The sequence below is a fragment of the Primulina eburnea genome, chromosome 18 (genome assembly GCF_022965805.1).
Source record: "Primulina eburnea isolate SZY01 chromosome 18, ASM2296580v1, whole genome shotgun sequence".
In the NCBI taxonomy this organism is placed as follows: Eukaryota; Viridiplantae; Streptophyta; class Magnoliopsida; order Lamiales; family Gesneriaceae; genus Primulina; species Primulina eburnea.
Window position 1 is genome coordinate 15,817,427 of NC_133118.1, and position 72,089 is coordinate 15,889,515.

Here is a 72,089-nt window from a genome sequence, read left to right on the forward strand (position 1 = left end):
ATCCAATAACCCTTTGGCTCGCTCCGCATGGCCCTTAAAGGGAATTTTGGTCATCTTTCCTTTTAGACAGGATTCACAAGTCGTGAGAGCATTAATATCAGACATATCAAACATGCCAACTCCCACTAGCTTGTTCATCCTTCTTAAGGAAATATGTCCTAATCGAGCATGCCATAATTGTGCCGAATTTAGAGTATCTTGTTTTCTCTTGTTTGTTGTTGTTATTGCTTGGACATTGTTTAGTGGAATATCTTTCAACTTTAAGTTATAGAGATCGTTTTCAAGTTCCCCGGTACCAACTAAACATTCATTCTTGTAAATGTTGCAAACACCTTTGCTAAATAAACAAGAAAATCCATCTTTGTCCAACATAGAAATGGAAATAATGTTTTTCACCAAGTCGGGTACAAACAAAACATCTCTCAAAATTAACTTAAAATCATTGTTCAAAAGCAAGTAAACATCTCCTACGGCTTTGGCAGCAACCCTTGCTCCATTGCCCATCCTCAAAAAGGTCTCACCTTTTCTAAGCCTTCTACTTCTTCCCATCACCTGCAAATCATTACAGAGATGTGAGCCACAGCCGGTATCCAATACCCAAGAAGTAGAGTTAATTGAAATGTTTACTTCAATATAGAACATACCGTTTCCAGAACCCTTCTGGGCAAGATATTCCCTGCAGTTACGCCTCCAATGTCCAGGCTTCTTGCAGTAATGACAAACATCAACAGTCTTGTTAGCCTTCACTGGTGTGGCTACCACAACAGGACTCGGAGCTTGCCTCTTCAAGGGCACGTTCTTCTTGGGACGTTGGAAAGAACGCTTCTTCCTCTTCCCACGTGGATCAGTCTTCGTACCAGATGAAGAACCCACATAAAGAACCGAATTCTCTTTCTTGATAGTGGACTCAAAAGTCACAAGCATATTCACCAACTCCTCAAGGGTCGGCTCCATCTCGTTCATATTGAAATTCACCACAAAAGGATCAAACGAGCTAGGCAAGGACAACAACAACATGTCGGTGGTCAACTCCGAAGGCAAGATCAAATCCATGCCAACGAGCTTGTCCACGAGTCCAATCAACTTTAGGCCATGCTCATGGACCGAGGCCCCATCTCGCATGCGCAGAGTGATTAGCTCCTTGACGGTAGCATGCCTAAGAGGCCGAGTCTGCTCACCAAAGAGCTCCTTGAGGTGCATATGAATGTCAGCAGCATTCCTTGCACCCTCAAAACGCCTCTACAGCTCATCATTCATAGAAGCCTGCATATAACACTTGGCCTTCAAGTCATGGTCACACCAATCCTTGTAGGTCTGCAATTCCTCAGGAGTGCAGTCAGTCGGAGTCTTATCAGGGGGCGACTCATTTAGTGTATATGCAATCTTTTCCGAGTTCAAGACAATTTTCAGATTTCTTAGCCAAGTGAGGTAGTTAGGTCCGGTTAACACATGTTTTTCGAGTATGGTAGAAAGCGGATTGCGAATTGAAGACATTGTCAAATAGTACTGAAAAGTAAACAGATAAATGTTAATTACTATTTTAAAATATTTAGTAAGATATAAAGTATGGACTTTAACTTTATAAATGTTTACTCCCACTGTTTTGACATTTTTCACTACCCTCTAATGAAAACGGGAAACTCCTTTCCTCAGTAGGTACGTAAGGTCCAATTAGCGAATTATGATCTCGAATAATATCAGCCAATCACAATTCCTAAAAGGTAGTTTCCAATTGCATCACAATGCAACCCTCTACGTAAACTTTTGTCTCACGTTTGATTAGGACCCAAAATATGACGTCGTTCATCTTTACGTGTCAAGCCTTACCCATCGATATTGAACCTTAATGGACGGTCGCCAAGAGTTCCCTCAATAATATGAGCCGAAGTCATGGGAGTTCCACGTAGTTCACATCACTATGTCAAATGGATGTCACAGCTTTCCGGTACTAAGGGCCCCCCCAATAATATGAGCCGAGCCCCGAGTACGGGTAGCGATTCGTCATGCGCCCATTTGTCGATGGAAGACAAGGAAATTATAACCAATTTTATAATTCCCCTTTTCGGGCTTGATATTAATTTTTGAATCTTATTCAAAATGAGGGTTTTTAGTTTTGAAAGGTCTCATCATTAATTTTATTTTAAAAGCTCGCCATGTTTGATCGTATGTTTGCCGGATTCATGCAACTTTGTTATTATCATAATAATAATTCACATACTCATTATTTATAACATATCATGCATATATTATAAACAGTAAACAAACAAGGATGATCAATCGTCCCAATACTAACGGACCGTGTGAGCTAAACACGGGCCTAGGTCCAATCCTAGGGAAATGCATGGGATGCAAATGCAACTATTACATAAGCTTCCAATATTTACATGTCTTCGATCTTCATAATCATCATGGCCACCATCTTCCAATCTTGATCATCCACTATACTAATATTTACAAATAAATATCCATGGCAAATAGGGATACATCTTATGGGGTGGGAACGGGCCATAAACCAAGCCCACTTTATAAATAGATAATTATTACAATCATTCAACACAAAATATCCTAGCATACATCTAGCAAATTGGGCTTGGGCTTTTGATCATCCTTCATGCATAATATCACATATCATACACCATCAATTAATTATCTCAATAATTAATTGATCCAATATCATATATCTTGATCCAATCACTAACCGCCACGATTATAAACTAAATTAACAAAGTATACAAACACCTTTGTCTACTTTCCAATTAATTTATTTATAATCGAATTTCTTATAAGTCACCATTTACTATAAATATTTAAAGTCCAACTTAAAATATTTATTTCATGAGAAAATATTTGCAACTTTTGTAATTTTAAACTTAAGGGCCCAAAAAATTATTTTTCACCAAAAACGTTTTGGCCCATTTAAAATTCACAAATATGTTAGCCATCCAATGGCCCAACAACTCAAGGCCCATGACACTTGGATATTTCAAAACACCTTTTGAAAACCCTAGTCGTCATTGCCGTCGCCGGAGCTCCGTCGTCGGATTCCGGTAACAAAAAATTTTTTTTTTTTATTTTAAAAGGAGGGGCGTTCGGGCAGCCCCTCGGGCTGCCCTTGCTGCCCGAAACGGGCAGCCCCTCGGGCAGCCCGAGCTGCCCGACACGGGCAGCAACATGCTGCCCGAAGTTACCCCTAAAAAAGCCTTGGTATTTTGTTGCAAAAAATACACTCATGCGGTTAGAAATCGATCTCAACATAATATCTTGTATTTGCTACACAAAAACGTAACCATAGCTCTGATACCACTTGAAAGGGGATTGGTTACGGTGGCCGGAAACGCAACGGAAGCACAAAAAATTTCGATTTTAGCATATAAATTTCGGCCACCATAGATTTGTGTAGGAAATACAATAAAACACCAAAATGACATTCATAATGTGTTTAGAAATAGTTGCAAAAGTTGTCTCCAACCCTTCACCTCCCATGCATGCATATTATATGGTTTATTATCAAAATAAAAACCATGGATTAAATTTAATTATCTCAAACATATTTGAGACTAATTAAACATTACTTGAATTTACCCAAGTCCTACTAGTTAAATAATTAATTTAAATTGAGCTCTACAAGACTCAATATAATTTAATTAATTCAACACTTGAATTAATTTAATTATTTGGACTCTACTAGGTCCACTAGTGTTTAATTAATTCAACACTTGAATTAATTTAATTTAGTCCTATAATAATGTTTATGAAAATCACAATTTTCAAATACATTATTCAATTGGCCAACTTTTAATTTAGGAACACTTCCATAAATTAAAATTTACATTTCTCTCATAGAAGTCATACTTCTATTTTTCCTTACACTTATAAACTCCTTTATAAGTCGTTCAACACATTGAACTAATTTTACTTCTCAACGGGATCTAGAAAGCCAGCACTTGTGTGGCCCTCAATGGTTCATTGATACAACTAGCCGTGGGTTCACATCTCCATGTGATTCGGACTAAACATGTCCTTATATGAGCATACCCCAATTGCTCCATTCTTACTTATCAACTCCTTGATAACAAGAACGTCAGAACTAAAGTCTGATGGTACCCAACCAATCATGTTAAACGCCTAGCAGCATCGCTTACATGATTCCCTAGGTATCAAATGATAGTGCCTGCAAGAACCATTCAATTATGGTTAGCGTACAGTACGGTCCCTTCAACTCATATATCCCGACCGATTCGACAACCATTGATTTATCGAGAGTTGTCAATGAATCGATACTATGTGTCATGCCGTAGTTGCATCGATGGTGTAATCTATGAAACCCCTTTCATAATTACCACCATACTCTGATCAGAGATTTCAATCTACATACACATGAGAACACATAGGATATCCATTCCCGAAGGTAAGCGGTGAATCCCCGACTACAATGCATCGACTCCTATATGTTTCGACAGAACACCCAACCTTGCCACCTGATGACCCCTTGAGAGTCGGTAAACAAGTCAAAGTGCAATGCTAGCACATAGAGTCTCAATGTTGTCCCGGGTCATAAGGACTAATGGTGTACAACCATAAACTAGGACGTTTCCACTCGATAAGTGAGAACCACTTGGAAAGTCCTTTAATGGAGGGTTGTTCAGTGCACTCTCTACAAGGAGCACCTATCTGCATGTTCGGACATCACAATGTCCCCTACCAATGAAACATGGTACTCACATCGCAGATACTAGTCTCTAACTCGAGCGGCCTATATCCTTCTTAGCGGCGGCTGAATCGACTAGGAACTGTTTAGAATATACAGTATTCCAAATATGAGTTTCATGATACTCATCATATGAGCATCTCATATTCTTTCTACTATTTGTATATTCAAGGACTTTATCTATGCAACTAGCATGGGTATACAGATAAAGATGTGCCAAAACAATAATTTCAAATATAATTAAAATAAAGATCGTTTATACATAGAGTTTCATTGTGAACACTCGGCCAACACTTGGCTCGACGGGCACCTACTCTAACAGGTTGTATTTTAAATAGCAATTAAAATACTAATGGTAGCTTAGGACCATTAACTAGGTTAGCTAGGCCCAATAAGCCCAATAGTGCTTAATGAAATTATTTGGTTTAATAAAGTTTGTTAAATTATTAGCTGGGTTGTCGAAACGTTCGTATTTTTGTTGAAAATCCAACACCGATAAAAATTACGTCTTGGCGTATAATATCAACTCAAAACTCCTTATTTTCAAAAATAAGAAAAAAGCATCGACCATATTTTTGTTGATCTTGTTTTCTCGTGCCCAAAACGCAGCGGAAGTTTTAAAATTTTATTTTATTTTGACAATCAAAATATTTGTTTGAGCACTCATATGGTTTCAATAAATAAACAAAAAAGGATGTTCAGTAATATACCTTTGGTGAATAATTCACTCGACTCCAACTACTCCGGTATTAGCGTACGTAGCTCGTGTGGTAAATCCCTACGAACTTTCTTCGAACCTCCTTCTTCGAACTCCGAATCAGGTCCACGACCGGATTACTTGTTCCTGTTCTAACTTGCAGTATAAATTTAGGAGATATTTTGCGTAGAGATAGAACACTAAAAACCCGGCACAACCCTCAAACTTGGAATGGCCGAATTTTTCTTGCAATGAATAATGGATTTTCGAGAGCCCCATTTTTTTTTCTTGGGAGAGCAGAAAGTTCAATCATGATCTTGCCCAAAAGCATTTCGGATGCATTTTTTAAAATAAGCCTTTTATCATATATTACAGCATTCGGGCACTGTCAGGACGCCTAATATTTTTCAGGTATAAAATGGCCGTTTTACCCCTAAAATCACAACTTTTCGTATTTATCCTTAGACCTCAAAACGACGTCCCTAATCATTACAAACTTAACATATAACCTTAAAACACCCCCATAAATATTCCTTAGACGTAAACTTTTTTTCCTTCAGTAATTTTCCAAATCATTTTTAAAGCTTAGACGTACATCTCGGTTTGACTCGAAACTTTATCCAAACTTGAACCAAAGCTTACTAACACCTAAATAAACCATATTCGACCCAATTCAAACCCAATAAGTCCCTTGAACACGCTAGAACACCTACTGAACTTCTTGCCCTCTATTTTCGAGAAACCCTAGTCCCATAACCGTGCAATCCTTAGTTCCTGCCCATGTCCACCCGACCAGACCCTAGCTGAACCACCTAGGGCCTTGCTCGAAACCTACAGGACCAACCCTAGAAGTTCTAGAGACATTGGCCCTCAACCCATGAACTAGCATGTGTGCGGCTGTCCCATGACTCCTGATCGGCATTGCCCCTCGACCCGACCATCGTGCAGCCAACTTAGGGCCCTCGTGCAGTCTCCCTAGGGTCTCCTGTCATGCCCCCACAGTAGCTGAAACTCGTAACTGTAGCATCCTTACCCGAGCCACTACTAAACAGACAAATAAACATTGAACATTAAACTTAATATCAACAATTAAACAGCGGAAACCAAATACTTAATCTTCTTACAACCCAAACAAAAACAGAACAATAACAGCAGTCAATACAACCATATTTAAAACATAATTCTGTAAGAGAAAACGATAAACCACATAAAACCTCCAATGGATCACCACTGAAAACCCAACTGCTCTAGCCACTGTCCTGGCCGCCCGAACCGTCCAACCTAAGACCTGCCCAGTGGAATGGGGTGCCCAAGATGAAAACAAGGACGTGAGCGTCAATCTCCCAATTACATAATGTACGAGTATACAAACTTATATGATGCATGTGAAATGCAACATGCTTGGATATTAAGGATCAAGTCAAGAATCTCATGCTCAATCTAGATGCGACTGAGTGTGTGGTCTCTGATATGCCCTAAGCATGTTTTGGCTCCCACACTCATCATCAAGACGTGGACCTAAAATGTGCAAGTTATGAGAGCCCACAGGACCTGTCAGACACAGTAGCTCTCGATGCCCCATCGTCCACAATACAGAATAGGGCTGAGCTGCCCCAACAAACGAGGTATATCTCAAAGGATATCAGGCTCAACATGATATGTCAGAATCTCATTTATAGGCTGCGTCCGGACTAGTTCAGAAAATCCGAATTACCATGTGTCAAAATATCATTTATCTAGGTGGATTTCTCGGAATATTGAAATCTAAAGTATATCAGGTTGTCCATTTTAAATTCGATGATTCCCAACAGCTTGATCCCGAATGATCAATTCCTTAATAATACTTAATGAACAACTCTTTAATTATCTCATAATTTGTACTTCATTCAAAATAAGGATTCGGGCATTACAGCCTCCCCTCCTTACGTCCTCGAAATCAGAAATGAGGTAAAATACAACGGAATAAAATACAACTCATGATTACAAAGATACAACTCAAAACAAATGTGGATACTCTTAGCGCATACAACTCTCTAACTCCCAAGTCGCTTTTTCAGTACCTCGGTGTTGCCATAACGGCCATGTCCCACACTTCTGTGACTGCTTCCATCTCCTGACTTCTGAAAGGAACCCAAAATCGACCTCTAAATCCTCAAAACAGAATTACTAATGTCCCGAAAATCTTTGCATGCTCTGATACCACCAAATGTAGCGCCCTTACCCGAGCCAGTACTAAGCAGACTAATAAACATTGAACATTAAACTTAATAACAACAATTAAACAGCGGAAACAAAAAACTTAATCTTATTACAACCCAAACGAAAACTGAACAATAACAGAAGTCAATAAAACCATATTGAAAACATAATTCTGAACGAGAAAACGATAAACCACATACAGCCTCCACTGAATCACCACCGAAAACCAACTGCTCTAGACACTTCCCTGGCCGTACGAACCGTCTAACCTAAGGCCTGCCCAGTGGAATGGGGAGTCCAAGATGAAAACAAAGATGTGGACGACAATCGCCCAATTCTAGAATATACGAGTATACAAACTGATATGATGCATGTGAAACGCAATATGCTCGGATATTAAGGATCAAGTAAATAATCTCATGCTCAGTCTAGAGGCGCTTGAGTGTGTAGTCTTTGATCTGTCCTAGGCATGTTTTTTGCTCCCACACTCATCATCACGAGGTGGACCTACAATGTACAGGTAATCAAAGCTCGCGGATCCTGTCAGACACTGTACCTCTTGATGCCTCCATCGTCCACAATACAAAATAGAGATGAGCATCCCCAAAAAACGAGGTATATCTCAAAGGATATCACGCTCAAAATGATATGTCATGCATAATATGTCAAAGATCTAAGAAATGTATCATGCAACAGATAAATATGGATCATATAAATGTGTATACTATGCTTGGATATATCAATCAGTACATCACGTACCTCACTAAAACAATCTAACCGAAAGCTCTGAACCTAGTCAATACCAACATAATGAAATCATTATTAAACCAAATCCTGAGTTACCAAACATGCTACAAAGTTCTCCCGAATGATCCTTAAATCACTATTTAATACATTATGATTATACATGCGTCTGTTGTCAGCCCGCTGATGATGTCTCGATCTCAGTTCATCGACCCTCCTCGAGTTGTCACTAGCTCCGAAACTTCAAAATACCAAAGTGCCCTAGAAACTGGCTAGAAAACCTAAGGTATAAGGCTAGAACTCTCTTTGAAGAATTCACTGTACGAAACAAAAGAAATCAGCTTTTATTTATAGACTGGATCTGGACTAGTTCAGAAAATCCGGATTACCATGTGTCAGAATCTCATTTTCCTAGGTGGATTTCTCGGAATATTGAAATCTAAAGTATATCAGGTTGTCCATTTTAAATTCGATGATTCCAAACAGCTTGATCCCGAATTATCAATTACTTAATAATACTTAAATAACAACTCTTTAAGTATCTCTTAATTTGTACTTAATTCAAAATAAGGATTCGGGCATTACAGACTCCCCTCCTTACGTCCTCGAAATCAGAACTGAGGTAAAATACAACTGAATAAAATACAACTCATGATTACAAAGATACAACTCAAAACAAATATGGATAATCTGAGTGCATACATGTAATGCCCGAATTTTGATATAATATGGCAGTAGTTGTGATGGTTCTTGGTTTACGTTATGGTATGAATGATAATGATTTTATAGAATGGAATAGATAATGGATGGGTAGAATCAAAGGTTGAATTTGAGCTAAATAGGTAATGGACGTGCAGAAACGGTATGAAAAATATGGCACAAGTTGTGGTTTTTAGCATAATGTTTTGTATATTGATCCAATTGATGTGAGACCTTTTTCATTAGAAAGATAAGACATAAGGCTATAATTTTGTAGTTTTGAGTTTTGTTCAAATCATTAGGGAAGACGAGCCAAAAGCGCCTCGAAGTGTGTCGTGCGTACCGTCATTCCTACAATGATACATGTTGGGGGAATGGGCATAACTTTTTACTCAGACCTCCAAATGAGCTGAAATTTTGGGACATGAAATTCTGAAATTAAAAATTTTGTAGACATAGGGCTACAACTTTGTAGTTTACCACTTTCGCAAATTCTGAAGTTAAAAATGTGTTTTGGACAGAATACCGCGCGCCCCTGCGCCAGAACCCGTGCTGTAGCGCACCCCAGCACCAGATCTCGCGCGATGGCACGCCCATTTCTGAACTTTTGGGTTGTTTGTGCAGTATGGTGCGCGCCCCAGCACCAAATCTCGCGCCATGGCGCCCAGCACTTGTACAAAAACGTGTTTTGGTGTTTGGGAAGACATAAAATCGAATGGGATCCACTTTCTACTCATTTTTCTTCTCATTCTTTTCTCTCCATTGGGTTAGAAGCTAGGGTTCTCTCCTTCTTTCAATTTTCTAAATTATTCTTCAATCCATGGGAGATTTGTTCAAGGAAATTATGAAATGAAGTTAGATTTGTGATCCTCTCTCCAAGATCTTCAAGATGTTGTAAGTATGTTATATTTTTATTCAAGTTTGGAAATGAGATGAAGTTAGAATTGATATTTGAGTTGATATTTGAGATATTGAGATGTTGGAGATGTTGTGATTGTGTTGGTTTGAATTTAAAATGGAGTTGAAGAGGAGATAACTCTTTAGCACACATGCCATGTGTTTGATGAAATGATCCAATGAATGTTTTTATGGCATATTATGATTAAGAAATTTATGGATCTTGATTTGAAGCCGTATTGAATTGATTATGAATTTTGAACAGAAATTACTCTATTTTGATAGATGATCAAATCAGGACATCAATCAGAATTTCAGGTCAGTAATGAGGGTATTTTGTTTGTGAATGATCGTATTGTAGTTCCTGATATTTCAGAGTTGAGGATGCAGATTTTGCGTGATGCTCATTGCAGTAAGTTCAGTGTACACCCTGGAAGTAAAAAGATGAACAATGACTTGAAGAAACAATTTTGGTGGAAAAGAATGAAATCTGACATAGCAGAATTTGTATCTCGTTGTTTGAATTGCCAACAAGTGAAAGCAGAAAGAAAGCGACCAGGAGGTCTTTTGCATAGCCTTAAAGTTCCAGAATGGAAGTGGGATCATATCACCATGGACTTTGTCACGAAATTGCCGAGGTCGTCGAGGGGTTGCGATGCAATTTGGGTTATCGTTGACAGATTAACCAAGTCTTCATGTTTTATTCATTATCAGATGACTTATAGACATGATCAGATGGCCAGATTGTACATCAGAGAAGTTTTGAGATTGCATGGTGTTCCTAAGTCAATTGTATCAGATCGTGATCCCAGATTTTCTTCTCATTTTTAGCAGAGTTTACAAGAGGCCCTTGGTACTCGTTTGCATTTGAGTACAACATATCATCCTCAGACAGACGGACAGTCAGAACGTACTATTCAGACATTAGAGGATATGCTGAGAGCTGTAGTGATGGATTTTGGTATTGGTTGGCAGGATTCGTTACCACTTGTTGAGTTTTCTTATAACAATAGTTATCAAGTGAGCATTGGAATGTCACCATTTGAAGCATTAAATGGCAGGAAGTGTCGATCTCCTCTGTATTGGGACGATTTATCTGAAGCACCAATTGTAGGACCTGATATGATAAAAGATATGACAGAGAAGGTGAAATTGATTCAGAGTCGTATGAGAGCTGCTCAGGACAGGCAGGCTAAGTATGCGAACATCAGGAGACGGCCGTTGATTTTTAAGAAAGGTGAGAGAGTTTTTCTGAAAATATCTCCTTTCCGTGGTACAATTAGATTTGGAAAGAAGGGTAAATTATCACTGAGATTCATAGGTCCGTATGAGATTTTGGAACGTGTTGGTGATTTGGCTTATAGATTAGCTCTTCCTCCTGCATTATCAGGTGTTCATGATGTTTTTCATGTGTCTATATTGAGGAAATATCATCCAGATCCTTCTCATGTACTTCCAACCGATGAGGTTGAGTTAGATAAGACTTTGAGCTACATTGAGAGACCGATTCAGATTCTAGACAGAAAAGATAAACAACTCAGAAATAAATTGATACCGTTGATTAAAGTACAGTGGAACAGACATGGTGTCGAGGAGGCAACTTGGGAATTAGAAGATAAAATGAGACATAAATATCCAGAGTTATTCAAATGAAGTACGCTTCTATTCTCGGTTTTAATTTTAGTTTTGATTATTACATGTTAGACTTGAAAGAGATGATTGATTTCGAGGACGAAATCTATTTTTAGAGGGGAAGAATTGTAATGCCCGAATTTTGATATAATATGGCAGTAGTTGTGATGGTTCTTGGTTTACGTTATGGTATGAATGATAATGATTTTATAGAATGGAATAGATAATGGATGGGTAGAATCAAAGGTTGAATTTGAGCTAAATAGGTAATGGACGTGCAGAAACGGTATGAAAAATATGGCACAAGTTGTGGTTTTTAGCATAATGTTTTGTATATTGATCCAATTGATGTGAGACCTTTTTCATTAGAAAGATAAGACATAAGGCTATAATTTTGTAGTTTTGAGTTTTGTTCAAATCATTAGGGAAGACGAGGCAAAAGCGCCTCGAAGTGTGTCGTGCGTACCGTCGTTCCTACAATGATACATGTTGGGAGAATGGGCATAACTTTTTACTCAGACCTCCAAATGAGCTGAAAATTTGGGACATGAAATCCAAGACATAGGGCTACAACTTTGTAGTTTACCACTTTCGCAAATTCTGAAGTTAAAAATGTGTTTTGGACAGAATACCGCGCGCCCCTGCGCCAGAACCCGTGCTGTAGCGCGCCCCAGCACCAGATCTCGCGCGATGGCGTGCCCATTTCTGAACTTTTGGGTTGTTTGTGCAGTATGGTGCGCGCCCCAGCATCAAATCTCGCGCCATGGTGCCCAGCACTTGTACAAAAACGTGTTTTGGTGTTTGGGAAGGCATAAAATCGAATGGGATCCACTTTCTACTCATTTTTCTTCTCATTCTTTTCTCTCCATTGGGTTAGAAGCTAGGGTTCTCTCCTTCCTTCAATTTTCTAAATTATTCTTCAATCCATGGGAGATTTGTTCAAGGAAATTATGAAATGAAGTTAGATTTGTGATCCTCTCTCCAAGATCTTCAAGATGTTGTAAGTATGTTATATTTTTATTCAAGTTTGGAAATGAGATGAAGTTAGAATTGATATTTGAGTTGATATTTGAGATATTGAGATGTTGGAGATGTTGTGATTGTGTTGGTTTGAATTTAAAATGGAGTTGAAGAGGAGATAACTCTTTAGCACACATGCCATGTGTTTGATGAAATGATCCAATGAATGTTTTTATGGCATATTATGATTAAGAAATTTATGGATCTTGATTTGAAGCCGTATTGAATTGATTATGAATTTTGAACAGAAATTACTCTATTTTGATAGATGATCAAATCAGGACATCAATCAGAATTTCAGGTCAGTAATGAGGGTATTTTGTTTGTGAATGATCGTATTGTAGTTCCTGATATTTCAGAGTTGAGGATGCAGATTTTGCGTGATGCTCATTGCAGTAAGTTCAGTGTACACCCTGGAAGTAAAAAGATGAACAATGACTTGAAGAAACAATTTTGGTGGAAAAGAATGAAATCTGACATAGCAGAATTTGTATCTCGTTGTTTGAATTGCCAACAAGTGAAAGCAGAAAGAAAGCGACCAGGAGGTCTTTTGCATAGCCTTAAAGTTCCAGAATGGAAGTGGGATCATATCACCATGGACTTTGTCACGAAATTGCCGAGGTCGTCGAGGGGTTGCGATGCAATTTGGGTTATCGTTGACAGATTAACCAAGTCTTCATGTTTTATTCATTATCAGATGACTTATAGACATGATCAGATGGCCAGATTGTACATCAGAGAAGTTTTGAGATTGCATGGTGTTCCTAAGTCAATTGTATCAGATCGTGATCCCAGATTTTCTTCTCATTTTTAGCAGAGTTTACAAGAGGCCCTTGGTACTCGTTTGCATTTGAGTACAACATATCATCCTCAGACAGACGGACAGTCAGAACGTACTATTCAGACATTAGAGATATGCTGAGAGCTGTAGTGATGGATTTTGGTATTGGTTGGCAGGATTCGTTACCACTTGTTGAGTTTTCTTATAACAATAGTTATCAAGTGAGCATTGGAATGTCACCATTTGAAGCATTAAATGGCAGGAAGTGTCGATCTCCTCTGTATTGGGACGATTTATCTGAAGCACCAATTGTAGGACCTGATATGATAAAAGATATGACAGAGAAGGTGAAATTGATTCAGAGTCGTATGAGAGCTGCTCAGGACAGGCAGGCTAAGTATGCGAACATCAGGAGACGGCCGTTGATTTTTAAGAAAGGTGACAGAGTTTTTCTGAAAATATCTCCTTTCCGTGGTACAATTAGATTTGGAAAGAAGGGTAAATTATCACTGAGATTCATAGGTCCGTATGAGATTTTGGAACGTGTTGGTGATTTGGCTTATAGATTAGCTCTTCCTCCTGCATTATCAGGTGTTCATGATGTTTTTCATGTGTCTATATTGAGGAAATATCATCCAGATCCTTCTCATGTACTTCCAACCGATGAGGTTGAGTTAGATAAGACTTTGAGCTACATTGAGAGACCGATTCAGATTCTAGACAGAAAAGATAAACAACTCAGAAATAAATTGATACCGTTGATTAAAGTACAGTGGAACAGACATGGTGTCGAGGAGGCAACTTGGGAATTAGAAGATAAAATGAGACATAAATATCCAGAGTTATTCAAATGAAGTACGCTTCTATTCTCGGTTTTAATTTTAGTTTTGATTATTACATGTTAGACTTGAAAGAGATGATTGATTTCGAGGACGAAATCTATTTTTAGAGGGGAAGAATTGTAATGCCCGAATTTTGATATAATATGGCAGTAGTTGTGATGGTTCTTGGTTTACGTTATGGTATGAATGATAATGATTTTATAGAATGGAATAGATAATGGATGGGTAGAATCAAAGGTTGAATTTGAGCTAAATAGGTAATGGACGTGCAGAAACGGTATGAAAAATATGGCACAAGTTGTGGTTTTTAGCATAATGTTTTGTATATTGATCCAATTGATGTGAGACCTTTTTCATTAGAAAGATAAGACATAAGGCTATAATTTTGTAGTTTTGAGTTTTGTTCAAATCATTAGGGAAGACGAGGCAAAAGCGCCTCGAAGTGTGTCGTGCGTACCGTCGTTCCTACAATGATACATGTTGGGAGAATGGGCATAACTTTTTACTCAGACCTCCAAATGAGCTGAAAATTTGGGACATGAAATCCAAGACATAGGGCTACAACTTTGTAGTTTACCACTTTCGCAAATTCTGAAGTTAAAAATGTGTTTTGGACAGAATACCGCGCGCCCCTGCGCCAGAACCCGTGCTGTAGCGCGCCCCAGCACCAGATCTCGCGCGATGGCGTGCCCATTTCTGAACTTTTGGGTTGTTTGTGCAGTATGGTGCGCGCCCCAGCATCAAATCTCGCGCCATGGTGCCCAGCACTTGTACAAAAACGTGTTTTGGTGTTTGGGAAGGCATAAAATCGAATGGGATCCACTTTCTACTCATTTTTCTTCTCATTCTTTTCTCTCCATTGGGTTAGAAGCTAGGGTTCTCTCCTTCCTTCAATTTTCTAAATTATTCTTCAATCCATGGGAGATTTGTTCAAGGAAATTATGAAATGAAGTTAGATTTGTGATCCTCTCTCCAAGATCTTCAAGATGTTGTAAGTATGTTATATTTTTATTCAAGTTTGGAAATGAGATGAAGTTAGAATTGATATTTGAGTTGATATTTGAGATATTGAGATGTTGGAGATGTTGTGATTGTGTTGGTTTGAATTTAAAATAGAGTTGAAGAGGAGCTAACTCTTTAGCACACATGCCATGTGTTTGATGAAATGATCCAATGAATGTTTTTATGGCATAATATGATTAAGAAATTTATGGATCTTGATTTGAAGCCGTATTGAATTGATTATAAATTTTGAACAGAAATTACTCTATTTTGATAGATGATCAAAGTCCTTGAGTTATAGTAGAATTCAAAGGTTCAAGACTTCTCACATACGCATTTCGATCTTCTTTTGGTAATATTTGAAAGGTATGTTACGGTCGGTAACATACGAGGTAAAAGTATCATTTTATTTAAATTGAAACTCTATGGCTAGATGAACTATTGTGATTTGATGATGATTGTTGTATTGAGATGAGTTGGTTATGATATCGAGATGATGATATTGGTTTGCATCATGACATTGCATATTGAGCCACTTGTTGATTCAGATTTGATATGGCGGAGGTCGCCTTGATTTATTGATTTGTTGGACGTATGGGGCTATAGTTGAGTTGGCATAGTGTATGCGGAGGTCGCTGCTATGGCCTGAACACTCTCTATAGGCGCACCATAGTCCTGAGATTGTAGAACACAGCAATTGATAAAGATAAAAAATTGTATATTAATTAAATGTTTTATAATATAAATATATAGTTTTTGTTTTATTAAATGTTTAAATATTATATGTTTTATAATAAATTGTATAAAATAGAAGTTGTTGTGTAATTATAAGTTTTTACTATTTTTACAGGTTCGATAAAACAAGAATAACCTTGGCGTTGCAAATGGGATTAAGATGATTCTTGGACCTGTAGAAAGTTGATGTTAATATCTACAATATTGGTGGCAAGCATGAGATAAAAATCCTCTCACAATTGGGATCAAATTAAGCAACAATTAAAGTTACCGAAGGAGTGGCAGTTTTACCATGCTCTAGTACTTTGACCATATCTCTCAAACTACTTGTTCAAATATTCTGAAAAAAATACCACAACTAGACAACTCAATTATACACATGTTTCATTTTATGTGAAGAAGAAAATTCGGAGAAGATGCTTGTCAAAAGTGATGTGCAATATAATATTAATTTCTTGGAACACCAATGAAGACTTATGTGTAAAAAATAATATTTTATTTGTGGTTGTCTCCCCAAATTTGGCTATAAATAGGAGTGCATTGTAATGTATTGAGATATCCCTCATTCTATGAACAAATCTTTGAGTTCATAATATTTCTCTCTATATTTTTCTTTTATTTCTTCATTTAAATATAATTAGCATGTTAATTTCATATTCAAAGTTTTACACTTTGAATAATGAATAGCTAACTTCCTAAAGTTGAGATGATAAGGTGAAGCTCTTGGCATGATAATAAGGTTATTATAAGGTAAGAATCTATGTTTTATATTATTTAATCATTATTTATTGTTTATGTTATATTTATTTCTTTAAGCATTTTTATACCCTACTTATAAGTGGGAGTTTTGATTTATTGTTGCTATATGTTACACTAAATTCTTGGAACCATTTAAATGTTAGTTTGGTATTACCAACCATTTAAAGTGGATGCCTTGAGTTATTATATATAAATATAGTATAATATTAAATTCTTGGAACCATTTAAATGTTAGTTTGGTTTTACCAACCATTTAACTTGGATTCCTTGATTTATTATTTATGAATATATTATAGTATTAATTTATTGGTACCATTTAAATGTTTGTTTGGTTTTACCAACCATTTAAAGTGGGAACCTTGATTTAGTGTTTACAAAAATATATAGCACAATAAATACTTGACCACATTTATAAGTTTTGGTATATATTATATACTTATAAGATAATAATTTATAACATAATATAAATATGATTATTTAATATATTGGAACCACTTTATTAAGTGGATTTCAATATTGTTCGTTAATGTTAACTTTATTAAAATACCAAGAGTGGATTCTTTAATCTCAACTACTTAAATTTAAATTTGAACAATTAAAAATATTACCAATTAAAGATTCAAACAACTAAAAGAAAAAAATAAATAAAAAGACATTGTAGTAGACTTGTAATTACCTTAGCTTCCTCGTGGATACGATATTCGGACTCATCGAATTATACTACTTGTGGACAACCTGCTCTTGGGAGTGCAACAATCAAAGTCGCAACAAGTTTTTGGCGCCGTTGCCGGGGAAGTATAATTTAATTTCAAGTCTATTTAATTTTATTATTCTTTCTTTGAATTTTTATTGCTTTTGTGTGTTTTTCTTCTTTTCTTTTGCATTTGCATGAGCATTTGGTCACGTACACTTAGTGGTCGACTCATTCGAAATAACCCTTTATTTTTTCAAAACATGGCGGAAGAACCCATTCAAGAAAATGAAGATGAAATTCAATCTCAACATGATCATGATAGACGAAGAACACTTAGAGATCACATGAATCCTACACGTACTAGTGCACCTTCATGTCTAGTTTTTCCCCCTGATGCATCTCATTTCAATTTTAAGCCTGCTATTATCCAACTTTTACCCAACTTTCATGGCTTAGATTCTGAAAATCCATACATGCATTTACGAGAATTTGAAGAAGTGTGCAACACATATAATGATCTAAATTGTAGCATGAACACCATTCGACTTAAGCTTTTTCCTTTTTCTTTAAAAGATAAAGCTAAAACTTGGCTACAAAATCTTAGATCGGGATCCATTCGAACTTGGGATGATTTGCAACAACAATTTTTGAAAAAGTTTTTTTCATCTCATAGAACAAATTCTTTCAAAAGGCAAATCATCACTTTCACTCAAAAACAAGGAGAAACTTTTTATCAGTGTTGGGATAGATACAAAGAATTGCTTAATCTTTGTCCACATCATGGTTTTGAAATTTGGAGAGTTGTTTCTCAATTTTATGAAGGCTTAACACCTAAAGATAGGCAAATGGTTGAATTTATGTGTAATGGAACATTTGAAGATAAAGATCCAAACGAGGCAATTGAGTATCTCGATTCATTAGCTGAAAATGCTCAAAATTGGGACACTATAGGTACAATCGAACCATCAAACAAGATTCAATCTCCTACATCTGGTGGAGGTATGTACACTCTCAAAGATGAACATGATCTTCAAGCTAGATTTACCTCTTTGGCAAGAAAAGTTGAGGCACTTGAATTGAAAAAGAATGGTCAATTAAAATCTGTTCAAGAAATTGTGTGTCACATCTGTGATACAAGTGATCATTTTACAAAAGATTGTCCCACTTTGCCCTCTTTTAAAGAATGTCTCCATGAACAAGCCAATGTTTTGAACAATTTCAAAAGGCCAAATTTTGAACCATTTTCTCAAAGTTACAATCCAGGTTGGCGAAATCATCCAAATTTTAGTTGGAGGAATGATAATGCTGCACAATTTTCACAACCACATTTCCAAAATCAACAAAATTTTCAAAATTATGCACCTTATGTTCCTCCACCTAAAAGAAATTTGGAAGATACATTGAATTCTTTCATTGCAAAGCAAGATTCTATCAATACTCAAACTGCTCAAACAATGACAGATTTGAAAGATACTCTTGCCAAATTTGCATCTGCACTTAATGTTCATGAAAAAGGTAAATTTCCTTCACAACCTCTGCCTAATCCCAAGGATCATCATTCACAAACTGGAACTTCTGGAACTCAACCGATGGATCAGGTAAAATCTGTTATTACCCTTCGAAGTGGCAAGGTTGTGGAAAAATCCATTCTTGAACCTTGTGAAGATGATGATAAATCAACTCCAAAGGGTAAGGAAGTGGAACCCATAACTTGCGAAGAAGAGGTTCAACAGACAGTGTCACCACCATTCCCGCATGCATTGAAAAATACAAAAAAATCAAATTTGAATTCTGATATATATGATATTTTTAAACAAGTAAAAGTTAATATTCCTTTATTAGATGCAATAAAACAGGTACCATCATATGCCAAATTTTTGAAAGACTTGTGCACTGTGAAAAGAAAATTGAATGTGAAAAAGAAAGCATTTTTAGCAGAACAAGTAAGTGCAATCATTCAAAATAATAATGCTTTGAAATACAAAGACCCTGGTTGTCCTACTATTTCTTGTATTATTGGAGAACGAAAGATTAAAAAAGCCTTGCTTGATCTTGGAGCTAGTGTGAATTTACTTCCATATTCAGTTTATCAAGAACTCAATCTAGGCGAGTTAAAACCTACTTCGGTAACACTTTTACTTGCTGATAGATCTGTTAAAGTGCCAAGAGGTATGGTAGAAGACGTGTTGGTCCAAGTTGATAACTTTGTATATCCTGTCGATTTCATAGTTTTAGATACACAACCTATTGAAGCTTGTAATGCAATTCCTGTTATTCTTGGTCGTCCATTTTTAGCAACTTCTAATGCTCTTATAAATTGCAGGAATGGAATAATGAAGTTGTCATTTGGTAACATGACCTTGGAGCTCAATGTTTTTAATCTTTGTAAGCAACCACATGACAAAGGAGATGAAAGTGAAGATGAAAATCTTATTGAAACTCTTGTGGAAGAAAACATTCAAGAAGGGAGTACTCGTGATCAATTAGATATTTGTTCAATTGAAACTGTTAAAGAAAATATTGAAATTGATCTTGATGATTTTATCAGGTATCACTCGTTACCAGGATCAGAGAAAGAATTTGAGGCAAAATATGAGAACAAAGACGAACCACCCATATTGGAGTTAAAACCCTTGCCAGAAGAATTGAAGTATGCATTTCTTGGAGAAGATGAAACATATCCGGTGGTAATTTCTTCTAAACTAGAAAGTGATCAAGAAGGTAAATTAGTTGATATGCTTAAAAGACATAAAAATGCAATTGGTTGGACACTAAAAGATCTCAAGGGCATTAATCCACTAATTTGCACTCACAAAATTCACTTAGAAGAAAATGCAAAAACATCTCAACAACCACAAAGGAGATTAAATCCACACATGAAAGATGTTGTGAAAACTGAAGTTCTCAAACTACTTGATGTTGGGATTATCTACCCTATTTCTGATAGTAAGTGGGTAAGCCCAACACAAGTAGTTCCAAAAAAATCTGGCATTACAGTGATAAAAAATGAAAAAGGTGAATTGTTAACAAGTCGAGTCCCATCTAGTTGGCGGATGTGTATTGATTATAGAAAATTAAATGACGCCACTAGAAAAGATCATTTTCCATTACCATTTTTGGATCAAATTTTAGAAAGAGTAGCAGGTCATCCATACTACTGTTTTCTTGACGGATATTCAGGCTATTATCAAATTCCCATTGCACTCGAAGATCAAGAAAAAACTACATTCACATGTCCTTTTGGAACATTTGCATTTAGAAGGATGCCATTTGGATTATGCAATGCCCCAGCAACATTTCAAAGATGTATGCTAAGCATTTTTTGCGACATGGTTGAAAATTGTTTGGAAATTTTCATGGATGATTTAACTGTCTTTGGGAATACATTTGATAATTGTCTTGAAAATTTGGAAAAAGTTTTAAAAAGATGCGAGGAAAAAGGTCTTATTTTAAATTGGGAAAAATGTCATTACATGATTACTTCTGGAATTGTTTTGGGACATGTCGTGTCATCTCATGGAATTGAAGTTGATAAAGCAAAAGTTGATGTCATTGCCAATTTATCTCCTCCAAAAACCATTAAAGAAATTCGCTCATTTTTGGGACATACTGGATTTTATAGGAGGTTTATAAAGGACTTTAGTTTAATCTCTAAACCCATTTGTAACCTCTTAACAAAAGACACTGCATTTGAGTGGACTCAAGAATGTCAAGATGCTTTTGATAAAATCATTCGACATTTAACATCAGCTCCTATCATGCAACCTCCTGATTGGTCTTTACCATTTGAAATCATGTGTGACGCGAGTGATTATGCAGTAGGTGCAGTATTGGGTCAAAGAAGAAATGGTAAGCCTTATGTGATATATTATGCAAGTAGAACTTTAAACAATGCTCAAATGAATTACTCCACAACTGAAAAAGAACTACTTGCAGTAATATTTGCATTAGATAAATTTCGTTCTTATTTGATTGGATCAAAAAATATTGTGTTTACTGATCATTCTGCTATTAGATATTTGTTGACCAAACAGGATGCAAAGCCACGACTGATACGATGGATTTTGTTGCTCCAAGAATTTGACATTGTGATCAAAGATAAAAAAGGAACCGAGAATGTCGTAGCCGATCATTTATCGAGACTAGTAACAGGATCATCTTGTGAAATGACACCAATTAACGATAATTTTCCTGATGAACATCTATTTTCAGTTACTACTACACCTTGGTTTGCTAACATAGTAAATTTTCTTGTGACAGGAAAAATGCCACCGCAATGGAGTTCTCAAGATAAAAGAAAATTTTTGAATGAGGTAAAAAACTTTTATTGGGATGATCCGTATCTGTTCAAGTATTGTCCGGATCAAATTTTTCGACGTTGCATACCCGACAATGAGGTAAGTAGTGTCATTAAATTTTGTCATTCAGAAGCATGCGGAGGACATTTTTCTTCTAAGAAAACGGCTGCAAAAATCTTGCAGTGTGGATTTTATTGGCCCACTTTGTTTAAAGACACCCATGAAATCTGCAAGATCTGTGAAAATTGTCAAAAATTGGGTGCGATTTCAAAAAGAAACATGATGCCTTTGAATCCTATCATTGAAATTGAAATCTTTGACTGTTGGGGAATTGATTTTATGGGACCTTTTCCACCGTCGTTTGGATACTTGTATATTTTAGTTGCAGTTGATTATGTTTCCAAATGGATAGAGGCAATTCCATGTCGAACAAATGATCATAAAATCGTCATCAAATTTTTGAAAGAAAATATTTTTAGTAGATTCGGAATTCCTCGAGCTATGATAAGTGATGGGGGAACTCACTTTGTTAATAAACCATTTGCTTCATTAATGAAAAAATATGGTATTACTCACAAAGTAACAACTCCTTATCATCCTCAAACAAATGGACAAGTTGAATTAGCTAATAGGGAGATAAAGCAAATTTTGGAAAAAACTGTTAACTCAAATAGAAAAGATTGGTCTCTGCGACTTAATGATGCACTTTGGGCATATCGAACAGCTTTTAAAACATCATTGAATATGTCTCCCTATAGGTTGGTTTATGGAAAACATTGTCATTTGCCTGTGGAATTGGAACATAAAGCTTATTGGGCGATCAAAACTTTAAATTCAAGCATGGATGATGCCAACAAATTGCGTAAATTGCAACTTAATGAACTTGATGAACTCAGAAATGATGCGTATGAGAATTCAAGGATTTATAAAGCAAAAATCAAATCATTTCATGATAAAACAATTCTTAGAAAATCTTTTGAGATTGGTAAAAAAGTTTTGCTTTATAATTCTCGACTTCACATATTCCCAGGAAAATTACGATCAAGATGGACAGGCCCATATGTTGTAAAACATGTGTATCCTTATGGAGCTGTGGATATTGAAAATCCTAAAAATGGTGATATTTTTAAAGTAAATGGACAAAGGCTTAAACCATTTTTAGAAAATGAAATCTTTCAAGAAGAGTTTATTTCCCTTTCTGATCCTTGATTTTTGTTTATGTTGCATTTAATTTTGTTTGTTTTTATTTCAGGTTTTCTTAATCTTTTTATTTTCCCGGTTAAATGGCGGATAACGGTACTCCGTGACTCTCATAGTCGGTTAAATCAGTTTCCCACAATTGCTGATACAAAATAAAAAAAAAATAATCATTTCTTTTCTTTTCAAAATGGATGAAATTCGCTCAAAAATTTGTAAATATTTTCCCTCTGTTTCTGAAAATGTTCTAAGAAAAATTTATGCAGGAAGGTGTGAAAGATTGAGATTGCTAATGCAAAAAGGAATTCCAGAAGATATTCGTCTTGTAATTGAAGCTAAGGTCCGATTAGGAGGAGAAGTTCCACAATCATTGCTCATTCGGTATTTTCCTGGATTAGGAAAAAGCACTTATGCGAAAAAACGAAGGGCCAAAAGTTTAGGGGTTTGTCATAAGTGTGCAAGATGGACTTGTGACAAACGATGCAGATCTTTGGGATGTGTTTCCAATAACAGAGAAGATAAAATTGATTTCATTAAGAATGGGCTGAGTAAGGAGTCTTTAGATAACATCTTATTGACTCTTGAGACGCATTCTAGTGGACATGTGCATATTGAACTTCTCCGTTTATGGAAACAATTCCAAGATGAGCGTCATAGTCTTGGGAATCTGACTAAAAAAGACCCTGTTTGCCAATTTATAAGAAAATTGGATGGGAAGCATATCCTCGACTCATAGAAGGCGTTGAAGCCGTTTCTGGACGTAAAACCAGAGGAAAATTGTGAGCCACAATCACACTACTGTTTATATGCATGTGTGTCATTATTATTTTTACTATTTATTTTGTTTACAGCTGTGACCCATAGTTTTGTCATGATAACATATTACCCCTATAAAATCTCTCATCTTTCTCTCTATTTTCGCAGACCTAAAAAAAAGAAAGTAAAAACATGGCTGGATCCTCTGCACAAACATTGAAAAATATTTGTGTATTTTGTGGGTCGAGTTCTGGAAAAAATGAAGTGTTTGTAGAAGCAGCGAATAAACTTGGAAAGATATTGGCTGAGAGAAAAATTCACTTGGTATATGGGGGAGGTAATATTGGGTTAATGAGATCTATTTCAACATCTGCTCATCTTGGAGGTAGTCAGGTTTTGGGTATTATTCCTACAGCTTTAGCTGAAGGAAATATTACAGGTGTTACGATTGGAGAGGAATTAAAAGTTTCTTCTATGTATGAAAGAATCACTCAAATGATTGAAAATTCTGATGCTTTTATCGCATTACCAGGTGGTTTTGGTACATTAGAAGAAATTTTTCACACTGTTTCTTGGGCACAACTTAATATCCATAATAAACCTGTGGGCTTGTTGAATATCAATAATTATTATGACAGTTTGTTGACATTTCTTGATAAAGCTGTGGAACAGAATTTCATTTCAGAAAATTCACGACGGATGCTCATCTGTGCTTCGACTGCCGATCAATTAATTGATGATTTGGAAGCTTTTGTTCATAAGCCTGATCCGATGATAACAAAGATCAATTGGTCACAATCAAGCAGTAAGAAAAGGAAGTTAGATCATTGATTCAAAAGTCGTGGATTGGTTTGCGTTTGTTTCAGTTTGTTATCTTCAATAAAATTCCAGGTGATATCTCTTTCATTATGTACTCTTTATTAATAGCTATTTTGACATTGGGGACAATGTCATATTCTGATTGGGGGGAAAACACATTTAAAAAAAAAAAAAAACAAATTTAAAAAAATAAAAAAAAATTAAATATTATTTTAAAATAAAACCATGTTTATTGTTTGTATCTTAGTAATTTTTGCAAAAATATCATACATTACATGTTTGAAAGATTTAAATTAGAATATGCATTAATCTATTTAAGAATGTTTAATTTTTATTTGAAAAAATAGTCAATTTTAATATTCTGATCAATATAAAAATATGATTTATGAAATCTTTTTGAGTGATTAACCATTGTGATAAAATCAGGTATTAAAGTATATGGCCCAAGATATACCTTATAAGAGTGCCTAAAATTTTAAACTCACACATATTTTGTGAGTGAGTGGAGAGGATTGAGAAAACAGCTTTCGAGCCTTTATTGATCATGAGAGAGACTATCTATTGTTTAGATCTTGAGTTCTTATTTTGAAAAAAAATTGATATTTCCTGAAAAAAGAAAAAAAGAAAAAAAAAGAGAAAAATACAAAAAGAAAGATATTGAAGATCTATGTTATATGCTACGACCCATATATCTCTCATAAAAATAAAAAAAAAAAAGAGAGAGAGAAATTTATTGTACAAATTAAATAAATATGTGGTCAAGAAGCTTAAATTTAGTCTGATTCCGTGATGTTATGAAAAAAAAAAAAATATCAGGAAAAAAAAATATATAATAAGAACAACTAGATTTTGAATCAATGGATTTTCTATCTTTTGATTAGTTTGGCTCGTTTGTCTGTCTGCATTTTGTAAACCATTTTCCTGAGCATTTATCTGTATTCCAACTCCATGAGAGAAATCGTTCCCATAAATTGAAACATTTATTAACTTGTGAGGATATGGAGTTGAGACTCTTACTAGGAATTTCTTAAGGCCATGTACATTTAACTACCTGAAAATAAGCTTTGAATTGATCATCTCAGATTATTTCATAAATTATAATTATAATGATCTTGATATAACTTTGACAGTTTTCAAATTTAATTTAAACACTTGGATAGTTCTGATTACATTTCTATTTAAATTAATCAATATGTTTTGTGTTGCTATTAACGCTTAAATTGCTAGGGACTAGCAATAAGCTGGTTGGGGAGTGTGATAAAGATAAAAAATTGTATATTAATTAAATGTTTTATAATATAAATATATAGTTTTTGTTTTATTAAATGTTTAAATATTATATGTTTTATAATAAATTGTATAAAATAGAAGTTGTTGTGTAATTATAAGTTTTTACTATTTTTACAGGTTCGATAAAACAAGAATAACCTTGGCGTTGCAAATGGGATTAAGATGATTCTTGGACCTGTAGAAAGTTGATGTTAATATCTACAATATTGGTGGCAAGCATGAGATAAAAATCATCTCACAATTGGGATCAAATTAAGCAACAATTAAAGTTACCGAAGGAGTGGCAGTTTTACCATGCTCTAGTATTTTGACCATATCTCTCAAACTACTTGGTCAAATATTCTGAAAAAAATACCACAACTAGACAACTCAATTATACACATGTTTCATTTTATGTGAAGAAGAAAATTCGGAGAAGATGCTTGTCAAAAGTGATGTGCAATATAATATTAATTTCTTGGAACACCAATGAAGACTTATGTGTAAAAAATAATATTTTATTTGTGGTTGTCTCCCCAAATTTGGCTATAAATAGGAGTGCATTGTAATGTATTGAGATATCCCTCATTCTATGAACAAATCTTTGAGTTCATAATATTTCTCTCTATATTTTTCTTTTATTTCTTCATTTAAATATAATTAGCATGTTAATTTCATATTCAAAGTTTTACACTTTGAATAATGAATAGCTAACTTCCTAAAGTTGAGATGATAAGGTGAAGCTCTTGGCATGATAATAAGGTTATTATAAGGTAAGAATCTATGTTTTATATTATTTAATCATTATTTATTGTTTATGTTATATTTATTTCTTTAAGCATTTTTATACCCTACTTATAAGTGGGAGTTTTGATTTATTGTTGCTATATGTTACACTAAATTCTTGGAACCATTTAAATGTTAGTTTGGTATTACCAACCATTTAAAGTGGATGCCTTGAGTTATTATATATAAATATATTATAATATTAAATTCTTGGAACCATTTAAATGTTAGTTTGGTTTTACCAACCATTTAACTTGGATTCCTTGATTTATTATTTATGAATATATTATAGTATTAATTTATTGGTACCATTTAAATGTTTGTTTGGTTTTACCAACCATTTAAAGTGGGAACCTTGATTTAGTGTTTACAAAAATATATAGCACAATAAATACTTGACCACATTTATAAGTTTTGGTATATATTATATACTTATAAGATAATAATTTATAACATAATATAAATATGATTATTTAATATATTGGAACCACTTTATTAAGTGGATTTCAATATTGTTCGTTAATGTTAACTTTATTAAAATACCAAGAGTGGATCCTTTAATCTCAACTACTTAAATTTAAATTTGAACAATTAAAAATATTACCAATTAAAGATTCAAACAACTAAAAGAAAAAAATAAATAAAAAGACATTGTAGTGGACTTGTAATTACCTTAGCTTCCTCGTGGATACAATATTCGGACTCATCGAATTATACTACTTGTGGACAACCTGCTCTTGGGAGTGCAACAATCAAAGTCGCAACAGCAATCCACCCCGAGCGGATGAGTCGGTGGATGTTGCTGGGTGATTCTATTCCCTTGGGTACCCTATGACCAGATGATTAACTTGATCTTGAGATTTATTGATAGCCCACAGCTTCTGATCATGCATTGCATTATATTGCATCTTTATGAATTTATATGAACTATTTGAAATTTTAATTCTCATATGTTATTGATTGTATCATACTGGGTTTATACTCACCGGCATGTCGGCTACCTCTTGTTTTCATGTGCTTGACGGTAGGTGAGGCGAGGCTTGGAATGCCAGAGTCCAGTTCCAGGCGAGGAGATACGAGTTAGAGTGGGATTCTCGGGTCTTAGGAGTTATGTGATGATGTTTGGATTTCTTTGGTTATTATTTTATTTTGGCATGTTGAAAAATTATATTTCAAACATGTGAGACTTTTAAATTATTCTGACGATGTTTATGTGGATTTGTGAACAACAAATTATGTATTTTATTACATCGTTTGGTTTGATACATTAAAAATTATTAATATTAGATATCAGACCCGGGGCCCCACAATACAACTCTCTAACTCCCAAGTCGTTTTTGCAGTACCTCGGTGTTGCCATAACGGCCATGTCCCGCGCTTCAGTGATTTCTTCCATCTCCTGATTTCTGAAAAGAACCCAAAATTGACTTCTAAATCCTCAAAACAGGATGACTAATGTCCCGAAAATCTTTACATGCTCTGACAGCACCAAATGTAGCGCCTTTACCCGAGCCACTACTAAGCAGAATAATAAAAATTAAAAATTAAACTTAATAACAACAATTAAATAGCGGAAACCAAATACTTAATCTTATTACAACCCAAACGAAAACAGAACAATAACAGCAGTCACTACAACCATATTGAAAATGTAATTCTGAACGAGAAAACGATAAACCACATAAAACATCCACTAGATAATCACCGAAAACCCAACTGCTCTAGACACTTCCTTGGCCGTCCGAACCTTCCAACCTAAGCCCTGCCCAGTGGAATGGGTGTCTAAGATGAAAACAAAGATGTGGGCAACAATCGCCCAATTCTAGAATGTACGAGTATTCAAACTGATATGATGCATGCGAAATGCAATATGTTCGGATATTAAGGATCAAGTCAAGAATCTTATGCTCACTCTAGAGGCGCCTCAGTGTGTAGTCTTTTATCTGCCCTAGGCATGTTTTTGGTTCCCACACTCATCATCAAGAGGTGGACCTACAATGTACAGGTAATCAAAGCTCGTGGATCCTGTGAGACACGGTAGCTCTCGATGCCCCATCGTCGACAATACAAAATAGAGCTGAGCGGCCCCAACAAACGAGGTATATCTCAAAGGATATCAGACTCAACATGATATGTCATGCATAATATTTCAAAGATGTAAAACATGTATCATGCAACAGATAAATATGAATCATATAAATGTTTATACTATTCTTGGATATAACAACCAGTACATCACGTACCTCACTAAAACAATCTGACTGAAAGCTCTGAACCTAGATAATACCAACATAATGAAATCATTATTAAACCAAATCCTGATTTACCAAACATGCTGCAAAGTTCTCCCTAATGATCCTTAAATCACTATAAGGTTTTATGATTATACCTGCGTCCGTCGTCAGCCCCCTGATGATGTCTCGATCTCAGTTCACCGTACCCACCTCGAGTTGACACTAGCTTCGAAACTTCTCAATACCAAAGTGCCCTAGAAACTGGCTAGAAAACCTATGGTATATGGATAGAATTCTCTCTGAAGAATGCAGTGTACGAAACAAAAGAAATCAACTTCAATTTATAGGCTGCATCCGGACTAGTTCAGAAAATCCGAATTACCATTTGTCAGAATCTCATTTGTCTAGGTGGATTTCTCGGAATATTGAACTCTAAAGTATATCAGGTTGTCCATTTAAAATTCGATGATTCCCAACAGCTTGATCCCGAATTATCAATTCCTTAATAATACTTAATTAACAACTCTTTAATTATCTCTTAATTTGTACTTCATTCAAATTAAGGATTCGGGCATTACATCATCCCCTCCTTACGTCCTCGAAATCAGAACTGAGGTAAAATACAACTGAATAAAATACAACTCATGAATACCAAGATACAACTCAAAACAAATGTGGATACTCTAAGCGCATACAACTCTCTAACTACCAAGTCGCTTCTTCAGTACCTCAGTGTTGCCATAACGGCCATGTCCCACACTTCTGTGACTGCTTCCATCTCCTGAATTCTGAAAGGAACCAAAAATCGGCCTCTAAATCCTCAAAACAGAATTAATAATGTCCCGAAAATCTTTGCATGCTCTGATACCACCAAATGTAGCGCCCTTACCCGAGCCACTACTAAGCAGACTAATAAAAATTGAACATTAAACTTAATAATAGCTATTAAACAGCGGAAACCAAATACTTAATCTTATTACAACCCAAACGAAAACAGAACAATAACAGCAGTCAATACAACCATATTAAAAACATAATTCGGAACGAGAAAACGATAAACCACATAAAACCTCCACGGATCACCATCGAAAACCCAACTGCTCTAGACACTTCCCTGGCCGCCCGAGCCGTCCAACCTAAGGCCTGCCCACTGGAATGGGGTGTCCAAGATGAAAACAAAGATGTGGGCGACAATCGCCTAATTCTAGAATGTACGAGTATACAAACTGATATGATGCATGCGAAATGCAATATGCTCGGATATTAAGGATCAAGTCAAGAATCTCATGCTCACTTTAAAGGCGCCTCAGTGTGTAGTCTTTGATCTGCCCTAGGCATGTTTTTGGCTCTCACACTCATCATCAAGAGGTGGACCTACAAATTACAAGTAATCAAAGCTCGTGGGTCCTGTCAGACACTGTAGCTCTCGATGCACCATCGTACACAATACAAAATAGATCTGGGCGGCCCCAACAAACGAGGTATATCTCTAAGGATATCAGGCTCAACATGATATGTCATGAATAATATCTCAAAGATGTAAAACATGTATCATGCAAAAGATAAATATGAATAATATAAGTGTTTATACTATGCTTGGATACATCAATCAGTACATCACGTACTCACTAAAACAATCTGACCGAAAACTCTGAACCTAGACAATACCAACATAATGAAATCATTATTAAAACAAGTCCTGATTTACCAAACATCCTACAAAGTTCTCCCTAATGATCCTTAAATAACTATTTAAGGCTTTATGATTATAACTGCGTCCGTCGTCAGCCCGCTGATGATGTCTCGTTCTCAGTTCACCGAACCCTCCTCGAGTTGACATTAGTTCCGAAACTTATCAATACCAAAGTGCCCTAGAAACTTGCTAGAAAGTATAAGGTATATGGCTAGAACTCTCTATAAAGAATGCAGTGTACGAAACAAAAGAAATCATCTTCCATTTATAGGCTGCATCCGGACCAACTCAGAAAATCCGAATTACCATGTGTCAGAATCTCATTTGTCTAGGTGGATTTCTCGGAATATTTAAATCTAAAGTATATCACGTTGTCCATTTTAAATTCGATGATTCCCAACAGCTTGATCCCGAATTATCAATTCCTTAAAAATAATTAATTAACAACTCTTTAATTATCTCTTAATTTGCACTTCATTCAAAATAAGGATTCGGGCATTACAGCCTCCCCTCATTACATCCTCGAAATCAGAACTGAAGTAAAATACAACTGAATAAAATACAACTCATGATTACAAAGATACAACTCAAAACAAATGTGGATACTCTGAGCGCATGCAACTCTCTAACTCTCAAGTCGCTTCTTCAGTACCTCGGTGTTGACATAACGGCCATGTCACTACAAGAAAAAATGCTTATGGTGACATTCATAAATGTCATCATATCCAATATTTAGTGGCATTTAAGTTTTAATGACACCTCCAACAAATGTCATCTATTCCAATGTCGTCTTAAACTTACTGACATTTTTTAATTTCATTATAAGATGTTAATGACAACTTCATACGTGTTACTAATAATTCATATAATGACAATTTTAAATGTCAGAAAAACTCATATTTAAATACATTTATAGATGTCTTGTGATTATAGTAATAATGACAAATTTATATGTCAGTTAAAATCATTTATAATGACAACTAAAAGTGTCGTGTATGTTATTTATAGTGACAATAACAAATGTGGGAATATTTGGGTTGGATAAATATAAGAGGAGGGAAATTAGATAAAATAAATGTGAGAATAAAAAAACATATTAGATTAGTTATCCTGACATTTTTAATTGATGTCATTTTTTATATGGAGGGAGACAATTATTTTCCCTCCTCCAATATTTATCTAACCCAAATATTCTCACACTTATTTATAGTGAATTTTTTTAGTTTTTAACGATTTTTTAAGATGTGGGAAAAGTTATTGTTTCCCTCCATATAAAAGATGACATCAATTAAAAATGTCATGATAACTAATCTAATATGTTTTTTTATTTTACACATTCTTAATTTTTTACAAGTATCATTATTAAGTATTTGTAACAATATTTAATTAAAAGTGTCTATAAAAAAGTGTCACAATAGCCATTTATTGTTGTAGTGTGTCACACACTTCTGTGACTTCTTCCATCTCCAGACTTCTGAAATGAACCCAAAATCGACCTCTAAATCCTCAAAAAATAATTACTAATGTCCTGAAAATCTTTTCAAGCTCTGATACCACCAAATGTAGCGCCCTTACTCGAGCCACTACTAAGCAGACTAATAAAAATTGAACATTAAACTTAATAACAACAATTAAATAGCGGAAACCAAATAATTAATCTTATTACAACCCAAACGAAAACAGAACAATAAAAACAGTCGATACAACCATATTGAAAACAAAATTCTGAACGAGATAACGATAAACAACATAAAACCACCACTGAATCACCACCGAAAACCCAACTGCTCTAGACACTTCCCTGGCCGTCCGAACAGTCCAACCTAAGGCCTGCCCAGTTGAATGGGGTGTCCAAGATGAAAACAAAGATGAGGGCGACATTCGCCCAATTCTAGAATGTACGAGTATACAAACTGACATGATCCATGCGAAATGCAATATGCTCGGATATTAAGGATCAAGTCAAGAATCTCATGCTCAGTCTAGAGGCGCCTGAGTGTGTAGTATTTGATCTGCCCTAGGCATGTTTTTGGCTCCCACACTCATCAAGAGGTTGACCTACAATGTACATGTAATCAAAGCTCGCGGATCCTGTCAGACACTGTAGCTCTCGATGCCCCCATCGTCCACAATACAAAATAGAGCTGAGCGGCCCCAACAAAAGAGGTATATCTCAAAGGGTATCAGGCTCAACATGATATGTCATGCATAATATGTCAAAGATGTAAAACATGTATTATGCAACAGATAAATATGAATCATATAAATGTGTATACTATGCTTGGATATATCAATTAGTACATCACGTACCTCACTAAAACAATATGACCGAAATCTCTTAACCTAGACAATACCAACATAATGAAATCATTATTAAACCAAATCTTGATTTACCAAACATGCTACAAAGTTCTCCCTAATGATCCTTAAATCACTATTGAAGGCTTTATGATTATACCAGCATCCGCCTCAGCCCGCTGATGATGTCTCGATCTCAGTTCACCGAACCCTCCTCGAGTTGACACTAGCTTTGAAACTTCTCAATACCAAAGTGCCCTAGAAAGTTGCTAGAAAACCTAAGGTATATGGCTAGAACTCTCTATAGAGAATGCAGTGTAAGAAACAAAAGAAATCAGCTTCCATTTATAGGCTGCATCCGGACCAACTCAGAAAATCCGAATTACCATGTGTCAGAATCTCATTTGTCTAGGTGGATTTCTCGGAATATTGAAATCTAAAGTATATCACGTTGTTCATTTTAAATTCGATGATTCCCAACAACTTGATCCTGAATTATCAATTCTTTAAAAATACTTAATTAACAACTCTTTAATTATCTCTTAATTTGTACTTCATTCAAAATAAGGATTCGGGAATTACAGCCTCTCCTACTTACGTCCTCGAAATCAGAACTGAGGTAAAATACAACTGAATAACATACAACTCATGATTACAAAGATACAACTCAAAACAAATGTGGTTACTCTGAGCGCATGCAACTCTCTAACTCCCAAGTCGCTTCTTCAGTACCTCGGTGTTGCCATAACGGCCATGTCACACACTTTTGTGACTTATTCCATCTCCTGACTTCTGAAATGAACCCAAAATCAACCTCTAAATCCTCAAAACAGAATTAATAATGTCCTGAAAATCTTTGCATGCTCTGATACCACCAAATGTAGCGCCTTTACCCGAGCCACTACTAAGCAAACTAATAAACATTGAACATTAAACTTAATAACAAAAATTAAACAGCGGAAACCAAATACTAAATCTTATTACAACCCAAACGAAAAGAGAACAATAACAGCAGTCGATACAACCATATTGAAAACATAATTCAGAACGCGAAAACGATAAACCACATAAAACCTCCACGGATCACCATCGAAAACCCAACTGCTCTAGACAATTCCTTGGCCGTCCGAACCGTACAACCTAAGGCCTGCCCAGTGAAATGGGGTGTCCAAGATGAAAACAAAGATGTGGGAGACAATCACCCAATTCTAGAATGTACGAGTATACAAACTGATATGATGCATGCGAAATGCAATATGCTCGGATATTAAGGATCAACTCAAGAATCTCATGCTCACTCTGAGGCACCTCAGTCTGTAGTCTTTGATCTGCCCTAGGAATGCTTTTGGCTCCCACACTCATCATCAAGAGGTGGACCTACAAATTACAGGTAATCAAAGCTCGTGGATCCTGTCAGACACTGTAGCTCTCGATGCCCCATCGTCCACAATACAAAATAGAGCTGAGCGGCCCCAACAAACGAGGTATATCTCAAAGGATATCAGGCTCAACATGATATGTCATGCATAATATGTCAAAGATGTAAAACATGTATCATGCAACAGATAAATATGAATCATATAAGTGTGTATACTATGCTTGGATATATCAATCAGTTCATCATGTATTTCACTAAAACAATCTGACCGAAAGCTCTGAATCTAGACAATACCAACATAATGAAATCATTATTAAACCAAATCCTGATTTCACAAACATGCTACAAAGTTCTTCTTAATGATCCTTAAATAACTATTTAAGGCTTTCTTATTATAACTGCGTTCGTCGTCAGCCCGCTGATGATGTCTCGATCTCAGTTCAAAGAACCCTCCTCGAGTTGACACTAGCTCCGAAACTTATCATTACCAAAGTGCCCTAGAAACATGCTAGAAAACCTAAAGTATATGGCTAGAACTCTCTATGAAGAATCCCAGTGTAAGAAACAAAAGAAATCAGCTTCCATATATAGGCTTCATCCGGACTAGTTCAGAAAATCCGAATTACCATGTGTCAGAATCTCATTTGTCTAGGTGGATTTCTCGGAATATTGAAATATAAAGTATATCAGGTTGTCCATTTTAAATTCGATGATTCCCAACAGCTTGATCCCAAATTATAAATTCCTTAAAAATACATAATTAACAACTCTTTAGTTATCTCTTAATTTGTACTTCATTCAAAATTAGGATTCGGGCATTACAGCCTCCACTACTTATGTCCGCGAAATCAGAACTGAGGTAAATACAACTGAATAAAATACAACTCATGATTACAAAGATACAAGTCAAAACAAATGTGGATACTCTGAGCGCATGCAACTCTCTAACTCCCAAGTCGCTTCTTCAGTACCTCGGTGTTGCCATAACGGCCATGTCACACACTTCTGTTACTTCTTCCATCTCAAAACTTCTGAAATGAACCCAAAATCGACCTCTAAATCCTCAAAACAGAATTACTAATGTCCTGAAAATCTTTGCATGCTCTGATACCACCAAATGTAGCGCCCTTACTCGAGCCACTACTAAGCAGACTAATAAAAATTGAACATTAAACTTAATAACAGAAATTAAACAGCGGAAACCAAATACTTAATCTTATTACAACCCAAACGAAAACAGAACAATAACAACAGTCGTTACAACCATATTGAAAACATAATTCTGAACGAGAAAACGATATACCACATAAAACCTCCACTGAATCACCACCGAAAACCCAACTGCTCTAGACACTTCGCTGGCCGTCCGAACAGTCCAACCTAAGGCCTGCCCAGTGGAATGGGGTGTCCAAGATGAAAACAAAGATGTGGGCGACAATCGCCCAATTCTAGAATGTACAAATATACAAACTGACATTATGCATGCGAAATGCAATATCCTCGGATATTAAGGATCAAGTCAAGAATCTCATGCTAAATCTAGAGGCGCCTGAGTGTGTAGTATTTGATCTGCCTTAGGCATGTTTTTGGCTCCCACACTCATCATCAAGAGATGGACCTACAATGTACAGGTAATCAAAGCTCGCGGATCCTGTCAGACACTGTAGCTCTCGATGCCCCCATCGTCCACAATACAAAATAGAGCTGAGCGGCCCCAACAAAAGAGGTATATCTCAAAGGGTATCAGGCTCAACATGATATGTCATGCATAATATGTCAAAGATGTAAAACATGTATCATGCAACAGATAAATATGAATCATATAAGTGTGTATACTATGCTTGGATATATCAATTTGTACATCACGTACCTCACTAAAACAATATGACAGAAATCTCTTAACCTGCATCCGTCGTCAGCCCGCTGATGATGTCTCGATCTCAGTTCGCCGAACCCTCCTCGAGTTGACACTAGCTCTGAAACTTCTCAATACCAAAGTGCCCTAGAAACTTGCTAGAAAACCTAAGGTATATGGCTAGAACTCTCTATAAAGAATGCAGTGTACGAAACAAAAGAAATCAGCTTCCATTTATAGGTTGCATCCAGACTAGCTCAGAAAATCCGAATTTTCATGTCTCAGAATCTCATTTGTCTAAGTGGATTTCTCGGAATATTGAAATTTAAAGTATATAAGGTTGTCCATTTTAAATTTGATGATTCCCAACAGCTTGATCCCCAATTATCAATTCCTTAAAAATACTTAATTAACTACTCTTTAATTATCTCTTAATTTGTACTTCATCCAAAATAAGGATTCGGGAATTATTGCCCCCCTCCTTACGTCCTCGAAATCAGAACTGAGGTAAAATACAACTCATGATTACAAAGATACAACTCAAAACAAATGTGGATACTCTGAGATCATACAACTCTCTAACTCCCAAGTCGCTTCTTCAGTACCTCGGTGTTGCCATAACGGCCATGCCACACACTTCTGTGTCTTCTTCCATCTCCTGACTTCTGAAATGAACCCAAAATCGACCTCTAAATCCTCAAAACAGAATTACTAATGTCTGAAAATCTTTGAATGCTCTGACACCACCAAATGTAGCGCCCTTACCCGAGCCACTACAAAGCAGACTTATAAACATTGAACATTAAACTTAATAACAAAAATTAAACAGAGGAAACCAAATACTTAATATTATTACAACCCAAACGAAATCAGAACTATAACAGCAGTCGATACAACCATATTGAAAATATAATTCTAAACGAGAAAAAGATAAACTACATAAAACCTCCACTGGATCACCACTGAAAACCAAACTGCTCTAGACACTTCCCTGGCCGTCCGAACCGTCCAACCTAAGGCCTGCCCAGTGGAATGGGGTGTCCAGGATGAAAACAAAGATGTGGGCGACAATCGCCCAATTCTAGAATGTATGAGCATACAAACTGATATGATAATGCAATATGTTCGGATATTAAGGATCAAGTCAAGAATCTCATGCTAAGTTTAGAGGCGCCTGAGTGTGTAGTATTTGATCTGCCCTAGGCATGTTTTTGGCTCCCACACTCATCATCAAGAGGTGGACCTACAATGTACTGGTAATCAAATCTCGCGTATCCTGTCATACACTGTAGCTCTCGATGCCCCCATCGTCCACAATACAAAATAGAGCTGAGCGTCCCCAACAAAAGAGGTATATCTCAAAGGGTATCAGGCTCAACATGATATGTCATGCATAATATGTCAAAGATGTAAAACATGTATCATGCAACAGATAAATATGAATCATATAAGTGTGTATACTATGCTTGGATATATCAATCAGTACATCACGAACCTCACTAAAACAATCTGACCGAAAGCTCTGAACCTGGACAATACCAACATAATGAAATCATTATTAAACAAAATCCTGATTTACCAAATATGCTACAAAGTTCGCCCTAATGATCGTTAAATCACTATTTAAGGCTTTATGATTATACCTGCATCCGTCGTCAGCCCGCTGATGACGTCTCGATCTCAGTTCACCGAACCCTCCTCGAGTTGACACTAGCTCTGAAACTTCTCAATACCAAAGTGCCCTAAAAACTGGCTCGAAAACCTAAGGTATATGGCTAGAACTCTCTCTAAAGAATTCAGTGTACGAAAAAAAGAAATCAGCTTCCATTTATAGGCTGCATCCCGACTAGTTCAGAAAATCCGAATTACCATGTAGAAACCGAAACTTAGACTACGTATAAGGCATGTATAATTCTAGTATTTTAAAGTAAATTTATTTTATTGCATGAGTATTTAAATGCTTTTCCTTAAGTTAATTATTTTATGCAGTATTTTGATTTTTATCATTTCAAGTTAATTCAATGAGGCCGGACTGGAGTTGGATTTTTGAGATAGAATTTAATATTCAGAAAACATTTCCAGATTTTATTTTAGCTAGCAAGTAAGTTCATTTAAGTTAATAAGGAAGTTTAAGGAATTATTTTAGTTACTTGAGGTAAGTAGAAAATAAATTCATTTAAGTTCCATAATTCAGGGATTAGTTCACTAAATTATTTAAAAGATAGGTAAGGCTCTTATGGTATTAAAATTTAGCTACTAAGAAATATTTCCCCTTCATTTTTATTGCTAATATTCGGCCACCCCTTAGTGTGTCAACTATGATATGCCAACTCACCCTTGGACCCATTCTTTGTTATTTTAGCATGCCAACCTTTTTAATTAGTAATCAACCTTAATTAATTAATTATTAAGCTTTATCAGGATAGATTTTCATGAGAGAATCGGCCACTCATTCTAGATCCATCCAAGAAGCCATTTGATATCAACCAATTCAAATTTCAAAAAGGGAAGACTTGGTCATACCTTTGCATCTCTTTATTTTTGGATCTCCCTCAGACACTCCTAACCATTTTCCCCTCTCCCTAATTTCGAAATTCAGATCATTTTCAGAGTGTTATAACCGTGAGGTTCATAGCTTAAAACAGGAGAGAAAAATCGATAACAAGGTAGCAAGAAAATAAAGCACTCCACCTCCTTCGCGCCAGATCGCCTCATTCTTTCGTTTTCTTTCAAAACGAAACCAGGCATGCATATATTCTTCCTTGACTCTTCAATCAAGTCCTACTATCATTATTTTTATGTTTCATGATCATCATTTTATGCAAAAACCGAAATATATCAAACAATTTTCAGAAAATAAAAGGTTCAGATTTTCGGCCTTCATGATGCTCTTCACGTTTTCTTTTGTTTTGATGTTTCAGGTGGATGGTTCGACTCCAGGCTCACAAGGCTACATCTAGACACATAATAGGGTGTGTCAAGACCATGATGGTCCATTCAAACAAGCCCCATGCATGATAGAAACCGAAATTTACAGCAGCTTCTCATTCTTAGCCATTTGTATTTTTCGAAAATTCTGTTTTTATGTCAAGGAAGAAGTTTCTGATTATGGCTGCCCAAAAGGACTATAGCCATGGTTAGATCACTTACCTAGCATGTATAAGACGTGAATAAGTCGCCCTTTTTGTGGCTTGGTCCATGGTGAATCGGTTTTTACAAAACAACACAAGAACAACCCCTTCCCCTTTCGCCCCTTTCGAATTCAGCAAGTGTAACATTTGGTTTTGAGGGATGGTGTGGATCTTGGTTGGCCTATGGCCCCTAACAATGGTTCATACCAGGCCCTAGATGTCTAGATCGTGCCATGGTCAATCAAATGACCACTGGAACGACACGAGACAACAAACGAAGCAAGACACCACACGCATGCAAGGGTGCTCTCGGGTGTGACTTTCGATGGAGTTATGGTGTGATGCGAATTGTGGCTGGCCTAGGGCCCTTATCCATGGTTCGAATCATTCCTTGGGATGTTTGTAAGAGGTTTTGGTCAGTGGTTCAAGCCCCAATGGCCATTAGCCTCGCAACCGACGCAGGAAACCAAAGCACAGTTGCTGTATTTTTGGACAACAACTTGCTGTGAGGGTTCATGGGCTCGTTCGAGTTCTCGGTTGGCTTTTAGCCTATGGACTTGGACTGGACAGTGCCTCATTGAGTTAGGAAGGTCATGTTTTTGACCGTTCATAATTCGGTTCATTTTTGAGGTCGTACGATAATTTACGGTGCGATGTGTCAAATTGACTCTCGAAAGAGCGTTTCATGTTTTGGCCTCCATTCACCTAAGATTCGACATGAATCATTTGAGGAGCATTAATTCATCATTTTAAGCGTATTTTAATCATGACTATATGATGTTTCAGTGTTGGCTCGGGTTGGTTCAGAGTCATGATTAAATATGAAGTCATTAGGCGCATTTGTCTCAGTTTTTGGATTTAATTGCATATTTTGTTAAACTAAAAGCTATTGCATATTTTTCATGGCATATTTAGGTTGCAGCGAGCCTGGGAGCGATCCAATCCATCAGTAAAAATTATTTCAGGATATTTAATTGTATTACGTGCAAAAATATTCATTTTGAGATTTATGCGATATTGCTTGTGGTCACTTTACTATTATGATTAAATCCGGTCCCCAGTTACCGGTCTGGTCACCAGTTACCAGTCAGTTCAATTGTTTCACCCAATATACTGTGGTTGTAGTCTAATCAGACGTAAATCCGGTCACCAGTTACCGGTCCGGTCCCTAGTATCTGTCAGCTCAGTTCAGTTCAGTTCTGGGACCACTTGCGTAGACCATAATCTCACCAGAAAATTATTACAAGCTATTTCAGTACATGGCTCCAAGGAGCAAACATTTTTACTATGATTTTTCAGTTCAGTTATGCACGTATTATAATTGCTCATGACAAGTTATTTTCACGTATGCCTCATGACATGATATTTTTATCCCATGCAAATTTTACTATATTATTTACTCGTTATTTACGATATATGCATGTTGAGTCTTTAGACTCACTAGACTTGATTGTTGTATGTACTGATGATGTCGGGATCGAGGGCGGAGACCAGTGAGCTAGCTTGGGTCAGCAGTAGTGGCACCCGAGGACCTTCAGTTTCAGCACTTGCCATTTTTTTTTATGCTCAAATATTTTATCAGTTGTTGAATACTTTAAGTTGTTATTTTGGCAAGTAATAATTTCTTCTGCTGCTATTTTGAACGTTAAAATTTTTATCCGTTTTTGGTATGAATGAGGCACTCAATTTATTTTAAAAGAAAAATTTAAATTTTCCGCAAATTTTCAAAGTAAGGATTTTTAGGCCTTTATAGATGGTATCAGAGCAATGGTTCTGTAAAGGGTTGTACTACTACTGATCACGAGAAGCTCATGAAGTCACGTCTTCGGTCAATAAGTTTTACCTTTATGCATTTTATTTAAAGCATGAATTATTTAACAGCATGTTTTCATGAAATGTTTTACGTCCAGATTTATTTTAGTGTTCAGTATTTAAATTTAAATAAATTATGGAATTATGCATGTTGGGTACGTTTGGAATTGGACATGTCTAAGAATTCGAATATTGGGCTTTAGGAGAGGTTGAAAATGATTTGACTATATTATTTTTAGGTCAGTAATGTTGATGTCTTCCTTATGGGTTATAAGTTAATCTTGAAAATTATGAATGGATTTGAGACTTGTAGAATTTCTAAGAAATTATTAATGGTTCTTGGTTGCTAGTCGAGTAAATTTTTGAGGATTTCATATAAGCAATAGCAATTCGAATACTACGACGATTTTTAGGATTATAAATGTACAATTTGAGGATTTTAAGTATCTATGGAAATGTAAGATTAATTATGAGAATTTATTTAGGATTCATGCTCTACATAGTTGGATTTAAGGATTGAATTGCAGGAATTGAGAATTTTAAGGACCTAATTATAATAACCAATTATTTGAGGACCTAAGTTCAAAAATAAAATTCTAAGGGACTATTTTCGAATTTATCAAATTTTGGGATTAAATTTCGAGTTCGAGAATCTAAAAGAGTAATGAGGTCTTTTGGAATGCATTATGGAGACAATAATGTAAATTTCAAAGAGTTGTAGGGCCAAAATGTAAATTTGGAGAACTGTAAGGTTCAGACTTCAATTTTCAAAATTTTAAAGATTAAATGCGAACTTTTGAGGAACACTTGGAATTTTAAGTATTTATAGAAATGTAAGACGTGTTATGGGAATTAATTTTGGGTTTAATAAACTTAAGGCTATTGTACCTTATGATGCGGAAAATATATAAAATGAAATTTAGAATACTGAGGACTAATGGGTAATTGTGGAATTTCGAGATTTAGGAAAGAAAAAAAAATAATTTGGATGATATTCGAGGAAAGTAAGAATTAATTTTACAATTTTAAGAAATTTGAGAACTTATTTAGTAGTAAGTGAGAATTGAATGGTTCAAATGATAGGAATTTTCGGTTATTTAGGCTCGAAGGAAATATAGAATATTTAGATATTTTGGTTATAATGTTATAATGAACGGTAACCAAGGACATTGTAGGATGAATCAATATTAGGCGTGAAAATTTAAGCGTTAGTGAAATAATGTTGTGGCAAATTAAGAATTTAAAGTGATGACGATTTAAGGTAAATTTGATCGGTTAGTTAAGTTATAAAAATAAACATGGAGTTAGTAAATTTATGGAACATAAGTTTGATGTGTCACAAGTTTTATTCATAATCTTAACAGTTAAGATTATACCTTGTGAGAATTTAAAATTTTAGGAAAGTTGGGTACGATGATGGTTAGTTTAATTGGTAGACGCACGTAAGAGGTGAGGTGGACACCTTGTCTTGAGAAATCTTGGAAGTCATTAACAAACTTGGGACTAAACGGATATGCGTATTGGAATTATTTTATTCAAAGCTATTTGGATTAGGTAAGTTTGAATTTCAAATTTATGGGATATTTGTTCATACGGAAATTTTGAGTGAAATAAAAATAAAAGAGAATTAGTTGTGTTCAAAATAAGTTATCAATTGATGAATATGAAGATTTTTTTTTTCAAGTAAGGAATCTAAAAGTTTGATATGGGGATTCTAGAGTTCTATGGGTTATAAGTGAAATTGATTTATTAAAGTTAGTCTAATGCTACCATGGGCTAACTTATTAAGTTTATATGCTAGAATTAAGTAAGCATTAAGGACACATAAGAATGAGACACTTGTCCCAATGAGGAAGTCCAGAGTTCTAGGCCTCAACTATATTGTAATTGGGAAGAGAATAGTTTGTGCAGGTATTTGATGCTAAAAGTGTTGTTATTCAGGTAGAAGGTCGATGCTGTATAATTGAGTTTTATGAATTGACGTTATTCGAGGTTTAAGATTTACAACGATTTCACACCCGGGATGCACTTATAAATAATAAGTTAGTAAGTTTGGTGCCGTAAGATAAAGATTCGATTCGAGGATAATAGGCTAATACTACTATGAGGTTGAAATAAGGTGTAACCTTTAAGCGTTCTACTGAGAATAGAGGTCGATCAGTAAATTTTGGCACAAAGGTTTCTTCAGTTGAACTGCGTAAATGCTAATGTAATAGGTCGATGAATATTACGAGTATAGTATAAGAAAATTAAGGTGTGATAAGTTTGGACATCCATTTCTAGGAGGAGGAATTGAGAGATAAGTCAAAATTCGAGGTTATAGGAAAATAGAACTAGGTCACCGTGGATCGTTTTAAGTTGTGATCTGCAAACGAGAATTTTGGTAGGCAAATTTAATTAGGATTCGGGAGATGTAAGGATGGGTTAACACTTATTTTATCAGGGTAGCGCAACAGAAGCATGGATTATTAGGATTCTAGAATTAAGAGTATAAACTTTTTGTTTATCAAGGATAAGCGAATTTCGAGGACGGAATTTATTTTAAGGGGGGAAGGATTGTAGAACTCATAACTTAGACTACGTATAAGCCATGCATAATTCTAGTATTTTAAAGTAAATTGATTTTATTGCATGAGTATTTAAATGCTTTTCCTTAAGTTAATTATTTTATACAGTATTTTGATTTTTATCATTTCAAGTTAATTCAGTGAGGTCGGACTAGAGTAGGAGTTTTGAGATAGAATTTAAGATTCATAAAACATTTCCAGATTTTATTTTAGCTAGCAAGTAAGTTCATTTAAGTTAATAAGGAAGTTTAAAAATTATTTTAGTTACTTGACGTGAGTAGAAAATAAATTCATTTAAGTTCCATAATTAAGGGATTAGTTCACTAAATTATTTAAAGGATATGTAAGGCTCTTATGGTATTAAAATTTAGCTACTAAGCAATATTTCCCCTTCATTTTTATTGCTATTATTCGGCCACCCCTTAGTGTGTCAACTATGATATGCCAACTCACCCTTGGACCCATTCTTTGTTATTTTAGCATGCTAACTTTTTTAATTAGTAATCAACCTTAATTAATTAATTATTAAGCTTTATCCTAGTCAAGATTTGCATGAGAGAATCGGCCACTTATTCTAGATCCATCCAAGAAGCCATTTGATATCAACCAATTCAAATTTCAAAAAGGGAAGATTTGGTCATACCTTTGCATCCGTTTATTTTGGATCTCCGTCACACACTCCTAACCATTTTCCCCTCTCTCTAATTTCGAAATTCAGATCATTTTCAGAGTGTTATAACCGTGAGGTTCATAGCTTAAAAGAGGAGAGAAAAATCGAGAGCAAGGTAGCAAGAAAAGAAAGCACTCCACCTCCTTCGCACCGGATCGCCTCATTCTTTCGTTTTCTTTCAAAACGAAACCAAGCATGCATATATTCTTCCTTGACTCTTCAATCAAGTCCTACTATTATTATTTTTATGTTTCATGATCATCATTTCATGCAAAAACCGAAATATATCAAACAATTTTCAGAAAATAAATGGTTCAGATTTTTGGCCTTCATGATGCTCTTCACGGTTTCTTTTCTTTTGATGTTTCAGGTGGATGGTTCGACTCCAGGCTCACTAGGCTACATCTAGACACATACTAGGGTGTGTCAAGACCATGATGGTCCATTCAAACAAGCCCCATGCATGATAGAAACCGAAATTTACAGCAGCTTCTCATTCTTAGCCATTTGTGTTTTTCGAAAATTTTGTTTTTAAGTCAAGGAAGAAGTTTTTGATTATGGCTGCCCAAAAGGACTACAGCCATGGTTAGATCACTTCCCTAGCATTTCTAAGACGTGACTAAGTCATCTTTTTGTGGCTTGGTCCATGGTGAATCGGTTTTTACAAAACAACACAAGAACAGCCCTTCCCCTTTCGCCCCTTTCGAATTCAGCAAGTGTAACATTTGGTTTTGAGGGATGGTGTGGATCTTGGTTGGCCTATGGCCCCTAACCACGGTTCATACCAGGACCCTAGATGTCTAGATCGTGCCATGGTCAATCAAATGGACATTGGAACAACAGGAGACAACAAACGAAGCAAGACACCACACGCATGCAAGGGTGCTCTCGGGTGTGACTTTCGATGGAGTTATGGTGTGATGCGAATTGTGGCTGGCCTAGGGCCCTTAGCCATGGTTCAAATCATTATTTGGGATGTTGGTAAGAGGTTTTGGTCGGTGATTCAAGCCCCAATGGCGATTAGCCTCGCAACCGACGCAGGAAACCAAAGCACAGTTGCTTTATTTTTGGACAGCAACTTGCTGTGAGGGTTCAGTGGCTCGTTCGAGTTCTCGTCTGGCTTTTAGCCTATGGCCTTGGACTGGACAGTGCCTCATTGAGTTATGAAATTCATGTTTTCAACCGTTCGTAATTCTGTTCATTTTTGAGGTCGAACGAGAATTTATGGTGCGATGTGTCAAATTGACTCTCGAAAGAGCGTTTCATGTTTTGGCCTCCATTCACCTAAGAATCGACATGAATCATTTGAGGAACATTAATTCATCATTTTAAGCGTATTTTAATCATGACTATATGATGTTTCAGTGTTGGCTCGGGTTGGTTCGGAGTAATGATTAAATACGAAGTCATTAGGCGCATTTGTCTCAGTTTTTGGATTTAATTGCATATTTTGGTCAAGTAAAAGCTATTGCATATTTTTCATGGCATATTTAGGTTGCAGCGAGCCTGGGAGCGATCCAATCCATCTATAAAAATTATTGCAGGATATTTAATTGTATGAATTAATTATATTACGTGCAAAATTATTCATTTTGAGATTTATGCGATATTTCTTGTGGTCACTTTACTATTATGATTAAATCTGGTCCCAAGTTACCGGTCTGGTCACCAGTTGCCGGTCAGTTCAGTTGTTTCACCCAGTATACTGTGGCAGTAGTCTGATCAGACGTAAATCCAGTCACCAGTCACCGGTCCGGTCCCCAGTATCGGTCAGCTCAGTTCAGTTCAGTTCAGGGACCACTTGCGTAGACCATTATCTCACCAGAAAATTATTACAAGTTATTTCAGTACAGGGCTCCAAGGAGCAAACATTTTTACTATGATTTTTCAGTTCAGTTATGCACGTATTATAATTGCTCATGACAAGTTATTTTCACGTATGCCTCATGACATGATATTTTTATCCCATCCAAATTTTACTATATTATTTACTCGTTATTTACGATATATGCATGTTGAGTCTTTAGACTGACTAGACTTGATTGTTGTAGGTACTGATGATGTCGGGATCGAGGGCGGGGACCAGTGAGCTAGCTTGGGTCGGTAGTAGTGGCACCCGAGGACCTTCAGTTTCAGCACTTGCCATTTTTTTTTATTCTCAAATATTTTATCAGTTGTTGAATACTTTAACTTCTTATTTTGGCAAGTAATAATTTCTTCCGCAGCTATTTTGAACATTAAACATTTTATCCGTTTTTGGTATGAATGAGACACTCAATTTATTTTAAAAGAAAAATTTTAAATTGCCCGCAAATTTTCAAAGTAAGGATTTTTAGGCCTTTATATACCATGTGTCAGAATCTCATTTTTCTAGGTTGATTTCTCGGAATATTGAAATCTAAAGTATATCAGGTTGACCATTTTAAATTCGATGATTCCCAACAGCTTAATCCCGAATTATCAATTCTTTAATAATACTTAATTAACAACTCTTTAATTATCTCTTAATTTGTACTTCATTCAAAATAAGGATTCGGGCATTACAGCCTCCCCTCCTTATGTCCGCGAAATCAGAACCGAGGTAAAATACAAATGAATAAAATACAACTCATGATTACAAAGATACATCTCAAAACAAATGTAGATAATCTGAGCGCATACAACTCTCTAACTTTCAAGTCGCTTCTTCAGTACCTCGGTGTTGCCATAACGGCCATGTCCCATACTTCTGTGAATGCTTCCATCTCCTGACTTTTGAAAGGAGCCCAAAATCGACCTCTAAATCCTCAAAACACAATTACTAATGTCCCGAAAATCTTTGCATGCTCTGATACCACCAAATGTAGCGACCTTACCCGAGCCACTACTAAACATACTAATAAAAATTGAACATTAAACTTAATAACAAAAATTAAACAGCGGAAACCAAATACTTAATCTTATTACAACCCAAACGAAAACAGACAATAACAGCAGTCAATACAACCATATTGAAAACATAATTCTGAACGAGAAAACAATAAAATACATAAGACCTATACTGGATCACCACTGAAAACCCAACTGCTCCAGACACTTCCTTGGCCGTCAGAACCGTCCAACCTAAGGCCTGCCAAGTGGAATGGGGTGTCCAAGATGAAAACAAAGATTTGGGCGACAATCGCCCAATTGTAGAATGTACGAGTATACAAACGGATATGATGCATGTAACACCCAATGACCGGTTTTAATAAAATAGCAGCGGAATTTAAAATTCTACTTGAAGGGAAGAAGGATTTAAAATACATTTAAATATATAATCAAAAGTATATACTGTTAGAGTAGGTGCACGTCGAGCCAAGTGTTGGCCGAGTGTTCACAATGAAACTCTATGTATAAGCAATCTTTATTTTAATAATATTTGAAATTATTGTTTTGGCACAACTTTATCTGTATACTCATGCTAGTTGCATAGATAAAGCCCTTGAATATACAAATAGTATAAAGAATATGAGATGCTCATATGATGAGTATCATGAAACTCATATTTGGAATACTGTATATTCTAAACAGTTCCTAGTCGATTCAGCCGCCGCTAAGAAGGATATAGGCCGCTCGAGTTCGAGACTAGTATCTGCGATGTGAGTACCATGTTTCATTGGTAGGGGACATTGTGATGTCCGAGCATGCAGATAGGTGCTCCTGGTAGAGTGCACTGAACAACCCTACATAAAGGACTTTCCAAGTGGTTCTCACTTATCGAGTGGAAACGTCCTAGTTTATGGTTGTACACCATTAGTCCTTGTGACCCGGTACAACATTGAGACTCTATGTGATAGAATTACACTTTGACTTGTTTACCGACTCTCATGGGGTCATCAGGTGGCAAGGTTGGGTGTTCTGTCGAAACATATAGGAGTCGATGCATTGTAGTCGGGGATTCACCGCTTGCCTTCGGGTATGGATATCCTATGTGTTCTCATGTGTATGTAGTATGAAATCTCTGATCAGATTATGGTGGTAATTGGATGCAACTACAACATGACACATAGTATTGATTCATTGACAACTCTCGATATTCCAATGGTTGTCGAATCGGTCGGGATATATGAGTTGAAGGGACCGTACTGTACGCTAACCATAATTGAATGGTTCTTGTAGGCACTATCATTTGATACCTAGGGAATCATGTAAGCGATGCTGCTAGGCGTTTAACATGATTGGTTGGGTACTATCAGACTTGAGTTCTGACGTTCTTGTTATCAAGGGGTTGATAAGTAAGAATGGAGCAATTGGGGTATGCTCGTATAAGGACATGTTTAGTCCGAATCACGTGGAGATGTGAACCCACGGCTAGTTGTATCAATGAACCATTGAGGGCCACACAAGTACTAGCTATCTAGATCCCGTTGAGAAGTAAAATAGTTCAATGTGTTGAACGGCTTATAAAGGAGTTTATAAGCGTAAGGAAAAATAGAAGTATGAACTCTATTAGGAGAATGTGACTTTTAATTTGTGGAAGTGTTTCTAAATTAAAAGTTGGCCAAATGAGTAATTTTTTTTAAAATTGTGATTTTCTTATACATTATTATGGACTAAATTAAATTAATTCAAGTGTTGAATTAATTAAACACTAGTGGGCCTAGTAGGGTCCAAATAATTAAATTAATTCAAGTGTTGAATTAATTAAACTACATTGGGCCTTGTAGAGCCCAATTAGAAATAATTATTAAACTAGTGGGCTTGAGTAAATTCAAGTAAGATTTAATTGGGCTCAAATATGTTTGAGACAATTTAAATAGAAGTCCATGGGCGCTTTGTAATTGTTACGAGCCCAAGTGAAAAGGCATGCTTGGAAGGTGAAGGGTTGGAGAAAATTTTTTAGTTAATTTCATGGCATGCAAATGCACCTTTTTGCTTTAACTTTTTCCACAACCAAGAAAAGTCTCCCCCTTCTCTCCTCCCCACCCCTTTGTAAGAAATTTTGCTCAAAAAATTCTCAAAAATTTTCTTCTTCAATTGTTGAGGAAAGAAAACACTTCTCAATGAAAAATGCTCTAATTTTGCTAGTGCAAAATTAGAGTGGTTCTAGCATGTTAGTGTTCGGCCTAATTTTGAAGGAAAGATTCAAGAACAAGGTGAAGCTTGTAGATTGTCATCCTTGAAGAGCTTAGTTGTTTATCAACTAAGTTGGAGCCAAACATCAATCTCAAGAGATTGATAGGTATATTTTTCTTAAAACCCTATGTATGACATTTTGGTGTTTGTTGTATTTGTTACACAAAATATGAGGTGGCCGAAATTTCTTGATGAAAAGTCAAAATTTTTAACTTCCGTTGCGCTTCCGGTCACCGTAACCGATCCCCTTTCATATACATGATCAATAAAATGATGCAACAAAATACAAAATATCGTTTTTGTGATCATGTCCAAAATGCTATCAAAATAGTCTTCTTCCTTCCTTCTCTTATGCATATGACTCCGGCCCCAATCAACGTCCCGGCTCGTCGCTCTAATCTGCATCACATGAAATAACTGAAATGAGTATAAAACTCAGCAAGTGGAACTCTTACATAGTAATGAATACATAGCATACTCTGAAAAACATAACCTTGAAAACATTGAATACCATCAACTCTGAAACATAAATATCATAGCATGAATAGCAATAACGATGATATTTCTCTTTTCTCTGATGGATTGATATCTAGATAGTATCTATGTCTCTGTACCTATATCCCATCGATATGAATCGATATTCTGTTGGGATATAAGCCTATGGTCGTTGATCAACTAATTGCATGCAATATCTAACTATGTATCTATCAATCCAATAAATCATTTGAACTCTCTTTTATGCACTAAACCAAACACTTTGCATACTCTTTTCTTTTTTATTTCCTTTGACATAATTGAGACATAAAATGCCTCTAATATACAACAAAGTGTATTAATAAATAGCATGAATCAAATGGAAGGGAATAACATGTTAAAACCATTGAAACACAATACACATATTATCATGTGAGCACAAGGAAATGAATTACACTTACAACCAACAAGAAGCTTGATTATAATCTCTTGGTAGAAAACATACAACAATAAACCATATATTGCACCATCAATAACCCAATAATCAAACAACCTTACCAGTAAATCCATAAAACCAACACACTCAATAATCCATAATTTCTCCCAACACCAAAAACCAAGAGTAAATTATACCACAATCTTAGCTCCTTGAACCCAAAACTAACTTGTTCCCGCTTCAATACTCCAACTAGATGCTAAAATCAAAGGAAGGAAAGAAAGAAATGTAGGAACCCTAACCTCCCCTTGAGAGAAGAACCGATAGAATTGGGAAAGAAATGAGGAAAAGTGAACCAACTCTTGTATTTAATCACTTAAAACCGAAAACACGTTTTTACTATTCACGCACCGCGGGTGCACTCCAAAATACATCGCGGGTGCGCTAGGCATTCTGAAAAACATTGAAAACATCCAAAGTGACGACCGTGGGTGCGCTAAGATCTTACCGGGGGTGCCCTGAGCTTACTGGAAAACATCCACAAATCTGGAAGCATCGACCGCAGGTGCGCTATAAAACTGACCGCAGGTCCGGTGCCACCTCTGCCAAACCACCGCGGGTGCGGTGTCTTACTGACCGCGGGTGCGGTCACCTCTGTCCAACAACCAACTTTTTCAACTAAAATCGAATCGCAACGTCACTTCTCTTCACAATCTGACAACACCCTCAACAAGAAAGTTGCACTTCTATATCTTATCTAACCACCCCAATTGGCCTCATACCAATTGGCTCAACATGCTAATTACCATGAATTAAATCGTAACAACGCTACAATAAAACCACATAACAAGTATAACCAACAATACTATAAACCATAAATCACAACTCTTAACATCAAACTATACTTAATTTTAACCAAATAGTCAATAATCATACGAAATCTTAAACCGTACCATTCACCAGGCTTGGCTATTACAATGCATGCGAAATGCAATATGCTCGGATATTAAGGATCAAGTCAAGAATCTCATGCTCAGTCTAGAGGCGCCTGAGTGTGTAGTTTTTTATCAGCCCTAGGCATGTTTTTGGCTCCCACACTCATCATCAAGAGGTGAACCTACAATGTACAGGTAATCAAAGCTCGCGGATCCTGTCGGACGCTGTAGCTCTCGATGCCCCATTGTAATGCTCGAAAATTAATCGCTGCTAATTAACGATTATTGATTTATAATTTAATGTGATTATGGAAGGGCAAACCGAGACACCATTTGAGGTAACGTGTGATAATGTATGTACGAGGACAGTGCCTTTCGCGCATATGCGCGACGTGATGCACGCTCATGCGCCAAACGGGCAGAAGAAAATGTGCGAGATACCAAGTTGTTGTCCAGAGAGCCTCGCGCATATGTGCGGAAGATGGACACGCATATGCGCGAGTTGCCGAGGGACGAGACCAGTAGCTCTCGCGCATATGCGCAAGTGGATGTCGCGCATATGAGCGAGACATGCAGATTGAAGATTTGCCACGTTGCCTTGACATGCGAATTATATATATATACATTCAGCCTTCGAAGGAAACAAAAGGAAAAGGAAGGAAACGAGGTAGCCGAGAGAAAGTTCGAGTTTTTCATATAGATTTGTAATTTACGAAAAATCCGCTCGTTTGATTTCGAATCCGACTTCAATACTGTGTTCCTACCAACGTAGGCTACAACTGGACGTAAGTTTTGCTACGTTCTGATATGTTTTGAAATTATGGTATTGTCAGAATCTGATATGATTCATATATGATGTTCTTATTATGTTAAACATCGTATAATCGAAACCGGACTGAAGAAAAAATACCATATGGAATTGTTATGAATTTCGGAGTTGATTTGATACCAGAATTGAGTCGTTATTGATTATGAGATGTTAGAATTGATATCTGATAGATATGATATGGCGAGATGTATTGAGATTATGCCATTATGCCATTGAAACGGAATTTGATTGGATTCTGATTATATCATGTAGTGATTTGAACGAGTGTTGATATTTTAATCCTTAATATTGTCATTGCCAGATTGATATTGACAGGCTTGAAGTGCGAGGCTTTGACAGATTCAGAGTAACAAAACGAAAGGTATAAATTAATGTTGAGTTGAGATTGCACAACTCGAGTGAGGTTCGACTCGAGTTTCCCTAAATCACATACCTTAGTTTATTTCAGTGATATTTGCAATTAATGATATTGATGTGTGTGGTCTATTGATTCATAGACAATGTATGTATTGAGTCATAGAGTGATTCGTCTAGCTATCGGCTGATTCGCCTAGTCACTGGCTGATTCGCCTAGTCATTGGCTCAATAGTCAATTATGTGGCCGATTCGCCCAGACACTAGATATATGAATTATATCGATGCAGTTTAGGAATTGATTCATTCCTATCGAATGGAATTCGATGTATTTGTCAATATCCAGACACCGGGATCCCTAGATTAGGAATGAGTCGAGTCTGAGTCTGAGTCTGAGTGTGATTCATTACTTGATATGGAGTTATGTTTCTGATTTGATACATGTTATGATTATCTGTTATATGCTTTTATATTGTACATATGATTGCATGTATACATTGTTCATACTGGGATATATTTCTCACCGGAGTTGTCCGGCTGTTGTCTTGTTTTGTATGTGTGCATGACAACAGGTGGGGCAGAATCAGGATCAGGAAGAGGATGAGAGATTCAGGATTAGCGTGGAGATCTGGACCTAGATTAGAGTGATTTCAGTGCTTGACATAGCGACTGAACTTTAATTAAGTTAAATAAATGTTGTGCAAGATTTGTACTATTACACTGACACGTGTATCAGATTTATTATCTTACATTTCCGCACTTGTATATTAAAAAAAATTTTATGTCCCACTATTACTTAGTTGTTAACTTTGATCCTAATAACAATTAAGTGTTGAATTAGGTTCGGGTCCCCACAACAGGTGGTATCAGAGCGATAGATCCTTTAGATTGAGATAGGAGCTAGTGAGCGGGGTAGATTGAGGTTTTCTTTCCTGGTTTTGATTGCTGGCATGTCTTACTGCTATAATACATGTTAATTGCTTATCTGATTTGATATAGAAATATGTTTTATTGATTCTGGATCAGCACCGATTCTAGATCAACAGTAAGATGATCAGAGGAGGATTGAAACAGAATTGTGGTATTTGTTACTAATCCATTTGATTATCAGATATGCCTCCGAGAAGAGTACCGGAACAGTGTAGTACTTCGAATCCTCCCATGGATGTTACGGCCACTCCTATGGAAAAATTATTGAAAAGATTTCATTCATTCAAACTGCCAACCCTGAAAGGAACAGAGACTTCGGTTGACTTTGAGAGTTGGTTGGATGACATCGAAATGTTGTTCGATTCGTTGGAGTATACAGATGAGCGACGAGTTTGGCTGATAGGACACCAGTTGCAGGACGTTGCAAAGAACTGGTGGATTACGACAAAAAGAGCATTAGAGCATCGAGGTACGACTATTACCTGGAATGTATTTTGAACTGAATTTTATCAGAGATTTTTCCCAGTGTCGTACAGGAAAGACAAGAGGGCCGAATTTACCAATCTGAGACAGGGTCAATTGAATATTGAAGAATATGTGACCAAGTTCTCTACTTTTTTGAGATTTTCCCCACATGTTGCTGAGAGCGAGGAAGCTACTGCTGATCAGTTCATCAATGGTTTGAACCCCGAGATCTTTACATTGGTGAACACAGGGAACACCGAATAACTTTACTGACGCCCTGAACAGAGCCAAAGGAGCAGAAGCCGGTCTGATGAGACAGAAAGGAGCTTCGTTTGTTCCTCTAGCACCGAGACCACAACAACCACCTCCCAAATTTGAGGGTGGCAGTGGTGGAAAGAAGGATTTCTTGAAAGCTAGAGGAAAACAATTTAAAAATTTTGGCAGCAGTTCTTCTAGCTCCAGTGGTTCCAAACAGAGTTATACCGGAGCTTACTGCAGAACTTGCGGAGGGAGACATCCAATAGAGCAATGCTAAGGAGTGCTTGGTAGTTGCCATATCTGCAGACAACAGGGACATTTTGCCAGAGTATGTACACAGAGAGGATCCGAAAGATCCCAGGGAGCCAAATCATCAGGATCAGCAGCACAGACTGATAGACGATCAGCTGCTGTGCTTTCATTTCAGCCAGCACCATCTCAGTCACAACAGAGGCCAGGAGGAAGCCAGACAGTTAGCCAACCTCCGAGACAACAGGCCCGAGTATTTTCTTTGACGGAGGAGCAAGCTCAGGAAGCACCAGATGACGTCATTGCAGGTAACTTTTCTTTATTTGGTTACCCTGCTTATGTATTAATTGATACTGGTGCCTCTCACACGTTTATTTCTGAGAGATTTGCATTGAGTCATGCATTAATTGTTGAGTCATTATCATCTGTAGTGTTTGTCTCTTCTCCTTTGGGGACATGTTTGATATTGGTGAATTTTGTGAAACATTGTATACTACAGTATGACGGGCATGAGATTGAGTTAGACTGTATTGTACTTGGGTTATCTGATTTTGATTGTATTATCGGCATCGATATGTTGACCAAGTACAGAGCTACAGTCGATTGTTTCCACAAGATTGTGAGATTCAGACCTGAAATGGCTGATGAGTGGAAACATTTATGGTAAGGGTTCTCGAGCCAGAATTCCTTTGATATCTGCTATGAATATGACTCGATTATTGCAGAAAGGAGCGGAGGGATTCCTTGTTTATTCAATTGATATACTGAAATCGAGTCCATCATTAGCCGATTTTCCAGTGGTAAGTGAGTTCGTTGATGTCTTCCCAGATGAGATTCCTGGTTTGCCTCCGATTCGAGAGATCGACTTCAGCATTGAATTGATGCCAGGTACAGTTCAGATTTCGAGAGCTCCGTACAGAATGGCAGCGATTGAGTTTAAAGAATTGAAAGATCAGTTAGAAGATTTGCTGGCCAAGGGGTATATTAGACCGAGTGTGTCTCCTTGGGTGCTCCAGTACTGTTTGTGAGGAAGAAAGACGGTTCTATGAGACTCTGTATCGATTACCGGCAACTGAACAAGGCAACAGTAAAGAACAAATACCCTTTGCCTCGTATTGATGATTTATTTGATCAGTTACAGGGTTCATCAGTATATTCCAAGATCGATATGAGATCTGGATGTCATCAGCTGAGAGTCAAGGACTCTGATATCTCTAAGACAACATTCAGAACCAGGTATGGACATTATGAGTTTATTGTCATGCCGTTTGGTTTAACGAATGCACCAGCTGTATTTATGGGCCTGATGAACCGTATCTTCCAGAAATATCTCGATGATTTTGTGATTATATTCATTGATGATATTTTGATTTATTCGAAAAATGTGACTGAGCATGCCGAACACTTGAGAACTGTGTTGACAATCTTGAGGGCTGAGAAATTGTATGCAAAACTGTCGAAATGTGAATTTTGGTTGAGACAGGTGGTATTTCTGGGTCATATTATATCCGGAGACGCTATTTCAGTTGATCCTAGTAAGGTTGAAGCCGTGATCAGTTGGCCGAGACCGACATCAGTACCCGAGATTCGCAGTTTTATGGGTTTAGCAGGATATTACCGATGATTTATTAAAGATTTCTCGGGTATTGCTAAACCAATTACGTAGTTGACGCAGAAGAATGCACCTTTTGTTTGGTCAGAAGATTGTGAGTCCAGTTTTCTGGAATTGAAGAAGAGACTGACCAGTGCTCCGATTGAAAGGGGATCGGTTACGGTGACCGGAAGCGCAACGGAAGTTTAAAAATCGAATTTTTTACAAGAAAATTTTCGGCCACCTCATGATATTGTGTAGCAAATACAACAAACACCAAATCTCATACATAAGGTGTTGAGAAGTTTACCTATCAATCACAAGGATTGATGTAATGGCTCCAACTTAGTTGATATACAACTAAGCTCTTGATGGCAAGACAATCTACAAGCTTCACCTTGTTCTTGAATCTTTCCTTCAAAATTAGGCCCACCACCAACTAGCTAGAACCACCCTAATTTTGCACTAGAAAAATTAGAGTATTTTTCATTGAGAAGTGTAGGCTTTCCTCCAAAATTGAAGAAAGGAAAAAAAATTGAGGGAGAATGAATAGTAATTTCGGCCACTATTCATGCTAGGAGAGAAGGAGAGACATTTTTTTGGTTGTGGAAAAAGTTAAAGTAAAAAGGTTGCATGTCATGCCTAGATAATAGAAAATTTTGTCTCCCAACCTTTCACCTCCCTTGCATGCCTTTCTATTTGGGTTTGTAACAATTACAAAGCCCATGGACTTTTATTTAAATGTCCCAAACACATTTGAGACCATTTAACCATTGCTTTATTTTACTCAAGCCCACTAGTCTAATAATTATTTCTAATTGGGCTCTACAAGACCCAATATTGTTTAATTAATTCAACACTTGAATTAATTTAATTATTTGGACTCTACTAGGTCCACTAGTGTTTAATTAGTTCAACACTTGAATTAATTTAATTTAGTTTATAATAATGTTTATGAAAATCACAATTTTCAAATACATTATTCACTTGGCCAACTTTTAATTTAGGAACACTTCCATAAATTAAAATTTACATTTCTCTCATAGAAGTCATACTTCTATTTTTCTTTACGCTTATAAACTCATTTATAAGCCGTTCAACACATTGAACTATTTTACTTCTCAACGGGATCTAGAAAGCTAGTACTTGTGTGGCCCTCAATGGTTCATTGATACAACTAGCTGTGGGTTCACATATTCATGTGATTCGAACTAAACATGTCATTATATGAGCATACCCCAATTGATCCTTTCTTACTTATCAACACTTTGATAACAAGAACGTCAGAACTCAAGTCTGATAGTACCCAACCAATCATGTTAAACGCCTAGCAGCATCGCTTACATGATTCCCTAGGTATCAAATGATAGTGCCTGCAAGAACCATTCAATTATGGTTAGCGTACAGTACGGTCCCTTCAACTCATATATCTCGACCGATTCGACAACCATTGGTTTATCGAGAGTTGTCAATGAATCGATACTATGTGTCATGTCGTTGTTGCATCGATGGTGTAATCTATGAAACCCCTTTCATAATTACCACCATACTCTGATCAGAGATTTCAACCTACATACACATGAGAACACATAGGATATCCATACCCGAAGGTAAGCGGTGAATCCCCGACTACAATGCATCGACTCCTATATGTTTCGACAGAACACCCAACCTTGCCACCTGATGACCCCATGAGAGTCGGTAAACAAGTCAAAGTGTAATTCTAGCACATAGAGTCTCAATGTTGTCCCGGGTCATAAGGACTAATGGTGTACAACCATAAACTAGGACTTTTCCACTCGATAAGTGAGAACCACTTGGAAAGTCCTTTATGGAGGGTTGTTCAGTGCACTCTACCAGGAGCACCTATTTGCATGCTCCGACATCACAATGTCCCCTACCAATGAAACATGGTAATCACATCGCAGATACCAGTCTCGAACTCTAGCGGCCTATATCCTTCTTAGCGGCGGCTGAATCGACTAGGAACTGTTTAGAATATACAGTATTCCAAATATGAGTTTCATGATACTCATCATATGAGCATCTCATATTATTTCTACTAACTATATATTCAAGGGCTTTATCTATGCAACTAGCATGGGTATACAGATAAAGATTTGCCAAAACAATAATTTCAAATATTATTAAAATAAAGATTGCTTATACATATAGATTCATTGTGAACACTCGGCCAACACTTGGCTCGACGGGCACCTACTCTAACAATCTCCCACTTGCACTAGAGCCAACTACCCATATGCTTCAAACCCATTGATTCGCGATGCATCTCGAATAATGGTCCAGGTAAACTCTTAGCTAGTGGATCAGCAACATTATCTGCGGAGCCGACTATGTCAATCGACACTTCTCCTCTTTCCACAATCTCTCCGAGGATGTGGTACTTTCTCAATATATGTTTGGACTTCTGATGAGACCTTGGCTCCGTTGCTTGAGCTAAAGCTCCCGTGTTGTCACACAACACCGGGAGTGGAATAACTCCATTAGGAATGACGTCCAACTCTTAGACGAATTTCCTTATCCAAACAGCCTCCCTTGCTGCATCTGATGCAGCAATGTATTCGGCCTCTGTGCTGGAATCCGTAGTATTGTCTTGCTTGGAATTCTTCCAAGAGACACCAGCACCATTGAGCATGATTACAAACCCAGAGATTGACTTAGAGTCATCGATATCGCTTTGGAAGCTAGAGTCAGTATAGCCTTCCAATTACAGTTCTCCACCCCATAGACCAAAAACAATTTATTGGTCCTTCTCAACTACTTGAGGATGTCTTTCACAGCTTTCCAGTGTGGAAGACCAGGGTTCGATTGATATCTACTCACTACACTTAGTGAGAAAGCCACGTACGGACGTGTAGATATCATCTCATACATGATGCTACCAATTGCAGATGCATAAGGAATGCCTGTCATCACCGCTATCTCTGCATCATTCTTGGGAGACATAGACTTGGATAGGGACACACCATGACACATTGGTAGATGTCCTCTCTAGGACTCATCCATCGAGAACCGCTTCATGATGGTATCAATGTATGTGGACTGGGTGAGACCAAGCAATCTTCTTGATCTATCTCTATAGATCTGTATTCCCAATACAAAAGATGCTTCACCCAAGTTCTGTATCAAGAACTTACTTGCTAACCATATTTTAGTTGATTGCAACATTCCTACATCATTCCCAATGATTAGAATTTCATCAACATAAAACACCAGGAATGTCACAACACTCCCACTGACCTTCTTATACACACAGGGTTCCTCAGGATTCTTATCAAAATCAAACTCTTTGATTGTACAGTCGAATCTGAGGTTCCAACTCCTAGATGCCTGTTTTAGACCATAAGTAGATCTTTGAAGTTTGCATACCATATGCTTACTTCCGATAGATGTAAACCCTCCAGGTTTGAGACATGTAAATCTCTTCCTTAATATCCCCATTAAGAAAGGCTGTCTTGACATCCATATGCCATATCTCATAGTCATACCATGCAACTATGGCTAGCAATATCCTTATGGACTTGAACATTGCAACTGGTGAAAAGGTTTCCTCAAAGTCAACTCCTTGTCTTTGAGTATATACTTTTGCCACCAATCGCGCTTTGAAGGTCAATACCATCCATCCGCCCCAAGTTGCCTCTTATAAATCCATTTACACCCTATGGGAACAATTCCCTCAGGTGGATCCACGAGATTCCACATTTGGTTCGAATGCATGGAATTCATCTCAGATTCCATAGCTTCAAGCCACTTGGATGAATCGGTATCAGATAATGCTTCCTTGAAGATCCTTGGATCACATCCATCGTTAGGCTCATCATGGCCCTCTTCAAGAAGCAAACCTTACCTCATAGGTGGTCTCGAGACTCTCTCGGATCTTCTAGGAGCTTGTATCTCCTCTCTTTGCTCTTCGGGTGTGGGTTCTATAATTTTGGGTGTCTCTCGAACCTCTTCGAGTTCTATCATCTCGCCTTTTCTATCCAATTGAAATTCCTTTTCCAAAAAGGTTGCATTCCTAGAAACAAACACATTTGTTTCTTGGGCATGATAGAAATGATATCCAACTGAATTCCTTTGATATCCCACAAAGTAACATAAAATGGATCGACAATCCAATTTATCTCCCACTACCTGCTTCACATAAGCAGGGCTCCCCATATTCTAAGATAAGAATATTTGGGAGGCTTACCCATCCATATCTCATATGGTGTCTGCCTTTAAATGGACATTTAGTGGAATATCTTTCAATTTTAAGTTATAGAGATCGTTTTCAAGTTCTCTAGTACCATTCAAACATTCATTCTTGTAAATGTCGCAAACACCTTTGCTAAATAAACAAGAATATCCATCTTTATCAACATAGAAATGGAAACAATGTTTTTCACAAATCCGGTACAAACAAAACATCTCTTAAAATTAACTTAAACTATTGTTCAACAATAAGTAAACATATTCAATATCCTTGGCAGCAACTCTTGCTCCATTGCCCATCCTCTAGAAGGTCACACCTTCCTTAAGCTTCATACTTCTTCCCATCACCTGTAACTCATTACACAGATATAAGCCACAACCGGTATCCAATATCCAAGAAGTAGAGATAATTGAAATGTTTACTTCAATTTAGAATATACCGTTTCCAAAACCTTTCTGGGCAAGATATTCTTTGCAATTACGCCTCCAATGTCCAGGCTTCTTGCAGTGATGACAAACATCACTAGTCTTGTCAGACTTAACTGGTATGGCTGCCACAACGGGATTCGGAGATTGCCTCACCAAGGGCACGTTCTTCTTGGGATGTTGGAAAGAACATTTCTTTCCCTTCCCATGTAGATCAATCTTCGTACCAGATGAAGAACCCACATAAAGAACCAACTTCTCTTTCTTGATGGTTGATTCAAACGTAACAAGCATATTTACCAACTCCTCAAGGGTCGGCTCCATCTTGTTCATGTTGAAGTTCACCACAAAAGGATCAAATGAGCTAGGAAATGATAACAACAACACGTCGGTGGTCAACTCCGAAGGCAAGATCAGATCCATGCCAACGAGCTTGTCCACGAGCCCAATCAACTTCAGGCCATGCTCATGGACCGAGGCCCCATCTTGCATGCGCAAATTGATCAGCTCCTTGACGGTATCATGCCTAAGAGGCCGTGTTTGCTCACCAAAGAGCTCCTTGAGATGCAAATGAATGTCAGCAGCACTCTTTGCATCCTCAAAACGCCTTTGCAGCTCATCCTTCATAGAAGTCAGCATATAACACCTGGCTATCAAGTCATGGTCACACCATTCCTTGTAAGCCTGCAATTCCTCAGGAGTGCAGTCAGTCGGAGCCTCAACAGGGGGCGACTCAGTCAGTGTATATGCTACCCTTTCCGAATTCAAGACGATTTTCAGGTTTCTTAGCCAAGTGAGATAATTAGGTCTGATTAATATGTGTTTGTCGAGTATTGCAGATATCGGATTGCGAATCGAAGACATTGTCAATTTGTACTGAAAAGTAAAAACAGATAAATGTTGATGACTATTATAAAATATTTAGTAAGATATGAAGTTTGGACTTTTACTTCATAAATATTTGCTCCCACTGTTTTGACATCTTTCACTACCCTCTAGTGAAAACGGGAAAATCCTTTCCTCAGTAGGTACGTAAGGTCCAATTAGCGAATTATGATCCAGAATAATATCATTCAATCACAATTCAAAAAAAGTAGTTTCCAATTGCATCACAATGCAACCCTCTACGTAAAATTTTGTCTCACGTTTGATTAGGACCCAATAATATGACGTCGTTCATCTTCACGTGTCAAGCCTTACCCATCGATATTGAACCTTAATGAACGGTCGCCATGAGTTCCCCTAATAATATGAGCCGAAATCATGAGAGTTCCACGTAGTTCACATCACCATGTCAATGGATGTCACAGCTTTCCGGCACCCAAGCTGCCCGAAATGGGCAACAACTAGCTGCCCCAAATCCCCCCGAAACCGGCCTTGATTCGATGCAAAATTTTGTTCTCATGCGGTTAGAAATCGATCTCAACATAATATTTTGTAATCGCTACACAAAATCGTAACCATAGCTCGGATACCACTTGAAAGGGGATTGGTTACGGTGACCGGAAGCGCAACGGAAGTTTAAAAATCGAATTTTTTACAAGAAAATTTTCGGCCACCTCATGATATTGTGTAGCAAATACGACAAACACCAAATCTCATACATAGGGTGTTGAGAAGTTTACCTATCAATCACAAGGATTGATGTAATGGCTCCAACTTAGTTGATATACAACTTAGCTCTTGATGGCAAGACAATCTACAAGCTTCACCTTGTTCTTGAATCTTTCCTTCAAAATTAGGCCCACCACCAACTAGCTAGAACCACCCTAATTTTGCACTAGAAAAATTAGAGTATTTTTCATTGAGAAGTGTAGGATTTCCTCAACAATTGAAGAAAAGAAAAAAATTGAGGGAGAATGAATAGTAATTTCGGCCACTATTCATGCTAGGAGAGAAGGAGAGACATTTTTTTGGTTGTGGGAAAAGTTAAAGTAAAAAGGTTGCATGTCATGCCTAGATAATAGAAAAATTTGTCTCCCAACCTTTCACCTCCCTTGCATGCATTTCTATTTTGGTTTGTAACAATTACAAAGCCCATGAACTTTTATTTAAATGTCCCAAACACATTTGATAACATTTAACCATTGCTTGATTTTACTCAAGCCCACTAATCTAATAATTATTTCTAATAGGGCTCTACAAGACCCAATATTGTTTAATTAATTCAACACTTGAATTAATTTAATTATTTGGACTCTACTAGACCCACTAGTGTTTAATTAGTTAAACACTTGAATTAATTTAATTTAGTCCATAATAATGTTTATGAAAATCACAATTTTCAAATACATTATTCACTTGGCCAACTTTTAATTTAGGAACACTTCCATAAATTAAAATTTACATTTCTCTCATAGAAGTCATACTTCTATTTTTCTTTACGCTTATAAACTCATTTATAAGCCGTTCAACACATTGAACTATTTTACTTCTCAACGGGATCTAGAAATCTTGTACTTGTGTGGCCCTCAATGGTTCATTGAAACAACTAGCCGTAGGTTCACATCTCCATGTGATTCAAACTAAACATGTCCTTATATGAGCATACCCCAATTGCTCCATTCTTACTTATCAACACCTTGATAACAAGAACGTCAGAACTCAAGTCTGATAGTACCCAACCAATCATGTTAAACGTCTAGCAGAATCGCTTACATGATTCCCTAGGTATCAAATGATAGTGCCTGCAAGAACAATTCAATTATGGTTAGCATACAGTACGGTCCCTTCAACTCATATATCCCGACCGATTCGACAACCATTGGTTTATCGAGAGTTGTCAATGAATCGATACTATGTGTCATGTCGTAGTTGCATCGATGGTGTAATCTATAAAACCCCTTTCATAATTACCACCATACTCTGATCAGAGATTTCAACCTACATACACATGAGAACACATAGGATATCCATACCCGAAGGTAAGCGGTGAATCCCCGACTACAATGCATTGACTCCTATATGTTTCAACAGAACACCCAACCTTGCCACCTGATGACCCCATGAGAGTCGGTAAACAATTCAAAGTGTAATTCTAGCACATAGAGTCTCAATGTTGTCCTGGGTCATAAGGACTAATGGTGTACAACCATAAACTAAGACTTTTCCACTCGATAAGTGAGAACCACTTGGAAAGTCCTTTATGGAGGGTTGTTCAGTGCACTCTACCAGGAGCACCTATCTGCATGCTCGGACATCACAATGTCCCCTACCAATGAAACATGGTACTCACATCGCAGATACCAGTCTCGAACTCTAGCGGCCTATATCCTTCTTAGCGGCGGCTGAATCGACTAAGAATTGTTTAGAATATACAGTATTCCAAATATGAGTTTCATGATACTCATCATATGAGCATCTCATATTCTTTCTACTATTTGTATATTCAAGGGCTTTATCTATGCAACTAGCATGGGTATACAGATATAGATTTGCCAAAACAATAATTTCAAATATTATTATAATAAAGATTGCTTATACATAGAGTTTCATTGTGAACACTAGACCAACACTTGGCTCGACGGGCACCTACTCTAACCCCGATACTGACTGTTCCCTCTGGTACTGGTGATTTTGTTGTTTATTGTGACGCTTCTCACAGGGATTGGGATGCGTATTAGTGCTGCGAGGCCATGTTATCGCTTATGCTTCACGACAGTTGAAGCCACACGAGACTCGCTATCCAATTCAAGATCTTGAATTGGCAGCCATCGTCTTTGCATTAAAGATATGGCGACACTACCTGTACTGTGAGAAGTTTGAGATTTATTCTGATCATAAAAGTCTGAAATACCTATTTTCACAATCAGAATTGAATATGAGAAAGCGAAGATGGCATGATTTGTTTAAAGATTTTGATTGTGAGATCAAATACTATATTGGAAAGTCCAATGCAGCAGCAGATGCACTGAGTCGTAAGATATGTTTTTTGTCCTTTAACGACTATTGGTTTGTCAAATTTGATTGAAGATTGCTGTTTGTCTGGATTAGTATTTGAGATAGATAGGAAACCCATGAGATTATATACTATTCAAGCTGAACCAAAGGTGATTTTAAAAATTAAAGCGGCTCAGAGAGTTGATCAGAATGTACAGAATTCGATTTCGATGGTCAAAGCAGGGCATCGATCTGAGTACCAGCTACGGAATAATCTAATGTATGTGAATAATCGTCTAGTTGTGCCAAATGTTTCCGAGTTCAGACAACAGATATTTACAGAAGCGCACTGTGGGGACCCGGACGCTAATCATCTTTTTAATCATGCTTGGGACTAATTAATCAATTAAATAAACAGGGTCTAATTTTTTTTTTAAAATGCGGAAGGTAATGGAAATCAAACTCCTATACATATCAGTATAAAAGTATAAATCTAAAACATCATACAATAATTTACATCTCAGGTTCAACATCTACTATCAAGTGTTTAAACCCTAGCTCTAGTCCAAGTCCGGTATCACCACTCTAATCTCGATCTGTCTTCACCTCTGTGACCCTGTACCTGTCCCACCTGTTGTCATGCACACATACAAACAAGACAACAGCCGGATAACTCCGGTGAGATATAAATATTCCAGTATAAACAATGTATTAAATGCAATCATATAAAACATATATAAAAGCATAACAGACATCAAAACATGTATCTAATCTGACTACATGAATCAATGACTCGTGATCTAATCTTATCTTATCTCAATTCTAGGGATCCCAATCTAAATTAGACTTTGGTACTCTGTATCGAGTGTCTGAGATAGAAGTCGATCTACATCTAAAGCTCATCGATACACCGTGAGTCTAGAGTCTTATCGGTTCTGACAAAGACTCGGAGGTTCTGCCCTAGCTAGGCTGTCAGCCCTAGACTCGGACTCTGACTCTATTCTAAGTCAATCCATTAACATATCAACCTGATAATCTGCAAATATCTATGCAATAAAATAAAGTATGTGATTTAGGGAAACTCAAGTCAAACCTAACTTGAGTTGTGCAATCCCGAATCAACATTTATTTATACCTTTCTTGTTGTCGCTCTGATACAATCGAAGTCTGTCACTGTTCAATCTGGCCATGACAATATCAATATTCTGTATCAATATTCTAATCAAATCACAACATCTCTGTTTTATCAAATTCTGACAGTACAACAGTGCAATCTTGCGATACTGATAATACTATATCAGTCTATATCAATTACAAATGTTTACAATCAACCACCAGATAAATCTGATATCAATTCTAGTCAATTTCCTTCTGAAATTCATAACAATTCCATATTCAGTCTGTTTCTTAATCTGACTTCGATTCTATGCTGTCTAACATGTCAAGAACTGTTAGAGTAGGTGCCCGTCGAGCCAAGTGTTGGCCGAGTGTTCACAATGAAACTCTATGTATAAGCAATCTTTATTTTAGTAATATTTGATATTATTATTATGGCACATCTTTATCTGTATACCCATGCTAGTTGCATAGATAAAGCCCTTGAATATACAAATAGTAGAAAGAATATGAGATGCTCATATGATGAGTATCATGAAACTCATATTTGTAATACTGTATATTCTAAACGGTTCCTAGTCGATTCAGCCTCCACTAAGAAGGATATAGGCCGCTCGAGTTCGAGACTAGTATCTGCGATGTGAGTACCATGTTTCATTGGTAAGGGACATTGTGATGTCAGAACATGCAGATAGGTGCTCCTTGTAGAATGCACTGAACAACCCTCCATAAAAGGACTTTCCAAGTGGTTCTCACTTATCGAGTGGAAATGTCCTAGTTTATGGTTGTACAGAATTAGTCCTTATGACCCGGGACAACATTGAGACTCTATGTGCTAGAATTACACTTTGACTTGTTTACCGACTCTCATGGGGTCATTAGGTGGCAAGGTTGGGTGTTCTGTCGAAACACATAGGAGTCGATGCATTGTAGTCGGGGATTCACCGCTTACCTTCGGGTATGGATATCCTATGTGTTATCATATGTATGTAGATCGAAATCTCTGGCCAGAGTATGGTTGTGAAGAACCTAAAGGGGGGGTGAATAGGTTCTTTTAGGCCCTTTAGCGTTTTTAAAACGAGTTTGCAAAAATTGCAAGCGGAAGACTTGAGGGACAATCACAAATAAAAATGAATGCGTAAAGTAAGTGCGTAAAATAAATGCGTAGTAAAGTAAATGCGTAAAGTAAAGAGGGATAGAGATGTTTATGGAAGTTCGACGAAGAATCATCTACGTCTCCCCTTCTCGATGAGGATCGAGGTATCACTATAACGACTTGGCTTTAGGAGCTCCAAGCTAGCTTTTACAACCACGCCTCGATGCGTCTACTTGGCCTTGAGGGCTCCAAGGATAGCCACGAACTTTACAACCCACTCGAGAGTATTACTTTCACTCTTTTTCTACAATTCTTTTGATATTACAACTCTTTTAATCAATGCACACAAGAGATAGTAGAAAGCTTTGTAAGAGACAAGAGAGAGTGGAGTGGGATGATTGAAAATGCATCCTCAAAGGCCTATTTATACTAGACTTGGACGCCAAGGTTCGGATCTTCTGTTTATGCTTCGGAACGTCCGATCTGATTGAAATCAATTTGCGTAAATCTGGGATGACTTCGGATCGTCCGTTCATGACTTCGTAGGGTCCGAACATATGCTTCGGAGGGACCGATCAAACTTCGTTTCTTCCGAACAGTTCTTTCAAACAGTGTATGCACAGCTTCGGAAGGTCCGAACTCAAGTTCGTACCGTCCGAACATTCCCGCGTTTCCGGAGATTTGAAATCATCAACACTTCGTAGCGTCCGATCATGTACTTCGTAGCGTCCGAAATCTAACTCAATCAACAGTCAGATCAATTTGTCTCCGCATTGAAGTGATTTGATTGCTTGAGTTCGGAACGTCCGATCACGTCTTCGGAACGTCCGAACTGGCTCTTCGCAGCTTCCGAACAGCTTTTACTTTGCTTCTGATTTGCACAAATTCGGAACGTCCGAACCACATTTCGGATCTTCCGAACTTAACTTTGTTCTTAATTTCCTGCATGCCTCAATATAAAACATTAGTACATTTTTAAGCCAAGTTTTGGTATCATCAAAACAAAAACTTTGGGATATGTTACAGCATTAAAAACATTAATCTCATCCTCGAGATTTGTATGCGTTTAAGGCGTAACAATCTCCCCCTTTTTGATGATCACAAAACTTGGTTAAAAATTGAGAAACAATAATCAACATAATCTGAATGTTATAACTCCCCCTTAATCAAATAACAAGTCTAATAGGTTTAATTAAGGCGAATTTATTTAATAACCATTTAATAGCAATTTTAACCATATAAATTCTCCCCCTTTTTGTGATAAGCAAAAAGACATAACATAAAGAGAGACAAATAAACAGGTAAAATATCCACTAATAAATTACAAGTCTTTTATACAACGATACATCAAGATAAAATAAACAAAAATAACAAAAAAAAAACTAAGAATCCGCATCCCGCGACTCTCTATAGCTCCTCATCTCAGCCTCGATGGAATCAAGACGCGAGGAAGTCTCAGTATGATGACGCTCTAAGGTAGACTCCAAAAGGGAGAAACGAGTATCGAAACGAGTCTCCAATCTCTCGAGATACTCGAAAATCCGATCGTAGGGTCCAGAAGGAGCAGGCGGAGTGAAGCCATGAGGAAGGTCATCCATGGTCATCAAAGGAGTGCTAATAGGGTCGGGAACACGCTGATGAGATGAAGAGGGAATATCAAACGAAGTGGTAGGAGTGGTACCCGTAGTAGGGGGACCAGCGGGAAATCCTCTCGTCTGAACGTGAGGAGGAAGAAGACCGAAGGGAACATGAAAATGTTCGGTCGGACGATAGGACGAAAAGATGCGATCCTTGTCGACGACCCAAGAGGATAAGACGGGATTCCAAGAGAGTCCCATCTTAACAACAGTATCATGGTCGATAGTCTCGCGGGGAGAAATAGATAAGGATTCTTCATCTACAAAGTCAATGTCAAAATGGGCAAGAATCCGGTTTATGAACCGGCCAAACGGAAAAGAGACGCGAGTAGAAGAAGCCGCGTACTCCATGGCGTACATAAGAAAACGGGGAAGGTTAAAAGAACGCTGGGAGACTAAATAATAGAGAATGTACAGATCAAGATACTTGCAAGTGGAGAGGTCTCCACTGCGAGGAACAATGGAAGAAGTGATGAGCTTCAGAACAAGCTGAAGCTGAGGAGGAAGGTCCTTCGCATGAGGACGGTCATCGGCAGGAGTAGGCGGACGACCGAAGATGATGGTCAAAGCAGTGACTCGATCAAAAGTAGGGTCATTCTCAGTCCAAGACTGAGAAAAGAACTCACTCGGTCCGTCTCGAGGAAGATCGAACCAAGTAGAGAGGTCGGCGGTAGAAAAAGAAATGAACCGACCCTGAACAATGGTAACAACACGAGTGTCATCACCACCAAGAACTAAGGAAAAGTTCGCGTAGAACTGATGAATGAGAGAGGGGTAGATGAGATCGGGTACGGAAGGTAGGAAAAAATTTTCCCAATGTTGAGACTCAATAAGAGTAATCAACGTAAAGGAATTCGCACGGAGGTAATCGGAGTGAAGGGTACGACCCGGCAGAATGTTACGGGTTTCGAATTCAGGTGGGATAGGACGAGGGTTGGGTGGTTGGGTAAGATCATGGTGAAAGGCACCGTGACGAGGGCGAACATTTCGGCCTGCTGCGTTACGGCGCGGAGGCATAGTGAGTAGTGAGTGTTTTGTGTGAGGAGAGAAAGAAGGAGTGAATGAGCAAATAAATCAGAGGATCCGAACGCCTATTTATAGGCCATGTTCGGACGGTCCGAACATGCGTTCGGAAGGTCCGGAATTTGAACGGAACGGTTATCTGGCAAGATGTTCGGACGATCCGATTAACAATCGGACGGTCCGATCCTGGAACGGAGGCTACGAAGAGTAAACGGAGGGTCCGAAGTCTGACAATCAGGCATGGGAAGGCGCGAACATTTAAATGACATCGGCAGGAGGTTCGGACGATCCGATGTGTGTTCGGAAGGTCCGAAGAGGGAATCGGAGGTTCTGGAACCTATGGTCAGGTTCGGACGATCCGAACACGTTCGGTGGATCCGAAGTGAAACGTAGCATCCGAATAGGAACGGTGATTCCGAAGTGGCCAAGATGAGGAACACCTAAAATTTAAAATATTTAGCACATAAATGAATGTTGAGCCATAATTATGGATAAATACAATTAATTTGTATTATCCGACATTATAATGCTCACATTAATAATACTCCCCCTCAATTTAACAAATATGTACGAGAGTATTTGACTAATGTTTACAACTCAATCATGACAAGTTCACCACGCAAACGAGTAAAAGTAGATTCATCTAGTGGTTTTGTAAAAATATCAGCAATTTGATTCTTGGTGTCAACATAGTGAAGTTCAACATCATTTTGCTCAATGTGATCACGAATGAAATGATGTCGAATGTCAATATGTTTAGTACGAGAATGTTGAACTGGATTCTTTGTTAGACATATGGTGCTTGTATTATCACAAAAGATTGGAATTTTTGAAAAAGTAACACCATAGTCGAGTAATTGATACTTCATCCAAAGAATTTGTGCACAACAACTACCGGCAGCCATATACTCGGCCTCGGTCGTTGAAAGTGCAACACAGTTTTGCTTTTTAGAAAACCATGACACCAAGCAATTTCCCAAAAAGAAACAAGTTCCACTAGTGCTCTTTCTATCCACCTTATATCCTCCAAAGTCGGCATCACAGTAAGCTTTTAAATCGAAAAATGAGGTCTTAGAATACCATAATCCGAGATTTGGAGTATTTGAAAGATATTTGAAAATGCGTTTTAAGGCGAATAAGTGTGATTCCTTTGGACATGATTGAAATCGTGCACACAAGCAAACACTAAACATAATGTCAGGTCTACTAGCAGTCGCATAGAGTAGGGAGCCAATCATGCTACGAAATAACTTTTGGTCAACAGGTTTACCTCCCTCATCTTTGTCGAGTCTGACTGTCGTGCTCATAGGTGTGGATGAGGCTTTGGAAGACTCCATCCCAAACTTTTTGAGCATCTCCTTGATGTACTTCCCTTGGTTGACAAAGAAACCATCCTTGCATTGCTTGATTTGGAGACCAAGGAAGTAGTTGAGCTCGCCCATCATGCTCATCTCAAAGTGATCCTGCATGAGCTTAGAAAAATCTCTACACAAGTGTTCATTAGTAGCACCAAAAATAATATCATCTACATATATTTGTACTATCAGCAAATCATTATCTTTAGTCAAGGTAAACAAGGTAATATCAACTTTACCTCTACAAAAACCATTAGACAGCAAAAAGGTAGATAATTTCTCATACCAAGCTCTAGGAGATTGTTTCAAACCATACAAAGCCTTATCAAGCTTATACACATAATCAGATAAGTGCACATCTTCAAAACCAACAGGTTGCTCAACATACACTTCTTCTTTCAAATCACCATTAAGAAAAGCACTTTTTACATCCATTTGAAACAATTTAAAGTCTCTAGAGCAAGCAAAAGCAAGTAGCATGCGAATGGATTCTAGTCTAGCAACAGGGGCATAAGTCTCATCATAATCAATTCCCTCTTCTTGACTATATCCTTTAGCTACTAGCCTAGCTTTATTTCTAGTGATTGTACCATGCTCATCTAACTTGTTCCTAAATACCCATTTAGTTCCTATGACAGGTCTATCAGTGGGTCTAGGTACAAGATTCCAAACTTTATTCCTTCTAAATTCATTTAGTTCATCTTGCATAGCAATAATCCAAGAATCATCAAGTAAAGCTTCTTCTATGTTCTTAGGATCTATGTGAGAAAGAAAAGCAAGATAATTGCACATATTAGAAGAGCGAGTAGATACTCCCTTCGATGGGCTACCAATGATGAGGTCCATGGGATGATCCTTGTGCGTAGTCCACTCCTTCGGAAGAGGTGCGTCCTCTTGATCTTTAGGAACATCATCTAGATTTGTGGACTCCAACTTTTCGCCAAGGATATCTATATCATCATCATCAGAAACAACAGGTCTAGGCAAGCAAGGGTTAGTTTCATCAAATATGACATGAATAGATTCTTCAACTAGTAAAGTGCGTTTATTAAAGACTCTATATGCTTTGCTAGAAGTAGAGTAACCAAGAAAGATACCTTTGTCCGATTTAGCGTCGAACTTACCCAGGTTGTCCTTACCATTGTTGTGGATGAAGCATTTTGATCCAAAAGCGCGGAAGTAAGAAATGTTAGGCTTTCTCCCTCTCCATAGTTCGTATGGAGTTTTCTTGAGAATTGACCTTATTGATACGCGATTGATGATGTAACAAGCAGAACTCATCGCTTCAGCCCAAAAATATTTTGGTAGAGAATGCTCACATAGCATGGTCCTTGCAATCTCTACTAGGGTCCTATTCTTCCTCTCAACGACACCGTTTTGTTGAGGAGTTCTAGGACAAGAAAAGTTGTGACCAATGCCTTTGCTTTGACAAAAAATTGAAAAATTTTCATTTTGAAATTCCGTTCCGTGGTCACTACGAATTTGTTTGATCAACAGATTTTTCTCATTTTCAACCTTTTTGACAAAAATTTTGAAATGATCAAAGGCATCACTT

At 37.0% G+C, this 72,089-nt stretch overlaps 2 long non-coding RNA genes across 2 annotated transcripts; one reads left to right on the forward strand and one right to left on the reverse strand.

Moving 5' to 3' along the window:
* The first annotated feature begins 14,953 nt into the window (after positions 1-14,953).
* On the forward strand, positions 14,954-27,732 carry LOC140820065 (uncharacterized). Its single transcript, XR_012115342.1, has 3 exons — positions 14,954-15,210; positions 15,499-15,587; positions 27,563-27,732. It is a non-coding gene; the product is annotated as an uncharacterized lncRNA (long non-coding RNA).
* Positions 27,733-36,938: 9,206 nt separating this feature from the next.
* On the reverse strand, positions 36,939-37,817 carry LOC140819422 (uncharacterized). Its single transcript, XR_012115225.1, has 3 exons — positions 37,636-37,817; positions 37,488-37,520; positions 36,939-37,012 (listed from the first exon to the last, which is right to left on the reverse strand). It is a non-coding gene; the product is annotated as an uncharacterized lncRNA (long non-coding RNA).
* Positions 37,818-72,089: the final 34,272 nt, after the last annotated feature.